Genomic DNA, 71,272 nt, shown 5'->3' with positions numbered 1-71,272 from the left:
TGTTCTCCTTACCCCTCAATTTGGCTCTCTCAACTATTTTCCTTTTAGCTCCCAGAACCGTGTTCCACGTGCCTTCATTGATATTATTTAACTTTGCGCCAAAATCATGGGTATTATTTTTAGATCCTGCGACCTTCTCGTTCTTATCCTTGCGTATCCCAACTAGCTGATATATCCTCTTCTCCTCCTCCTTGGTATTAGCCCGAGATTGAAGCTTCTGAATCTTTCCACTCCCAACGCCTTTTTGATCCGCATCTTTATTTCCATTCCTCAATCCCTTCAAATCCGCCCCATGCTTCTCTCCATCAGATCCCTTTATTTTTGTACGATTTGAAGGCCTACGGAAATCTCGGCGAATCAACATTTGGGGACCCAAATGAGCATCCGCTGCCACCATCGGTGGTTGCACTGTCGTGGTTCGCGATTGGTTATCACTAGTCTTTTCTGTCTCCGATGTCTTCTCTTTCTCCCCTGTATCCGCCATAGCCCCTGTAGTTGCAACGTTCACATTTTGGGGGCATGCATGCATTTCATGCCCGTACTTTCCGCAATTAAAACAAACTTGATGTAACCCTTCATAAACAAGCTGCCAATCCTCACCAAAAGCCGTGAACGCAGTGAGCAAAGGTTGTTGTAGATCTATTTCTACACATATGCGAGCAAATTCTCCTTTGTCATATATCGAGGTTGAACGGTCCACTTTGATGGTCTTGCCAATCATGTCGCCTATAATCCCCAATGACTCAACATTATAAAATTCCATTGGTAAGTCTGGGATCCAGACCCAAGCAGCTATCTTGCGTTGTGTGTCCACCTTCCGCGGATTAAAATTTGGCCTCCATCTCTGAACTAACAGGTAATGATCATCAATCATCCACGGACCTTCTTGAAAGGCATAGTCTCGGTCCTCCCTACTGGTGAAAGAAACAATATAATAATCATTACTAAGCGGGGTCACTTTCATAGGATCCTTTGGCTTCCACATCCTTCTCACCCTGTCAATAAGAACATTCTTTGGCACCTGTGCCCCTAGAAGCTTGATAATCAATGAGTTTATCCACGGTTGGCACCAGGCCGTGTATTGAGATGGAGTAACTTTCAGCACAGGATACCTTGGTTTAATAGTAGTGCCCTCTGTCTCTACCCCATCAACCACATCCGTATCCCCATCAGTAATCTCTGCGCTTTGATTTTTCTTCATAAAGAAGGATTTCCATCCGTTTACTATATCCTCATTCTCATTGTGCTTAACCAGAAAACCTCCACACCCTAAATAGAGAAGTTTCTCTTTATATGATAAAGGCAAAACTCTCCGATTAGCAGCAGGTTGCGGGGTTTTCATTCTCCCCTTCGACTCCCTTTCCCTAGCACTACCTGTCCCGAACACAAAGTCCATAGGTGAACTACCATGCTCCGCTTCTTTGTCGCGTTCCCTCCCTCCTCCCCTATCAACCTCTCCAGCACCTCCTCCCCCATCGCTACCTCTCGTACCTCTCGCTCTCCCTTCACTCATGCTGTTTTTTTTTGTGATTCTCCATTCTTGTTTACTACCTCCAATTTTTAATGTAAGAGTTAGATAACTAATTTGTGAATATTAAAAAAATAGTTAAATAATTATTTGTAATAAATATATATTTCCTATTTTAAACTACTTTGATTGATCATGTATATTGGAACTACTATCTGATGAAAACTTCTTAAATGTGCCGTCATCATCGGAATTAGTATTATTTAAAAGCAAAATGGATAAATATAAAAGACAAGGTGAATTGATATTTTATATTTAGGACAAAATTGAATGAATTGTTCACTAGCTCTTAAATTAATCAAAGAATGTATTATGGCCCTTTTGAAACGATTTATAAATAATTTTTAAATTATAAATTATAAAATATAAGATAAATATGTCAGAAAAATTTTGCCTCAGCTACTTGCATATGACAAATTTATAAGTACTTATCAATCAATTATGATCCTAACTCTAAAACGAAGCGTCCTGGTTATGCGTCTAGTCCATCTGAAGGGTTATCGTCAGTCATTGACAATTTGACATTGTTTCATATAAAATCATACTTGGGCTCGCTTAGCATGCTTTTCCATTGTGTGCCTACTGCCTGCCTCCTGGTGCTTTCAGTTTGCTTTTACTGAGTGCTCACTCTTCAATGTGCCCCATGTGTGTTTGCTATTTTTCATGTGTCCTGTTTGCATCACGGAGACATGGACCAGTCTTTTACTGCCATTTTTTTTCGCCAAGAGTCTTTTACTGCCGTTTGAATTTCCTTAATAATATTAATTTTAGATCCCACCATTTCCTCCTCTTATATCCAAAATGGTCAAACATTAGGCCTCAAACCTAATTTTGTCTTTGCATCAAAGCCATATTTTCTAACCTAGAAACATCTCAACGACAAACCCAATCAGCCCGGACAATGAGGACATTTGTGCAAATTTACATTGTGAACATGATATAATAATATATAATTGTAAAAAAAAATCTTGTTTAATTAAACCTTAATAAGTCAATGGCATGTATTTATACACGTTAAAACATTAAATAAAGGAGAAATCTCCCTATTCTAGGCCTTTGAGATCGCTGCCTTACCAATAAACAAATAAAAAAACGAGAGATAATAAAGCCTGTCTCTCTGACAATTCACACCTCAATTATTGAGTACAGAAAGCATAACTTGACATTTTCTTTCAATACATATGCAACCATGGAGATCCAGATCCCATATTCCATCATCTTCTTCACCTTCTTATGCTTCTTTTTGATTAACAAGCTATCTTCTTCTTCCAAGAAACCCACCAAAAACCAACCTCCAGGGCCATGGAAATTACCTCTCATCGGAAACCTCCATCAACTTGCTGGCTCACTGCCTCATCGTTCTCTCACAAATCTCGCAAACAGGTATGGGCCCTTCATGCACCTTCAACTTGGGCAGGTTTCTCATATCATAGTGTCTTCACCAGAATATGCCAAAGAAATAATGAAGACCCATGATCAGATCTTTGCAAATAGGCCCAAAAATCTTGCCACTGATATCTTGACCTATAATAGCACAGACATCATCTTTTCCCCATATGGAAACTATTGGAGGCAACTTCGAAAGATTTGTACTTTAGAGCTTTTCTCAGCAAAAAGGGTTCAATCGTTTAGAAGGATTAGGGAAGAGGAGGTATCAGCACTGGTAAGAAACATCTCTGAACATGAAGGTTCTGTCTTCAACCTCAGCCAAAAGATCTCAGAACTCACGAATTCTATTGTTGCAAGAGTGGTCTTTGGAAAGAAGACAGAGAATGTAGAACAAATCCTACAAATTATAGAACAAGGACAAAAGGAAAGCTCTGGGTTGTCCATTTCTGATTTCTATCCTTCGCTGAAATTTCTTAGTACCATCACTGGGATGAGAGCTCGAGTTATAAAGCTGCAGGATGGTGGAGATAAAGTGTTTGATGAAATCATCAAAGACCACAAAGAAAAGAAAAGAAATAATGTTGGAGAGGCAGAGGAGGATCTAGTTGATATTCTTCTCAGAATTCAAATGGATGGTGACTTGGAGATCCCCTTATCTCTTGACAACATTAAAGCTGTTCTTAAAGTTAGTCTTTTATCATATTAAATGTTGCCCTTTTTTTTTTTGCGAGCAATATTAAATGTTACATAGTTTGTGATTTGATACACAAAGTATAATGCACAAATGCACACATACGTTCCTCAAAATCAATTTTGTGAATTCCTTCCTTTTCAGGATGTTTTCTTTGCTGGAACTGAAACAGCGGCAACTACAACAGATTGGGCGATGTCAGAATTGCTCAAAAACCCAAAGGCTATGAAAGAGGCACAAGAAGAGGTATAACTACAACTACAATTTTGAATGTTTTGTATAATAATTTTGTGGGTTGTGTTATTTATTTATATTAATTTATAAACATTATTGAGTTGACTTAAACGTGAGAGTTATTATTGGCTTTATAATAGGTAAGAAGAGTCTATGGAGACAAAAAATATGTAGATGAATCAGAACTTCACCAATTAAAATATGTAAGTGCTGTCATCAAAGAAACCTTAAGGCTCCATTTACCAGTGGCACTGTTGGTTCCAAGAGAGAATAGTGAGAGTTGTGAAATCAATGGATATGTGATACCTCCTAAGACAAAAATTATCATTAATGCTTGGGCCATTGCAAGAGATCCCAAGAATTGGAATGATCCAGAGATGTTTGAACCAAGGAGATTTCTCGATACAATGGTTGATTACAACTTCAAAGGTTCACACTTTGAGTATATCCCGTTTGGTGCGGGAAGAAGAATCTGTCCGGGGCCCACATTTGCTACGCCTGTTTTAGAGTTATTACTTTCCAGTTTACTTTACCATTTTGATTGGAAGCCACCAAAGGGGATGACGCTTGAGGAATTGGACATGGATGAGTCATTTGGTGCTGTGATAAGAAGGAAAAGTAATCTGAAGTTAGTTCCTATTCGCTATTCCCCTTGAGTTTATGTGTCTGTTACTTGAATGATATTTGGATCAGTTTCAGATATCCTCGATCTATGTTGCGGAAGCGAGGAATGAATAAAAAATCGTTTTGATTTGAATATTTATTTTGTGAAAAAGTATAAATTAGGTGCTTTGTTCACCATTTATTCATAAAAGAGAGAAGTACAATAAATCTTAAAAGACTCTCATTTATTTCTCATAAAAATCTCTCTTTCTGGGAGAGTATAATAGTGGCTTGTCAATTTTGTATTTTCGCATCGAACTTAACTAATAATTTCTAAGACAAGAATTTCCACTACAAACCAATATTAGTTAGACTATATGTTCTTTATCCTAAAAAGAATAAATAGGACTGGAAGGATATATATCTAGCATCATGGTGACTTGACTTTTTTCAATTGAATCAATCGACTCTCTTTTATGGATGACTCGTTCTGATCCTTAATTTTGTGTATATTTTAATTGGATGACACTCTCGACTATTACTAATTTCATTATTAAACAGACAAATCGTTTGAGGAATTAATTAAGAATGGTAAAATGAAACGGGCGCCACATGCTTGTGGGATTAAGGTGTCTGAAACTAGCTTCCGTGCTTAATATAATGATTAGATGAATAATTTGAACATATTAAACAATTAGTTAAATTGATTATTTGTAATAAATATATTTTGACTTCTCTAACTTATTATCTTTGATCATATACATTGGGACTATCCCTTGGATGTGGCATTTTACATTCAAGAAGGATATTTTGAAAAAAAATATAAATTTGATAGATAAAGTGAATTGAAGTATTAATTAGATTTACGACTAAATTTAATATTCACCTAGCTCTTATATCAAGAATTAGAAGTAATGTTTTAATCAATGAATTTGTCTGAAATATTTTAGTTATAAAGGTATTTTCTTCTATAACATCTTGTGAGCAATACTAGTTATCCAAAACTATATATTAATTCATTGGAGTACTATATTGTTTTTCAAATGTTAGAATCGTCTCAATGTTAATCTTTGACTAATAGATATTGATGTTCATTGTTTACGTTTAATTGATTTTGTATTAAAAAGTTTATTTTATCCCTAAAGTATTTAAATCAAAAATTGGTATTGTTTTTACCGAAACTTATCCCTGAAGTATTTATATCAATAATCAGTAATTAATCCCATGACTAAGCTAGTTAAGATAGACACATGTATAGCCCGTAGCAACGACATCAATATAATTCATGGCTAGCGTGAGTTAGCAAATCTTTTTCTTTTTCTTACGGACGAATCATTTCTTGACAAACCCAATGAAATTCTTTTTTTTTTTAATTTTTTAATTAAAACATGTGCCTCATGTGCTAACGTTGAGTATTAGAGCGGCAAGCTGACGGATCTCCTTGTGACCGATGAGTTCCTAATTAATAAGTCAAGATAAATATGTATATACACATGTAACTTGCAACAATGATGTTGCTAATTGATCCTTCATCTAGATCAATAGAACTTTTTATTATTAATGAATGCCTGATTGGCAAAACACGTGGCACCTTAAACACTAAGCCACACACGTTTTGTTTTTTCAAAAAATGCAGATACCATCTATATTATTAAACTTTTGTATGTGAGTTACTCTTTCATGAATATTTTTATTTTCTATGCATAGGTGTTCTCTTGTTGAAGATAAATCATATTTGAGATATTATCATCTATTAAGGGCATGTTTGGGTAATTGCCCAAACCATAATTTGGGGGCCCAAATTATGGTTTGGGAGAAAAAATTGCCAAATAAGGAGGAAGAAGCACAAACCACGGTTTTGGGTTCAAAACCATCGTTTCAAAAGAAGTAAATCCATTTTGCTTCTAACTCAAATTGGAGAGTATAATGGTGCCTATCAGAATAGATCTCAATGATAATATGACTTTAATACCTGTCAATTATTTTTTTTATAAACATATTTAATCTTATATTTTATAAATATATATACACATATTAATTATTTATCAATTATGTTATCTTATATATTATTAATTATGTTGGTAAAAAATATATTATTAACAATTTTATTCCTTCAAATTAAGATATATTATAAAATCTATCTTTTATGTAATTATCGTATTAACTTATGCATTTTTAAGTGATTTGCACATATAAAAATTGCTTCCGATAACAACTATCTAAATATTCTCACTTTATCAGAATCACTTTTTCACAAAATCTATTCTTTCTCAAGAATCTATTCTCCAGAAGTTATTTTCCAAATCATGATTTGGTTTCATTCAAACACTCAGTAAATATAAGAAGATAACTATATTTAAGATATTATCGGATATTAAATATGGGCACCTCAATTTGAACATACTCTTTTATGAATATTTTAAAAGCAAATTACAATGGTCTTTAGCTCAAAGTCAATTCGGAGTTAATGATCAACGTCAATATTCATTAGTCAAAGAATACAATTGCAACGATTTTGATATTTAAGAGGTGATCATGTTATAATAAATAGTCTAAAATAACTAGTTCTTCTCATAATATATAGAGTATTTTTTTTTGATACATGACAAAGCTAAAATACACGAACATGAGTTGTAACTGAGGCTACAGACTCTCTACTGAGAAGCTGGAGCCCTACGGGTCCATTCAGTGCCTTCTTAGCCAGTGCATCGGCCGGCGAGTTATGGTCCCTACTGATAGTATGGAAGACGGTTTTCCAGTTCTGATTCTACATTTCTTTTATCTCGTGGATGATGGCCTAGTCGACATGCATAGCGTTATCGTTGCCTCGAATAAGGTTGGCAGCATCTAGGGAGTCACAGTGCATGATCACATTTCGTCCACCGAGGTCCCAAGCACGTTTCAAACCCAAAAGGTAGCCCAACAATTCAGTCGTGAGGTGATCTCCCTCGTTCATGGCAAACATGAAGCCCTTAAGAACCTCGTCATCGTGCTGCATGATAACACTCCCACACCCTACCAATCCGTTGAAGGAAGAGAAAGCTCCATCCACCTCGACCACCAGCGTGTTGGCCGTGGCTTTTGAATCTGGTGTCGTTACTCGACTCATACCCGTATTCATCTTCGTGCCTTGTAACTTCTGCATCGAGGTTCACAAACACAAACTAATTGCTAAAGCTTTTCCTATTACCTTCTCATAGTCCGTGGCCGAGTTTGAGTGTGTGTAGTTGTTCCTCGCTCGCCAAAGCAACCAGCATATTATAACGAATAGGTTCTTCCAATCTGAGTCAAATGACCCCACTTGTGTCCTCATGTTTAAGTGCAACCAATCACAGAAGTCACAGGAGAAAAAGGCATGGTGTAAGCTCGCCTTGATGATCCGTACCCAGAACTTTCGTGTTTCAGGACAGTCCCTGAACACATGAACCTCATCGTCATGATTCTGTTTACATCGGTCACATAAGCCATTGGGATGTATGCCGCGGTTGAGCTTCCTTTGGTTAGTTAAGACGCGTTCATGGTGCATAAGCTAAGCGAACGATTTACACCTTTGGGGGGCTTTAAGCTTCCAAACTTTGCTCCAGTTGTTCATAGATGCTTCCGTTGGTATACTGAGAGCTTTGTATGCTGAGCTGGTGGTGAAATTCCCACTTTTATCCCACTTCCAGCGTCCTACCTTGTTTCCCTACTAGTCCGTGGTCTGGTGGATTTCTTCTTTCATGTGGTGCCAATTGTTCTTGATTCCTTGCCATGTGTTTGAACCTGGCTTTTTAACGTTGATGTGGGGCATAAGATCAGTGCCATAGCCGTATTTGTGCTGAATGACTTTAACCCAAAGAGAGTCTCTCATGGTGACAAGGCCTCATCCTAGTTTCATCATAAAATGCTCGGTTTTGTTGCTTGACGTGTCTCATTCCTAGGCCTCCAACTTGTTTTTCTGTGCAGGCTTTGTCCTACAAAATGAGATGCCTCCTCCTTCTTTCATCTAAGGAACCCCATATAAAGTCACGTGCTTTCTTCTCAATAATCTTGCATGTGCTGTCCGCGAGGTAATAGGTTTGCATAACATGATTAGGCATGGCGCTAATAACAGCTTTTGCAAGGGTGCTTCTTCCCGCGAAAGAGAGGCTATCGATCTTCCAATTGCTCAACCTGCTCTTGATTTTGTCAATGACATACTGAAGGTCTCATGAGTAACTCTTTTGTGGTGGAACGGGATGCCTAGATATTTGCCCAGGTCAGCTATTTGGGCAAACCCCAACTCCTTACTTAGTTGGGAAGCTCTGGTATGATTAACATTTTGAGAGAAGAAAATCTTAGTCTTTTGGTGATTAACCTTCTAGCACGAGCCCTTACAGAATTGATTCAGGCATTCTCTAATGACCTCCACTTGTTCCAAGCTAGCCTTTGTAAAAATCAATAAATCATCAGTAAAAAAAACGAATGAGATATCAGAAGGCCTTTCTTACCAAGTTTGATGGGTTTCCACCATCTTGCGTTCATCTCATGTTGAATGATATGAGTGAGTTTCTCCATGCAGATAACAAAGATGTAAAGGGAGAGGGGGTCTCCCTGCCGAAGTCCTCTAGTGGGATTGAAACTGGTGGCTTTATCCCCCTCCCATAGTATTTGCATGGACGATGTGGATATGCATGCTTAAATAGTTTGTGTGAGTGTGTCAGGGAGCCCAATCTCATCCAAGTAGCCCATGATGAATCTCAATTGAATCCTGTCATAAGCTTTTTCCAGGTTAATTTTAATTGCCATGTAGCTTTTTTTCCCTGTAATATTCTTCATCAAGTGGATGACTTCTTGTGCAACAATTATATTGTTAGCACTTGTGCGTCTAGGGACAAAGCTGCATTGGTTTGGTGAGATTAACTTTGGGAGGTAGGTCTTCAACCTGTTCACCACAACTTTAGAAATAGTCTTGTAGATCACATTCCCGAGACTAATAGGTCTGAAATCCCTAATTCGGATGGTCTACTTTGGGGATTAGCACAATAAAAGTATGATTGATGGATTTAATGATGGAAGGATCAATAAAAGCACTTTTAACCATTTAAACCACCGAAGTATTTGTAATCTCCCATTGGCTTTTATAAAAGAGAGCATTTAAATCATCAGGTCCTAGAGCTTTTAGAGCTCCCATACTAAAGAGAACATGTTTAATTTCTTCCATGTTCACCTCTCTTTTTAAAGCGTCAATCTCAAAATTCTCAATGCGAGGGTAGGAGACGTTATACTTACCTAGAGAACACTCACAGTCATCGTCTTGGAATAAATTAATAAAGCTAGTTGCAATGCCTTTTATGCACTCAATATCATCCGTCCACTCACCATTGTCTTTTTTAATTACCTCAATGGGATTTCTTTTTCTTCGACCATTTACTCTAGCATGGAAATATCTGGAGTTTCTGTCCCCAAGAGTATGCCAATCACAATGAGCTTTTTATGCCCAAAGAAAATCCTCCTCTATGATTACTTCCCCCAACTCCTGCCATAGCTGTCTTTGTAATTGTTCGAGTGATGAGGAGGGACTTATAATTATGGAGATATACCCTCTAATCGACCCATTAGATGATTTTTGCAACAACCCAGGTGCCCAAACATAGATTTGCTCCAGCTAACCAGTGCCTCAATAAAGCAGTTAATGTTTGCATCCCAGCAAGCGGTATTATTCCATGCCTCTTTTACCAATCTGCTAAAATCATCATGCAACACCCAAGGTGCGTTAAAGCAAAAAATATGACTTAACTTAGAGGGGAAAACATACCAGGTCTCTGTTGGAGAAGGAGCGGCCTGTGATCTGATTTGAACCTAGGAAGGCTTTTAACAACAGCATCAATATACACCTCTTTAGCTTTGTTGTTGAAAAGAACTCTATCTATTCTGCTCTCATAACCATTCCTTTTCCAAGTAAAGAAAGGTCCTGAACAACCCATATCAGCAAGCTCCATGTCATTGTACCAGTGGCAAAATTTGCGCTCCACCGATATTGTATGAGTGGCATTAGATTTGTGTTTGTGTGACATGAGGATTGCATTAAAATTACCACCAATGAACTAAGGCCAATCATTTCCCGGATTTAAGAGTTGGAGCCGTGCCTAAAGGTCCCGTCTAACTAAAGCATTAAGGTAAGCATATACTGCAGTGATGAAAATTTTCTCCCCGTTCCTTTCAACCATCGTGTGGATGAATTGATTGTTAGACTCCAGGATAGAGATATTAAAGCTATCATTGGTCCATAATAACCAGATGCCCCCTCGAAAACCCGTAGCTTCCACAACTTCGACATTTTGGAAGCCTAGTTTCTTACTGCTGCCTCGAGCTCTCTTGCTACTAGCCTTTGTTTCAAAAAGAGCACAAAAGTCAACCTTATATCTTTTTTTTTTTAATTTCTTGAATATATCCAAGAAAAGCCTTGGACCCCTTTCTCCTACAATTCCAAAATATGTAATTCATGGAGCACTTGATGGAGGGACATTCGTGCTTAGATTTTAGGTGATTTTCCCCAATCATAATTTCTTGCGTCGAGTCACAATTTTAGGGACGCTCAGGTGGTGCCGTAGTCATTTCTATGTCATGATACTTGCCACTAGCGCTTGGCATCGTAGGATTAGGATCATCATCCATGTTGTCACTATTGTGGGCTTTTGTAATTTCGAACTAATTCTGGAGCCCAATCGAAGGAGTCTGAGTTGTGTTTGTGCATGTGTGGGCCTACTTTCATTTAGATTTGATAATGTTGTAAAAGGATTATGAGCTTTCTAGAAGCTGGACGTTGTAACCATGGGTTCCTGTAGACGTGGGCTTCTTGTTGTTACCTTTTGGAGGGATATTCTCCTTGGCTTTTGTGGATGGTTGTTTTTTTAACAAGCTAGCTTGGTCCACCAGGACCCGCCTCTTCTTAATATGAGAGTCTTTTTGATTCACATGTGGTTGACCGGTAGCAAAACTTGTGCTCTTGCTATTTTCTTGCTTATTTAACGTCTCTACACTAATAGCGCCATAAAACTTACGATTCTGATCTGCTTGCGTTCTGGAAGGTTAATTGTTAGCGTGTTGAGAAATCCCAATCCCAGATTTAGCGTTGTTACCTAGTTTCCTCCCTTTGTACCATTGCACTAAATTCCAGATGCCGAGCTTCTCTGTCGACGGCGGCTCACCATTGCCGAAGCTCTCTCCGACCTTTGGCTCCTCACATGGATGTTTGGTTGCACCACTTTTAGATGCAGTGTGGATCTTTTCCTGCAAATGCCCTCTGGCTCTTTGGGATCTCATTCAAATCCGTGTTCACCTTTTTTGTTGTCTGCCCGGATCAAATTGGAGTTTGAACAACCTTCCCAGAGTTTGCTCCTAAGTCTAGTCTAGACATGCGTCTCGATGATAGCCATATTTCCCACAGTGAAAGCATATCAAGTGAAGGCCTTCATATTCTAGGATCTGTTTGTTGCTAAGTATGTTAATTGAAGCTTTTAATCTCTTTTGGAGGTCAAGCTCGACGCAGATACAAGCAAACCTTCCTCTCTCGCTTGTGTATGTGATCATGTCTACCTTGAGAGTTCTCCGGATGAGTTTTCCTATGCACTGTAAGCTTTTAATATTAAAGAACTCCAGAGGTAGGCGGGGAAGTCTCACCCACACTGGTGCCTTCTTTGGAGCTCGGCCTTCCAAGGGTCAAAGTTTGGTCTCCACTTTTGCATGATCAAGTGTCTATCCGCAATCATCCAGGGGTCATCTTGATAGATGGAATGCATATCATCTTCATCTTCGAAGGAGACTACAAAGTAGCCATTGTCCAGATCACGTATGGTAAAGCCATGCTCTATTTTCCATAGGCGCTCAAGATTAGTTTCATAGACCATAGTGGAAAGGCTTTCCCCATGAGCTTTACAATAAGAGAGTTTTTCCACGGTGCACACCACCTCTCATATTCCTCCTTCGTGACCCTGAGGCCACGTTTGGTACGCAACACTGGAGGCGCGGGACAGGGGTTGGGATAGGGAATCAGTCAAATAAGCATATTTGGTAGGTGGTATTAAAGAAGCCCAAGGATTGCACATTACCACATAGGTGGGATTGGGCAAACCCACCTCCCCCTTGGTATTGCATTTTAAGACCTGGGATTGAAAATTTTGAAGACAAAAATATCCCCACTTATAATAAAATTTGGACAAGTTTAACCTTCTTACATTTGCCCTAATTTATTCTTCTCTTCTATCATTCTGAAATATTTCGTCGACCTCTATAGCCATCTTCACACATGCTCTCGACTATTGCTCGTGCCGTCGCCCTCGGAGTTGCTCCCGATCACTCTCTTTGTCCAATCCTTTTCAACGACTGGTAAGATAAACTCTATCCCTATTTAAAACCATTTGATAAAGCCATTGTTGTTGGTCAAAGAATTATATATGATTAAGAGAAGATGATGAAGAATATGATTACATATATGTTATTTCTGTAAAATCTTAAGATGGTCTAGCTGATTGATTTCATCTCCAAGTCGTTCTGTTCTACTAGGTATTTATTGATAAATCTAATATTGCAACCTGATACAAACTCATCGCTAACGTTCTATTCATATTTCTTCTTATTGTGATATTTTGATTGTTGCAATTTAATTAACCATCAGAAGGCTTTATAATTTTGATTGTTAAGCCCAGTGAGATCCACCTTGAATACATAGATACGACTTGAGAAGGCTTCATATTCAAATTGTTCCTAATTGTTGAGTATGACCGCAATTGTCATTGCCCCCTTTTTCCTGTGTTCACGGCGTCAAACCAGAAATGTGTGACAGTAAATTTTTTGTTATGGTAATCTTATGTTAGAATCTCTCTCTAAACATGCTTATTTCCCATCCGAGTCTTAGATTCTTCCATTATGGGATGTCATATAATTGCATCGAAAATGAGTGCTGTGAGTTATGAGTATGATCTTCTTATTATGCCTATGGTTTCATTTATAAATAATACAGTCTTTATAGCCTTTTGGTTTTGAAGCCAATTGCATTTGAAATTTGGAGGCTTGAAGGAAGAGTATGTAATCTGCCACAATTTTTCAGAATTTCCCCTGACAAAGCATACAGAGCTCTAGTTTTAAATTTATCTCTATGCTTTTTTTTTTGATGTATTAAGCATTGATTTGTTTCTCTATATAGGTGAAATAAAATTCTTTTCTTTGTACAGTGGCTTGTCATGAAAAACAGATTTTCTGTGAAGGTTACGAAGTGCTGTGTGTCTCTTTTATCAAAGCAAATATTTACTGGATCCTTGAAGCTTTAACTCTTTACACTGCATTATACATCTATTGGGACATGCGAGTGCTCTCCTACAAAGTTCTTTACCTTGTATTGTTGAATGGTCTCTTACAAGTGTCTTTTTTTAAAAAAAATTTGGATGTTCTTTGTCCAAAAAGAAAAATATAGTTGAATGAGGCTAAACTCAGTCAATGATTATAATTTATACATGTTAAACAAAATTTTTATGACTCTACATAATTGGTTATACAGTTATGGCACTATCAAAAGAAAAGAGAGAATTATTACGTTTGTTGCTTTTGTGGGTGAGCATGGCTAAGGCAATGGAGGGTTTTTTTTTTATGTGCGTGCATGACTGTCATATCAAGAAGGCGAAGAATTAGACACATACCTTACAAAATGGACTTTATTGCTAAGAGATCTTATCTAAAGGGATTGGTGTGTAGTAGTGACGTAGCATGTTACAACCTACTTAGAATGAATAGGACAACATTTGATAAGTTATGTTTATTACTAAGGGATGTGGTGGTTTGAAGCCTAGTAAGAATATGCTTGTAGATGAGCAAGTTGCAATATTTTTACACATATTAGCACATCATGTGAAGAATAGAGTAATACAGTACAATTTTGGTAGATCTGGAGAAACTATTAGTAGGTATTTTAACTTGGTACTCAATGGTATGATGAGACTTGGAGATATGTTATGGAAGAAACCAAAACCTGTGCTGGAAGATTCAAATGATGATAAGTGGAAGTGGTTCAAGGTTAATATACATGTTATATCCTCGTTATTAATTTTTAGGGATATGTGTAAAGTGTGTAATATTTATTTTCTTTGTTTCAGCATTGTTTAGGTGCATTGGATGGAACTCACATTAAGTTGAGAGTTCCTTATATTGACAAAGCTAGATACCGAAATAGGAAAGGGGAGATTACAACAAATGTGTTAGGTGTTTGCTCACAAGACAGGTATTTCATATATGTTCTGCCTGGGTGGGAAGGATCTGTAGCAGATGGATGTGTTCTTCGTGACGCCATTAGTAGGAGGAATGGCTTAAGAGTTCCACAAGGTCATTATTACTTAGTTGATGCTGGGTACACCAATTGTGAAGGATTTCTTGCACCATACAGAGGACAAAGATATCATTTAAATGAATGGAGAGATGGATGACATCCTAGAAATGCACGAGAGTACTTTAACATGAGACACTCTTCTGCAAGAAATGTAATTGAGAGGTGTTTTGGAGTTTTGAAGTTAAGATGGGCTATTCTAAGAAGCCCATCATTTTATCCCATTAGAACATACAACCGAGTAATAATTGCTTGCTGCTTATTGCACAACTTAATTCGATAAGAAGGTATAGATCCTCTAGAAGATGACGTTGAAGAAATGGAAGTTCATGTGGGCGGGGTGGAGAACCCTCCAATTCTAAACATAGATGCATATGATGAATGGGCTGCCTTTAGGGACAATCTTGCCAATGAAATGTTCAACACTTTTACTGCTAATAGAACAGCTGCATGAAAGAATTACTTAATTTGGAAGTTGTTGTTTTTTTTTGGTTTGTGACTCTTTTCCATGTGTAATGTTGTAACTTTATCTATGGCATGTGTGCTATTGTAACTTTATCTATGCTTTTTGTACTATTGTAACTTTATCTATGCCTTTTGTACTATTGTAACTTTATTTATGCTGTGATTTAGTTTATGACTCTTTGCCATGTGTACTATTGCTACTTTATGGTATGAAGGTTCTTGGTTGCATTAATTTTATGTGAGGTTCTAACGTATTTTAAATGTTATAGTTGATTAAACATGTCAGACAAATCAGGAAAGTCAGATAAGCATGTGTGGACACCTGAGGAGGATGAGCTACTAATCCAGTGCATGATGATACTACATGATAAGGGTGAACTTGTTTCTGAAAATGTTCTTAGGCCTCGTGTCTTGAACCAATTACAGGACATGCTTCATGGTCTTATACCTGGATGTAGTTTAAAGGCCCATCCTCACATCCAATCTAGGATTAAGAAGCTTAAAACTAACTATGGTGTTGTTTCTGACCTTCTGAAATTATCTGGTTTTGGTTGGGATAGCGAGAAGAAATGTATGACAGCTCCAAAGGCAGTATGGGATGAGCTTATCAAGGTAAATCTAATTATTTATCATGTATAGATATCTGGTTTTGATTAGCTGTAAAAAAATGGTTGGAAAATTTACTTATCTAGTTTTGCATTGTCATTTTTATGTCTATTATATTTGATTTTATGGAAATAGGTGAACAAGGATGCTGCTAGGTTTAGGAATAAGTCCTTCCCTCATTATGAAGAGCTTCATGATATCTATGGGAAGGACAGGGCAACTGGGAAGGATGCTCAAGCTTGTGAAGATGTAATTGAAGAGATAGATGATCAGAATGGTGTAGACAATTCAACATTTGAGACTAATCTTGAGGCTGACATAGATATCTCTCATGGAAATATTCCACCACCAAATAACAGTCCACTAGAAACTGAAACTAATAACTCTCCATCTGAGGCAAGTTCTGGGTTGAAAAAACGCAAGCGCAAAAGCATTGATCGTGACGATGTGCTTATCCTTGGAATGGAGAAATTTGCTAATTCAATTGAAGGTTTTAAGGAAGCAAGTGAGCGATTAGGAATGCATATTGACAGGGTTGATCGTGAGAAGTGCCTGGATGGGATGAAGGAGTCGCTCTATGGTGAACTTTTGAAGGTTGAAGGACTTTCTCATCAAGAGCGTCTTTCGGCCTATGTTAAGATGATTTCTGATGAGAGCATACTAATTGGATTCTATGCCATGCCTCAAGATGCAAAAGCAGATTTGGTCTGCCAAATAAATGCATAGGCTATGATGGATCTTTTTTTTTTTTGGGATATTTCTTATTTTGATGGATCTAGCTGACATGGACATTCCTTCTTTAACAGATATTTTGTTTCAGACCTTCCTCATTTTGATGGATCTTTTGTTTAAGATATTCGATGGTTTGATAGATATTTTGTTTTAGATCCTGCTTGTTTTGGTGAATATTTTATGTTAGATATTACATTGTTTGATGTGTACTTTGTCTAATATATTCTTTATTTTGATGGGTATTTTGTTTTACATATTTTGTCTAAAAAAACCCACTTTTGCTAATGTTTAATTTTTATGAGCCGTTGATTAGCAATTCTTTATTGTCATTTTTAAAAAAACCCACAATTCTTTATCTTTATTGGTTGATGGAAGAAATTATGGTTCGATTGTTCTCTTTAACTCGATTCATGTGCGTCACGAGAATAAGGATGAGGCAAAGTGAAATACGATGGCTTTTGGAAGTTATTAATGATTTTTTAACTATTCAATTTAATTACTATTGATTTTTTTATTACTTTTTTATATATAAATTTGTTAGAATATGATGGAAAACCATTTCTGATTTTTAAAATATTTAATTTATTATTTTTTGTTATAACTAGAGGCAAAATTTAATGCATTTATTTTTTGGGGAAAAAAAGTTTCCTTTTTATCCAAAAAAGAATGCACAAGGTTGGAGTCTCAAGTCCTAAAATAACGCAAGGGGTATTCTGGTCTTTTAATCTTATATATTTTATTATACAGTAAAATGGATGTGTTTATTCCTTCCTAATATTACCTCGAATCAAACATAAAATAAAAGCCTCATTCCCAATCCCAATCCCAATACCATTCCCATTCCATCAAAAGCCAATCCCACCTACCAAACGAGGCCTGAGGGTTTGGCACTCCTCATATTCGTCCTCCTCCTGGTTTCGATCTGATTCGTCACAGAAGTAAGCCTTCAAGCTATTGAGATAGTCGTTCCAAGCATCGTCCAAAACCCTACTCCCCCTCTTGTCCCCAAAGCACGCCCTGTGGTTTGCTCCAAGTAGTTTGTCCTTAAACGATTCCGGTTTTTCGTTACCCTGCATTTCCTCAGACACCTCCAATGACTCTCTGTTGATTCTTTTGAAGTTTTTGGACCGGCGTTTTGCCGGATCTCCATCGTCTTGGTTACTGTCGGTGGTTTTAGAGAGAGAATTCGCGTTTAGGGCTGGTAAAATGGGCCAACTCGCGGGTTGCGGGTTGGCCCGTGGCAGGTTGTGGGTTGTCCGGTGCGGGCTCAAAAGGCCCGTTTTCTAGCAGGTTGGCATTTTGCCAACCCTAACCCGCCAAGGTGGGTTGGCGAGCCAACCCACCAACCCGCCAAAATTTTTTTTTTATTTTTTTTGTTTTTTTTAAATTTTCTTATTTTTTTAAATGTTAGCAATTATATATAATACAAAATAAAAATACTAAAAATGATATAAAATATTAGAAACATCCAAATAAAAATTACAACACAATAAAATACAAATAGTATATGATTGTCCAATTTTCCAACATGATAATACACAAGTTCACATATTTTTTTTTCAATGAAACCAATGAGCAATATTGAATAACTTTATTTATCTAATTATTTCTAATGACAATAAAGTTTGAAGTAAAAATTTGCTTTACTTTTGCCTTTGTTATCTTTTTTTTTTTTTTAAAAAAAGGTGGGTTAACCCGCGGGTTGGCCTGGGTTAGGGTTATGGCGGTGCGGGTTATATTTTTTAAGGTAGTGGCGGGTTGGCTTTTGGCCAACCCTAACCCGCCATTTTTGGTGGGTTGGCGGGTTGGACCCACGGGTCTAACCCATATTACCGGCTCTATTCGCGTTCACCATAGTACCTGCCATAATATATAGAGTATAGTTCAAGGACAAAAACCTTTAACTTGAATTTTTATTTCAAAGGGGCCCACGTATTTACCAATATCGACAGTTTCTTTGAACTTGTGGTTAAGATAATTTAAAATTATCAACAAACTTTATTTAAACTGCAGCAGGTCAATGGCGTGAAATTTGCGTCAAAACAAAAATAAAGGAAAGAATCATAAAGTCGAACTTTATTTTACGTGCAAATTACAATGCACACCAACAGTAAAAGGATATAAAGATATTTGTGAAATTTTACATTGTAAAAATGATACTACCTTCGGTTTTAATTATAAAACCTTATTTGTAGTTTACAAATAAAATCTTATAATTAAGACTAGAGAGGCGGAGATAGTATAATATAAACTTATAGGTAAACCTTGCTGATAGAGCAATTTATCAGTAACATGAGATATACGTTTAAAAAAAAAAAGAATAAATCATAAAGTCTTACTATCTTCCATATATAAAATTTAATTGACTAATTTGGAAAAATTAATTAAGTTAAAAAAAATTACTTAATTATATTATATGTTACATGATCTCTTTAATATACTTATATGCATAATTATATTATATATAAATTTATAAAATGAGCAAATTAGTTTAAAAAATCATAAATATTAACTGTCTTAATCTCTCTAAATTAATAAATTGGATCTTGTTTTATGGATTAGACGTAGTATAAATTATGATAATCTGTCTCCGCCCGAAAGGACAGGAAAAAAATGTTTTGTTATATAAAGCATTATTTCACAGCGCAAAACTTAACAGTCAGCTTTAATTAACAATTCTTTCAATATGGAGATACAGATCCCATATTCCATCATGTTCACCTTCTTTTGCTTCTTCTTTCGGATCTGCAAGCTATCTTCTTCTTCTTCTTCCAAGAAACCCACCAAAACCCTACCTCCGGGGCCATGGAAATTACCTCTCATTGGAAACCTCTACCAACTTGCTGGCTCACTACCTCATCGTTCTCTCACAAGTCTAGCAAACAAGTACGGGCCCTTCATGCATCTTCAACTTGGACAGGTTTCTCATATCATAGTGTCTTCACCTGAATACGCCAAAGAAATAATGATGACCCATGATCAGATCTTTGCTAACAGGCCCAAAAATCTTGCCACTGATATATTTTCTTACAATAGCACAGATATTGCAGTTTCCCCATATGGAAACTACTGGAGGCAACTTCGAAAGATTTGTGTTTTGGAACTTTTCTCATCAAAGAGGGTTCAAGCTTTTAGAAGAATAAGGGAAGAAGAGGCATCGACGCAGGTAAGGAACATCTCTGAACATGAAGGTTCTGTCATGAACCTCAGTAAAAAGATATTGGAACTCACCAATTCTATAGTGGCAAGAGTGGCCTTTGGCAAAAAGACAAAGAATGTAGAACATGTCCTGCAAAATTTGGGGCAGATGACAAAGTTAAGCTCTGCATTATCAATTTTCGATTTCTATCCTTGGCTGAAATTTATCAGTGTCATCACTGGGGCGAGAGCTCGAATGATGAAGTTGCACAAAGATGGAGATAAAGTGTTCGATGGCATCATCGGAGACCACGAAGAAAAGGAGAAAAATAATGTTGGGGAAGCAGAGCTGGATCTAGTTGATGTTCTTCTGAGGATTCAAAAGGATAATGACTTTGAGATACCATTATCTCTTGAAAACCTTAAAGCAGTTCTTAAGGTTAGTTTGCGTGCACTTTACCCATAAATGTTACCATGTTTTTAATATAAGAGCTAGTTGACTAATTTAAATAGATTAAAAAATTAGTTGAATTAGTTATTTATAATAAATATGTGTTGTCTTTCCTAAAATACTCTTGCTAATCATGTGTCATTTGATGAAATATTTAACATTTACAACTAGTATGAGGACTGGTTTGAAAAAAAATGTATAAATATGAGAGATAAAGTGGATTAAGGTCTTATATTTATAATCAAATTGAAAGTCAAACCAGCTCTTATATTAAGGACCAGAGGTAGTATATACTACCTCCGGTCTTTATACTACATCCGGTCTTTAATATAAAAACTAATTGACTAATTTGATTAGATTAAGAAAGTTTGTTACATTAACTATTTGTAATAAATAAATGTTATCTTTCCTAAAATAATTTTGCTAATCAAGTATATTGGCTAGAACTACCATTATTACAATGATTACCTTAAAAAAAAGAAGATAAATATGAGAGGCAAAATAGATGAGGGTCTTATACTTAGAACCAAAATAAAAGTTAAACGAGCTTTTATATTAGAAACCAAATTTGTAATACACAAAACACATGCACATACATGCATATCTCTCTAATCAGTTGTTTGAATTCCTTCTTTAGGATGTTTTTTTTCGCTGGAACTGAAACAACAGCAACTACAATAAACTGGACAATGTCGGAATTGCTCGGAAACCCAGAGGCTATGAAAGAGGCATGCACAAGCGGAGGTATAGGCACAACAAGAACTTTGAAAGTGCTGCATCACAATTTTGTAAGTTGCGTATGTGTGTGTATAAATAGGGCTTGATGGCTGTTATTATACCTCATCATTTAGGGCTGTTCTTTTTAGATTTTTTTTTTTAAAAATCATTGACATTTTTGGCGGGGAACGGTATTTGGAAATTTGATTTTTTTAATTTTAAAATTAATCAGAATTTAAAACAATAAATCATCATGCATGATTATAACCAAACGTTCAATAATGTCAATTTTTCAACAAAATCTCAAGATAGATTGAAAATAAATTTTTTAAATCCAGTTATTTATTTTATTGATATTGATTATAAATTTGAATTTACTGAGTTGACTTGCATCTAGTAATTGTTAGAGCCTTTACATCTTAGGTAAGAAGAGTCTATGGAAGCAAAGAATACGTGGATGAATCAGAACTTCACCAATTAAAATATTTAAGTGCTGTCATCAAAGAAACTCTCAGGCTACATCCACCAGTAGTATTGATTCCAAGAGAGAACAGTGAAAGTTGCGAAATTAATAGATATGTGATATCTCCTAAAACAAAGATTATCATTAATAGCTGGCTATTGGAAGAGATCCCAAAATTTGGAACGAGCCAGAGAGATTTGAACCAAAGACGTTTTTTCAAACAATGGATAAATACGACTTCAAAAGTTCAAACTTTGAGTACATTCCATTTGGTGGGGGAAGAAGAATATGCCCGGGAATTACATTTGCTACATCCATTTTGGCATTGTTACTTTCTAATTTGCTTTACCACTTTGATTGGAAACTTCCAAAGGAGATGAAAGCTGAGGGATTGGACATGGATGAGCCATTTGGTGCTATGGTAGCAAGGAAAAAGGATTTAATTTTTATCCTTAGTATATAGGTTATATATATATATATATATATCTGTGTGTGTGTGTGTGTTTAATTATTATCCGAATGAATGGTTTTTCAGTACTTTTAGATGTCCTTGAATCTATGCTGTGGACGCTAGAAACTAAATGAATGATAAAATGATATCATTTTGAATTGAACATTTATTGGTCAAAAGTTACAATTAATGTGACCTGCAATCATATACATTAAAAAATAGACAAAGGAGAAGAGATACAAAGCCAGTAGAGTACTTGTTTTTATTATTAGACGGTCCCCACGTCCTTCCAATACTACTTTTCATTAAATTGATTAAACAAAAAGAATAATTAGAACTTAAAAAAACAGTCTCTCAAAACCCCAACTCTGATGTTATAAGAAGCTATCAGTCTCTTCATGAGTTAAATAATTTGTCGCGAGAAGCAAAATTCGTGTTTTAGAATAATACAAAGTACACAAGCAACATTTGCAAAGAAAGTACTCAAATTTTATAGATCCAAACACCAAAAATAATAATGTATATAAGGAGTCTTTATATTAAGAAAGCCATAAAAAGAACTTAATCAGAAGAATCCGATTCATGAGGAATGACTTATTTTGTTTTTTTGAGGAAATTAATGTGGTAGGATGATTAAAGAACACAATTATGATCGACTTAACTATGTTTCTCCATTCTCTAACCTCTGTTTTTTATTTTCATGGATTGAATCATCTTCTTGGTTTATTTTCCCCTTGGAACACGACAGACTCATCATATAGGATAGAAAAAGCCTACCATCATAACTTAACTAGTACAAAACCATTTTTTGTTGTTGGTTTTTTTCCAAGTACAAGTATTATCTTAGTGAAAATAATGTCATGTACTAAATACAGATATTTCGCTTAACAAAAATTTAAATTTTAGTTAGTTATATTTGTGAAAGGCTAGTCCTTTTCCTTATATTCAAATACCGATCAGGTTGTCTTTTTTCTTTTTTTCCCGTGTTCATCAGTATGTTCCAATTTGTCCTTGGCATATTCTATGTGAGTCGGGTTCTGTGCATCATTGCTCGAATGTGTCTGGTCTTCTAGTCTAATTTGAATTTCTTTACGTAGTCATTTTATCTTTTAATAATGTTACTTTTTATATTAAAAGAATTTTTTTTAAAAAAAATTCCATTGATGCTAATAATGCGGACTTTTCTTTTGCTTGGTCACATGAAAATGGCATCTCTGGGTTCCACAATTTCCCCTTTTTTATATTGGAAACAGCAGGCTGGTTTTGGGACTTGGGAGTTGGGAGTGCATTATTGCATACTCCTCAATATGTGACCCATTCAGATTAATCTTGAATCATCAAGATTTATACTAGTTTGTTTGGATTAATGGTTGTTAGGTGAATTTTATTTCAACAGACTTTTTAATAAATTGAAGTTAAGATAAAACTAAATTAGTATAATGGATAATTGTTTATAAAAAAAAGTTTGTTTTATATAAAATAAACTTGTTTAGATGAAGTACTAAAGTATCATTTTCAAAAGATTTAAATCTAAATAAAATTTAAAATGTCAATTCCGCTTTAAAGTGGCTTTCGGACCAAAACTCACTTAGTTCTATTATTATTACAAACCGATTTCTTCACCCTTGTTTTGGTCTGGTCCCGTACATTTGCAGTTTAGGCCTTCCAAACTTTATCCCAAATATGCTACAACTTCTGATATTTAATACAAGATTTTGTTTTATTTTTATTTTAAAAATAAGATATTAATTACTTTATTTTTCATATTATCTATTTTTGTTTTAAGATAACCTTTATAATAAAGGTAGTTCTTGCCAAAACATTTTATTAGCAATGATATTTTAGAATAGACAACACATATTTATTATAAATAACTAACTTAACGTATTTTCTTAATTTACTAAAATTAGTTAACTAACTCTAATTTTAGGACCAAAGGTACTATTAATTTAAATATCTTTATATAATATATATTTATTTTAATAGATATATAATTTAAAATAAGGAATTTTATGATTATCACTTCTAAGAAATAAATTCATTATTAAAAATTACATATTAAATAATTTTAATCTGAACCATCAATTATATTTTGGACGACAATGAAACAACTTTCATCACAACAGTAACCCAATTGAGGTGTTTTGGACATCTCAAAATCATTTTAAAAAATATTTTTGCATAAATTGAAATAAATTTCTTTTACATATGTATATCTTGTATGTTATAAAATTATTTTTAAAATTATAATTTAGTTTTTAACCAACCTCTTTAATGAGAATCGACTGGCCTTGAGGAATGTAATTAATTAATGTAATTTCGTCTTTGTATCAAAGCTATCATTTCTAACACTTGAATTTCAACTACAACCCTAGTCACAGCAGACAGTGATGTGGACATTTGTGGAATTTTGCATTGTGAATATGACATAACATATATAAATATATAAAAAAAATCTTTTTTTAATAGTTAAACTCGGAAAGTGAATGTAATAAAATTAAAACAAAAATAAAGAAATCACGCACCAATTATTGAGTACAGCAGGCATGACTTGACTTGACAACACAAAAGCCTGCGCCTAGCTCTAGGGAGTTTGGTATAATTAATTAAAAAGTATTTTTAAAAATATTTTTAAGTTGATAAAACTCTTTCTATATATTTTGTATGTCCTAATTATCATTTGATTTCTATATAAAAATATCTAATTATCATTCCTTCAGCTTTTCAATACATACGCAAGTATGGAAATGCGTATCTCATACACCTGCTTCTTCTTTCTGATCTGCAGCCTATCTTCTTCCAAGAAACCCCCAGGACTCTACCTCCAGGTCCAGGGCCATGGAAATTAGTCAAATTACTTCTCATCGGAAACCTACACCAACTTGATGGCTCGCCACCTCATGAAGTCTGTCTTTATTTTACACGCCAACAATAAAAGGATATATAACGACATTTGTGGAATTTTACACCTCGCCGACAACGTAACATACACGGCAAGTTGTCAGCGGCGTGAGATATACGTTAAAACAAAAATAAATAACTAAATAAAGGATAAATCATACTTAACATACAAGATATAGTTGATTAATTTTTCAAAAAAAGTAAAGAAGTTTAAAAATTACTTAATTATATCATAAACTACATGATCTTTCTAAAATATCTATGTGTATGATTGGATTATATAACAATATAAACTGAGCAAATTAATTTGAAAAAACACAATAAATATAACACTTTCAAGTAAATTAGTTTTAAAAAATGATAAATAAAATATTTTAAAATAATTTATTTAACTTCTGTAATTTTTAAAATCTAACAAGCTGGGTTTTATATTAAGAAAAGATAATAACTATTTTTGAAGCCAAGTAAAGTGGTTTGGAGAAAAATGATAAATATAGTATTACCTCCGGTCCTTAACATAAGAACTAGTTTGACTTTTAATTTGGTACTAAATATAAGACCTCAATCCACTTTTGTCTATCATATTTATCTTTTTTTTTAAGATTATCTTTATAGTAGTTGCACATGTTAAATATTTAATTAAATGACATTTGATTAGTAAGGATATTTTAAGTAAGACAACACCTATTTTTATAAATAACTAACATAACTAATTTTGTTAATCTACTCAAATTACTTAACTAGCTTGTATATTAACGACCGAAAGTAATCTTTTAAAATAATTTATTTTGCTTTCTTGATCTTGTTAAAAGTTAGTCCACTGGATTTTATATTAACAATTGGAGGTAGAGTAAATTGTGATAATCTGCATCAGCCCGAAAAGACGGGAAAGAGTGTTATGTCATATAAAAGGTATAATTTCACAATATCAAACCTCACACTTAGCTTTAATTAAAATTCTTTCAATATGGAGATACAGATTCTATATTCCATTATCTTCACTTTCTCCTGCTTCTTCTTTCTAATCTGGAAGCTATCTTCTTCCAAGAAACAAACCAAAACCCTACCTCCAGGTCCATGGAAATTACCTTTCATCGGAAATCTCCACCAACTTGCTGGCTCGCCACCTCATCGTTCTCTCACAAATCTTGCAAACAAGTACGGGCCCTTCATGCATCTTCAACTTGGACAGGTTTCTCATATCATAGTGTCTTCACCTGAATATGCCAAAGAAATATTGAAGACACATGATCGGGTCTTTGCAAATAGGCCAAAAAGTCTTGCCACTGACGTCTTTTCTTACAATAGTACAGATATTGTCTTCTCCCCATATGGAAATTATTGGAGGCAACTTCGAAAGATTTGTCTATTAGAGCTTTTCTCACCGAAGAGCGTTCAAACTTTTAGAAGAATAAGGGAAGAGGAGGTGTCGGCACTTTTGAGGAACATCTCTGAGCATGAAAGTTTTGCCATAAACCTTAGCAAAAATATCTTCGCACTCACAAATTCTATAGTAGCAAGAGCAGCCTTAGGCAAAAAGACAGATAATGTAGAATATATCCTGCATAATCTGCAACATGTGACAGAGCTAAGTTCTGGCTTATCAATTTCCGAATTTTATCCTTCACTGAAATTTATTAGTGTTGTCACTGGGATGAGAGCTAGAATTATGAAAGCGCAGAAAGATGGTGATAGAGTGTTTGATGATATCATCAGGGAACACAGAGAAAAGAAAAGGAACAATGATGGAGAGTATGAGGAGGATCTGGTTGATGTTCTTCTCAGGATTCAAAAGGATAATGACTTTGAGATCCCATTATCTTTCGTAAACATTAAAGCAGTTCTTAAAGTTAGTTCGTGTGCACTTTACTCCTATAAACGTTATAAATTTGTAATTTCGTACATAAACACATGCGCATACACATCTCTCTAAGCAATTGTTTGAATTCCTTTTTCAGGATGTTTTATTTGCTGGAACTGAAACAACAGCAACGACAACAAACTGGGCAATGTCAGAATTGCTCAAAAACCCAGAGGCTATGAAAGAGGCACAGGTAGAGGTATAGGCACAACAAAAACTTTGAAAATACTCTCTTACAATTTCGTGAGTTGTGTTTGTGTGTGTATCAAATATGACTCTTACCAAACCCCAAGTCATTTAAGGCCGCTCGTTTTAGATTTTTTTTAAAAAAATCATTGACCACACGTTTAAGGGTTAAAAACACTTTTATTTGATTATTTTTATTTGAATTTTGAAAATAATCAGAATAAAAAACAATAAGTCATATAATGACCAAACAAAAAGCAACGTCAATTTTTCATAAAATCTAAAATAGATTGAAAATCAATCACTTATTTTAATCTCCAACAAAAAGGCCATTATTTATTTGTTGAAATTAATTATAAAATTGAAATTATTGATTTGACTTATATATGATAATTATTATTGGCTTTATATTAGGTAAGAAGAGTTTATGGAGGCAAAGGATACGTAGATGAATCAGAACTTCACCAATTAAAATATTTAGCTGCTGTTATAAAAGAAACTCTAAGGTTGCATCCACCAGGGGTATTGTTGGTTCCAAGAGAGAACTATGAGAGTTGTGAAATTAATGGATATGTGATACCACCCAAGACAAAGATTATCATTAATGCTTGGGCCATTGCAAGAGATCCCAAGAATTGGAATGATCCAGAGATGTTTGAACCAAGGAGGTTTCTTGATACAATGGTTGATTACAACTTCAAAGGTTCAAATTTTGAGTATATCCCGTTTGGGGCTGGAAGAAGAATATGTCCTGGAATTACATTTGCTATACCTGTTTTAGAGTTGTTGCTTTCCAATTTGCTTTACCATTTTAATTGGAAACTTCCAAACGGGATGAAGCCTGAGGAGTTAGATATGGATGAGTCATTTGGGGCCTCAGTAGGAAGGAAAAGGGATTTAATTGTAATTCCTATTGGCTGTTCTCCTTAGTACTATATGTCCTTGTCACACGGCGTTAAAACTCAATTAAGTCGGTAAGTCAAACTATTAAATGAATAAACTACTCTTTTGGACTTTTGGTTTTCTGATCATGAGCGTTGGGTACAAGTTTATTGGGTTGGACTTTATATTTGTTTTTCTCCTTACGCTGCTTAGTTTGAAATGATACCATGCTGAGTTAACAAATAATAGCTCATTAGATTCATATTTTAGTAATTCTATTTGATTAGATTTTCTTGTGATCTATACATAAATCTTTCATTTACTCGTGGATTATGTTTTTCTTTAAATATTACTTTTTTTAGAATTATATATGTATAATTCTATAAGATTTAATTAAATTATATCATTTTAATGATAGTTGGGTTTACCCTGGTTCAATTATACCTTTGGACCGCTTAGCCTTAAATTATTGTTTTGACCAATTTAATTACCTGTCCGGTTTTAGTAGCTTAATTGATTACTAGCAAAGTGGCGTTTGGGCTGAATCATATAGTTATTTTCCTTTCCCTTATTTGCAGATATACAAAAACAATACTAAAAACTTATCATCAGATAGAAGAGAAAAGGCCTATAAATTTCTAACTGTTATAACTATGCTTAATATTGTCATTTCACTTCTACAAAATATGTTATTTTTGTCTGCTCTTAAGGCTTCTTTTTTTTTTTTTTGTCTGTTTTAGAGGAGAAGTTGATAGAGGAGACATAGATTGTAATTATATATTTGTCTGTTTTAAAACAGATGAATATTGGCATTCATACATTCGTCTATTATGAAACAAACGAATATGTTTTTTTTTTAAAAAAAAAGGTAAAAATTTCCATGTTGCTAGTTTTTATTTAACTTGCAATTATAAAAGCACACATAAAGCAAAACTAAAACAGATTATAGCAAATAATAATAGTAATTTGGCACAACCAAATGACATGTTTTCTATAAAAATAGAATCCAGTCAATCCATAATTTTAAGGGTCAAAACATTTCAAACAAATAACATCCTAATTAATTAACTTAGTTAAGCAAAAACAACTAAATAGCATAAGTTAGTCATATAACAGAAGAAAGCTTTAAAACCAAAAAATCTAATGACATCCTACCCTAGTTAAGCAATAAGAATAAGCATCCTAACAAAAAGATCAATTTCAAGCTTGCTTGCAATATTAATTAGGATGATTGTAATATTCAACTCAAGCTTTCCAATAAAAGTTGAAGCACACTTCTCCCAACACTGTCTACCTACAATGCAATAAAAATAAAGTTACACACACACACACACACACATATGTTTTCTAAAATTCTATGTAAAGATTAAACATTGAAAATACTTAATTAACCATTACATTCCAATCAAATTGCTCTCTTAGATATTTTCACAAACACCTTATGTGCATTAAGGTTTAAACAAATTTAGCAAGGTTTTTAATCATCAAAATGTTACCCAATCAATGTTGAATAATTCATAAGTGCAATTATTACCAACAACCAATTTAAATAGAAAACATATACACCTTGATATCAAAAAAAAAGAAGAAAACATATACACCTACAAACAGTCACATTAATTCCTTTCAACATCTAAAAACTCATACAATATAAAAGACACACACCCATGCTACTTACCTTGTGTTGTGAACAGGCTTAAGGTGGACGATATTGAATGACGACTTCTGTGGAAGAAAATGTTGCTCCTAGTCATGGGATGACATGGATGAAGAATGGGGAAGAGAGGGAGAAAAAGAATGGGGAAGAGAGAGAGAGAGATAGAAGAAGACAATGAGCTACTAGCTAGGGAGGGAGAAGACAAACTTAATCGTCACCATCGGCACTAAAAAGGAGAAGTAGAAATCTAAAGAAGGGAGAGAAAGAGCTTGCCACACACAAAGAAGAAAGAAGAAGGCATACTTCTAGAGTATGTTCAAATATGTGCAAGACAAAGATGAAATTTAAATAAAAAAGATGCTTTTCATCTGTTTTTAAGAGAAATAGATGAGTATAGGGAGCTCATATTGGTCTGTTCATCATAACAAATGAGTATGGGAGCCCATACTCGTCTATTAGAACATAACAAGCGAGTATAGTCTCCCATACACATTTGTTATGAGGAACAGACGAATATACTCGTTTGAAGGCCCATATTTTTTTGTTTTTCAAAACAGACAAAAATGAGTGACCAAAATGACCCTATTTGCAGTAGTGTTTTTTTAATACTTTTTTCTATTAAAAGAATTCATAAATAACACATAACTGAATTTCGCAATACAGAGTACACTAAATTGGTTTTAGAAATCAGAATAGAGTTGACTCCGCCATAGCTTGCTGCACAATATATCTCTACCAAGGAAATAGAGGCCAGAGATGTAAATTATGGTGATGATTGAATTCCCATATATATTAAAAATCCATTACTCACAAGAAAAACCAAACTCATTAGCCCACCAAAAAAATTTTCAGAAGAGGAGAACAGAATGTTTTGTGTAGATCAGAATCTTTCAGGGATGTGTGAAAGATAGGAGGAAAATTGTTAGATTCCAACCATATGTGTCTCCAACTAGTCATTGTCATCCTCACGAAATCCTCCTTTCCTTTTAGATCTATTCACTAGCCCAATACTAGGACATTCCATTGTAAGAGAAGAGAGTAATAATACTCAATTCCCCACTATGACGCCTGACAGTATCTCGAGAGATTAATCTCTTACAGTTCGGGTGGGAAGATACTCTCGGCAACCAAAAAAAAAAATTTAGTTGTTTAACAAGTCAAGTGAAGTGAGGTTATTTTGTAAGAGAAGAGAGTAATAATATTTATATACTCAAATTAGTTGAATAATTCTTATATTAAAGATTAGAGGGTATAAAAAAATTCATTAGGTGTACTTGCTTGCGGGGACGAATAGTTTGATATTTTAATGAAAATGACCGAAATTTTTTATTTCAAACTAGACCACTACATTTGGTCCAAAAACACTGGACCACTATGTCACCAAAAACAAAAAAATGGACCACCATATTAGCCACCGTCGATAATCGCCTTTCACTAGGGATTTATAATTGGCGTTTATGATTTAAAAGCCATACAAAGCGTACGACAGATAAATTAATTAATTTTAATATAACTTTTATTTTTTTATAATTGTGATCTGAAATCATTGTCATTAAATAATATAATCATTTTCATATGAAGCACTTGGCAGCTTTTTATCCCCCTGACTATGAAGGAGACATTCTGGAATTATTAATATAAATTTCATATCAATAAGTACTTTATTTCAACTGTAGCAAGTCAATGGCATGAAATTTACGTCAAAAAAGAGAGGGTTGCTTGCAAAATAAATTACAGTTCATGCCTATAAAAGGCGTGGCTTGAAAACATAAAACCTCGAACTTAACTTCAAGTAAGCCATCATTCTTTCAATATACGAACGATCACGATCATATGGAGGTACAGATCAAATATTCTATCATCTTCTTCAGTTTCTTCTGCTCTTTCTTTGTCATCCACAAGCTATCTTCTTCCACAAAACCGATAAAAACCTTACCTCCATGGCCACGGAAATTACCTCTTATAGGAAATCTTCACTAACTCATTGGCTCACTACCTCATCGTACTCTTACATATCTAGCAAACAAGTATGGACCCTTCATGCATCTTCAACTTGGACAGGTTTCTCATATCATAGTGTCTTCACCTGAATATCCCAAAGACATAATGAAGACCCATGGTCAGATCTTCGCAAACAGACCCAGAACTCTTGCCTCTGATATCTTTGCCCACAACAGCACAGACATCTTGTTTTCCCCATGTGGAAACTATTGGAGGCAACTTCGAAAGATTGGCACTTTAGAGATTTTTTCAGCAAAGAGGGTTCAATCATTCAGAAGGATTAGGGAAGAGGAGGTATCAGAACTTGTGAGGAACATCGCTGAACATGAAGGCTCTTTCATAAACCTCAGTAGAAAAATATTCACTATCACGAATTCGATAGTCGCTAGAACGGCCTTTGGGAAAAAGACAAGGAATGTAGAACACATCTTGGAAAATATGGAGAAATCAATAAAAATGAGTTCTGGGTTATCTATTTGTGATTTATATCCATCGCTGAAATTTATCAGTGTCATCACTGGCACGAGAGCTCGCATGATGAAGTTGCAAAAAGGAGACAAGGTTTCTTCTCAGAATTCAAAAGAACAATGACTTTGACATCCCCTTATCTCTTGACAACATTAAAGCTGTTCCGAAAGTTAGTTTTCATAGGCACTAATTATCATATATTAATAAATGTTAGATGATTTGTAATTTTATACACAAAATGCAGAAGTGCACACACTCATCAATTCCTCTTATCAATTGTGTGAATTCCTTTTTCAGGACGTCATGTTTGGTGGAACTGACTCAACGGCATCTACAGCAGATTGGGCGGTGTCAGAATTGCCCAAAAACCCAAAGGCTATGAAAGAGGCACAAGAAAAGGTATAGATACAATTAGAATTTTGAATATTGTATCATAATTATTTTTTTTACATTAATTTATAAATTTGAAATTACTGAGTTGACTTGCGCACGAGTAATTTTTTTGGCTCTATATTAGGTAAGAAGAATTTATGGAGGCAAAGGATATGTAGACGAATCAGAACTTCACCAACTAAAATATTTAAGTGCTGTCATTAAGGAAACCCTAAGGTTATGTTCACCTGGGCCATTGTTAGGTCCAAGAGAAAATTATGAGAGTTGCGAAAGTAATGGATTTATGATACCTCCTAAGACAAAGATTATCATTAATGCTTGGACCATTGGAAGAGATTCCAAGAATTGGACTGACCCAGAGAAGTTTGAACCAAAGAGGATTCTTGATACAATGGTTGAATACGACTTCAAAGTTTCAAACTTTGACTCTATTCCATTTGGTGCTGGAAGAAGAATATGTCGTGGATCAACATTTGCGACATCTATTTTAGAGTTGTTACTTTCCAATTTACATGGCCATTTTAACTGGAAACTACCAAACGGCATGAAATTTAAGGAATTGGACATGGAGCAGCCATTTGGTGCCGCAGTAAGAAGACAAAATGATCTGATTTTAGTTCCTATTGGCTATTCCCCTTGAGTTTATGTGTTTAGTACCTGAATACTGTTTTAATTAGCTGGTTTTAGATATCTTTAAATGCGTGTTGTTGAAGCCCGAAATAAATTAAAAAGATCGTTTTGTATTGAATTTTTTTTTGGGTGGAGAATTATAAATTAGATGCTTTTTCATTTCAGAAAAGAGAGCAGCAAACTAAACCTTAAAATTGCGTAAACGATTTGTTTGTTTCTTATTATTAGTTCTCTCCGAGTCTCTGTGATATTACCTTACATTAAATTAATAAAATAAAGGTTTAAAATTTTGTAGCTATTTTTTGACTCAATAATACATTCAAACTTTTGTAACTATTTCTACTCCATAACATTACGCAATATTTAAAATGTGATTCAACAAGATTGATTGTAATATAATTCAAAGGTAACCCACGTCTTTCGTTCGTATAGAAAAGTCTAACTATATTTCTTTTGATTCAAATATCACAATATGTACATGTGTGTTATATAATCTAAAAACAAATTCAACAAGATGCCATGGGTGTTGATTAAGCAATGAGACCCACAAATTAAAGATTGATTAACTTAATCTACAGATAATTAATTATAATATAATTTATTTATTTTAATATTTTGATTTGAAATCAGACACTATACTATTGGCCTTTGATTTTAAATCAAGGGTCAGTGATTTAAATCGACCAGGGTTATGGTACCCACCCACATTGCCGATGTACTGTTATTCAAAGGTATGCATGTTGGGATTGGTGGGGGAAAAATGTCAAAGTTGATAACTAAAGATTTTAAATCAATTAATGACAACAAATATTTATGCATTTTCACTTAAATTTTAGTTACCGTTGAATCGACGTTGTGGAAGCCAGAAATGAATAAAAATGGTTTTGCTTTGAATTTTTTTGGTGTAAAATGATAAATTGGCTGCTTTTTTAATTCTTTTTTTTTTTTTGTAAAATGCTTTTCTTACTAATTTATTCATAAAAGAGAGCAGCGCAATAAATCTCAAAAGACTCTCATTTATTTCTTACAAAAAGTCTCTCCTTCAGGGGGGGGGAGAGGGAGAGAGAGAGTCCATATATAGTGGCTTGTTAGTTGGCCAAAAAAAAAAAAAGTATAGTGGCTTATTGTTAATTTTGCATTTTTGTATCAAATTAAAGTTGTGATTTCTAAGAAAGGAATTTCCGCTACAAACCAATATTAATTAGAGTGTATATTCTTTGTCCCATCAATAATAAATACGACTCTGGAGGAGTACATAAAATTTATTATCAAGAAAATTACATATTAAAAAATTTTAAATTTAAATTTCATCAAAACAGTAAAAACTTGACTAATGAGGATCATTTACTTCTGGAGGGGCGGCTTCTTTCCATCTCCCTTCGGCAGCCCCTTCCCTGCATGGACCTTAATTTGTGGGAATCTTTCTTCGTTAACTAACAAGTAACAACATTATAATATAAAACTTCAAATAAACCTTGTTTGAAACGGTAGCGAAGTCAAGTGGCATAAAATATACGTCAAACGAAAAGTAAAGGGGAAAAAATTCAGGAAGTCTATGATTTAGAAATTTTAAATTACAGTTCTTGCCTCTAAAAAGGATTAGTTAGGAATTTTAAATTACAATTCTTGCCTATAAAAGGCGGGCTTAACAGCTCAAAATCTCACACTACCATTCTTTCAATATGGAGATGCAGATCCCATATTCCATCATCTTCTTCACTTTCTTCTGCTTTTTCTTTGTCATCCACAAGCTATCTTCTTCCGCAAAATCCATCAAAACCCTACCTCCAGGGCCATGGAAATTACCTCTCATAGGAAATATGCACCAGCTCATTGGGTCACTACCTCATCGTTCTCTCGCAAATCTTGCAAACAAGTATGGTCCATTCATGCACCTTAAACTTGGACAAATTTCTCATATCATAGTGTCTTCACCTGAATATGCCAAAGAAATAATGAAGACCCATGATCAGATATTTGCAAACAGACCCAGAATTCTCGCCTCTGATATCTTTGCCTACAATAGCACAGACATCATCTTTTCCCCATATGGAAACTATTGGAGGCAACTTCGAAAGATCTGTACTTCAGAGATGTTCTCGGCAAAGAGGGTTCAATCATTCAGAAGGATTAGGGAAGAGGAGATATCAGCACTTGTAAGCAATATTGCTGAACATGAAGGCTCGTTCATAAACCTTAGTAGAAATATCTCCACGCTCACGAATTCCATAGTTGCGAGAACGGTCTTTGGGACAAAGACAAAGAACGTAGAACAGATGTTGGAAATTATGGAGCAAACGATAAAGTTAAGCTCTGGGTTATCAATTTCTGATTTGTATCCGTCGCTGAAATTTATCAGTGTGATCACTGGGGCGAGAGCTCGAATCATGAAGTTGCACAGAGAGGGAGATAAGGTGTTTGATGACATCATCAGAGACCACAGAGAAAAGAAAAGAAACAATGTTGGAGAGGCAGAGGAGGATCTTGTTGATGTTCTTCTCACGATTCAAAAGGATAATGACTTTGACACCCCCTTATCTCTTGACAATGTTAAAGCTGTTCTTAAAGTTAGTCTTCGTATGCGCTTATCATATTCTTTTTTGGCCTGATGCACTTTTTCATATTGAAAGTTACATAATTTGTAATTTATTTTAATACTCAAAATGCACACGCACACATTCCTCTAATCAATTGTATGAATTCCATTTTCAGGATATTTTCTTTGCTGGAACTCAAACAACAGCAACTACAACAGAATGGGCGATGTCAGAATTACTCAGAAACCCAAAGGTTATGAAAGAGGCACGAGAAGAGGTATAGATAAAATTAGCTAGAATTTTGAATGTTGTGATATCATAATTTGTGGGTTGTGTGTCTCTATAAATACAGTGTATATTAATCTTATAGTATCTATATATATATATGATATTTTATTTCATTCATTTATTCATATTGATTTATAAATTTGAAATTATCGAGTTGACTTATACTTGAAAATTATTATTGATTCTACAATAGGTAAGAAGAGTCTATGGAAGCAAAGGATATGTAGATGAATCAAATCTTCACCAACTGAAATATTTAAATGCGGTCATCAAAGAAACTCTAAGGCTACGTTCACCATTAGCATTGTTGGTTCCAAGAGAAAATAGTGAGAGTTGTGAAATTAATGGATATGTGATACCTCCTAGGACAAAGATTATCATTAATGCTTGGGCCATCGGAAGAGATCCCAAGAATTGGAATGATCCAGAGACGTTTGAACCAAAGAGGTTTCTCAATACGATGGTTGACTACAACTTCAAAGGTTCGAACTTTGAGTATATCCCATTTGGCGCCGGAAGAAGAACATGTCCCGGATCCACATTTGCAATGCCTATTTTAGAATTGTTACTTTCCAATTTACTTTATCGTTTTGATTGGAAACTACCGAAGGGGATGAGGCCTGAGGAATTGGACATGGATGAGTCGTTTGGTGGCTTCGTAAGGAAGAAAAATAATCTCATTTTAGCTCCTATCGGCTATTCCTCTTGAGTTTATAGTGCACATGTTTATTCCGCGAATAATGATGTCTCGTCCTATTTTAGATCCCATTTACTAATTAAATTTTTAATGAGGGATTTATCTCTAATTTTCTCTTAATTATATACGGGAGAACTTTGCATTCTCGTTTTGGTCTGTTTCCATCTTGTTAAGTTTAAATTATCAATATTTAGTTAGAATTCCGTAGTAGGAAACACGCTCTGTGACTTTCCCGAAAGATAAAGAGAAACTCCTGAAAGGGACTAACAAGAAGATCAAATCACAGTCCGAGGAGCTTTGTCATTCTAAACACGTAGGGGAAGATAAGGAGAAGCTTCTTTTCATAGATCGTATCATTTATATTAAAAAAAAAAAAATTAAAGCGTGGAATTTATATATTGATTATGCTAGTTAAGAGTAGTGATTGAGGGAGTTGCTGAGTGTGGCTTTAGTTTGAAATTTCAGCCATATTTTAATCACTGTCAGACGCCTTTTTCATTGACTCAAAAAGGATAAGATTGGTGGCCGCTTGTCCAATTCTCACCACACGACAATCTCTTAAAAGCCAAATAAATTCATGTGGGCCACGTTATAAAATGGCTTTACTCTAGTTTATAGAAATCAACGGAAAATTTGAACCTTTTTTTTCTTGATATTTTCAAATAACCCTTTTGCATTTCCAAATATCGCTTGTTTCTATAATGTGTGTATATATAAATTATATATGTATGCGTATGCGTATAAATATATACAGGGACCGAGAGAAAAATGGAAGAATAACTGACTTGTATTGTTGATGAGTAAGACACTCTGTTTTCTTAAATTTTAGAAGATTGTATTGTTCTCCACTGTTTGGTGAGTATTCGCGGCAAACTCCAGCTTAGGTATTAATAGCAAAGAATGCCTTGTACGTTTTCAAAAGTAACTTGGCCTTGTAGCTAAATATAAGTGGATTTGAGTCAAATGTAGGGAGTATTTCAGTGAAGTTACCATAAGGGCTTATTTAGATTAACATTGATAAAATTAATTTTTATCCCAATTGACTTTTGCGAATTGAAGATGAGGTAAAAGTCAATTGATGCCTGCGATTTATATTTAAATAAGCTTTTGTTTTTAAAAAAAAAAAGTCGGCCTGACATAAAGTTTTATAGATAATAAGTTGAAAACTTTATTTTCAAAGCTTTAAATTTGAAGAAAATACAAAAGCCAGAAATTAAAAAAGAGTTATTTTAACTTTAAAGGGGCATTCGACAAAAAAATGAGTTTTTTTTTTTTTTTTTTTGCGCCAATGGCAAAAAAAGAAAAACCGATTACTCTAAAAGCATGTCAACTTTTTGTTTGTTATCGTCCCAAGGCTTATCCTACTGAAGTAAATTGTCCTTAATTTCTCGCTTTGGGGTTATTTCAAAAATTAACTGAATTAATGCAATATAATACACAATCCGTGTCGTATTTATTTTGAGGAGCCAAAAATAAAATTAAATCCTAATAAATAAATACAAGTAACTTAAACTATAAAAATGATTTTTGATTTGATAATTTCTAATTAAACACCATGAATTAAACTGAAATTAAAATACTTTTTTTTGTTTTTATATAAAATGATCAAAATGAATGAAGATTAAGAAATGAAAATGAAACACACAAATAACAATGATAATAATCAATCCTCCAATTTAACAACCCAGGTAATCTTCACTCCAAAAGATACGGGAGTTAAAACAATAAATTTAGAATTATAATTAAGCTTTTAATCCAACAACCGAGCCACCTCGAATTGCCACAAAATATTTTTATAAAATCCCAACTTACTAACTGCAACCAGAATAGTAAAATGGAATTAAGGATGCTAAAAACCAATGCTTAATTAGAACTCTCAAATCCAAAACAACAAAAAGCTAGCAAGAGACAATATGATCCAAGATTCCAAGCCACTTCAGAAAATCACAATATATTAACTCCAAAATCAATACAAATGTCATAACCACAATATTATAATTGAAATTAAAGCTATAAACAGCCCAATGTCAAATGCTAAACAATAATCTAGTCACAATAATCTTCAAATATAATCATATTAAACAATAGAAATTTTCTAATAATCAGAATAACTATCCTAAAACCTAGGAATTGTTAAACAATTATTAGATAGGAAATTAAAGTAACTAAACTCCCTTTTGATTATCCGAGCTCCTGCCATTGTTGCTGAATTAGAGGATTATTAAGCTCTAGCCATACGGTTTGCCATAAAAAATGCCACAATCAATACTCTATTGCAAGCTTCCATGGAAGAACAGCGGCGTGAAGAATTCAGCGTGAATCCTTTCCTCCGTCGTCAAGCTCGTGCTGTCCAGCTGCTCTGTTCTGTTCACTGATCTGGTCCGCGTCTCCCTGTTCACGCCCCACTCTGTTCACTGTCTCTCATCCAGCGCCGTCAAGATGAAGAAGATGATGATTCGAATAGTGCCTCCACCGTTTTCTTCACTGCTGCGTCGTCTCCTCACTCTATTTTTTTCTTCTGCCGCCGTCCAGCTCCCCGTGTGTGTGTCCAAGATGAAGAAGATGATTATTAGATATTAGGTTGAGGGGGCAAAACGTTGCGTTTTGCTCCCCTTTTATTATTATATTTTTTTAATTAATTTTTTTCTTTTTTTTGCTTTTTTTAATTTTAATTTTAATTTTTAAATCTTCCAAAAACTTGCAAACAAAATTTAAGAATAAGGTTGCATTAATTGTCTTTAAAAATCAATTAATCATAATTAAATCAAAATATGACAATTTTGCCCCTATAAAATAATAATTCAGAATAAAACATATTAAATCAATTAACAATCAAGGTCAAAAGGGACTAATTAAGTTGACAAAACCATATAAAAGATATCAAAACATATAAAAATAATTGAGTTTGTCACCTACATAAGCATATAATAAGGTTAAAGAACTCGTAAATGTTAAAGATTTTGAATTAAGCTGTGGCATCTTGCAACTACTCATTGTTGGTTTCGGCTCTCCTTTCCTCATAAAGATTAGAACCTGATTTCAGCCTTGGTTCGTCAGTCCCTTAGGAACTCTCATACTTCACAGTGATGGAGTTCATCTTTTTTTGGCAGGTGAAAAAAGAAAATTTTATAATTTTAGTTTGTGATTTTGATTTGTGTTGCTGCAAGCCCAGCTTGCATAAATAATTGAGTTGGAACTTGGAAGGTAATGTTCTGTGACTTTCCTAGAAGTTGCGCCCCTAGTAGAAAACTTAAAAGGCATTCGTAGCCAAGTAACCCCTGAAAGAGATTGAAACAACGTCAAAAAATCAAATCACACTCCAAGGAGTGTCGTCTACCTGGAGGAACGTAGGAGGTTGCTTCTTTTCATTCATTTCATCATTTTCTTTTCTTCTTATGTTTTATTTATGTCTACCCCAAAACCTTATTTAAATTTTCTTACTTAGTTATTCATTCCCACGTTAAAGTGAAAGCATAATATCAACAAATTGTTAGTTGAGGTGGTAAGCGATAACTGCCTAATCCTTATAAGGAGGAGAAAACAAATTCTAATCCTGAAAAGTATATTTGTTGGGAGGTTAATTTCTGAACTATTCCAGTCCTAGTTTTAAGTCCAAAGTGATTTGGCGTCCCCTTACGTCACCTACCATCATTCGCAAACAATATTAAGGCCCAAAAAAAAAAACATTAGCATCAATAATTAATGAAGAGGAAGGAAATGAATAAAAAAAAATGAAGAGGAAGGAAAATTCATTACCTGAGAAATCTCGGCATAAATCTGCCTGGACGCCAGTCTAGCAACCTGCAAAAACAATCCAGCAAGCAAAGCAAACTTGTAAATATGGACCAAGAGAAGAAAAAAATGAAGAATAATTTACTTGTATTGTTGGTGAGTTAGATGCTCTGCTTTACACCCTATATACAGAGTAAGTGCGATAAATGAATATCGTTGCCACGCTTTTAAGTCATTTACAAATATTAATTAATTTGACTTTCCACTTTTTGCCCCGAAGAACAAGTTTTCAAACAATCCTTTACTTTGTTTGACATAAATAAAATTAAAATTATTTAAGAATCATTAAATGAACATAATGAATGAATCAATATATGTATGATTCTATTCTTTTGAAAATGCGAGAGACTCTGATTTTTTTTTTTTTTGACCAGCAGAGGGACTCTGATCTAAGAAATCAGTCAATTTATATATCAATAAACACATGAAAAATTAATTGATTGTACTAAAGCTAAAGAATACTTTTAAGTCCCGATTGATACAAAACATTAAAAATAATGGGTAAGGATTCAAATTGGGATTGAAAAGTTCATCTTTTCATTTGGTGTGAATTAACAATGACTCATAAGTTATTTGCCTTTGCATTTTTCTCAATAAAAGAAAGTATGCATCGTCCGAATGCAACTTTATTCAACAAGCATTCAGACCAAGATGACATTTCAAAGTCCCCAAATAGTTACTTAAATAAGAAAAATTCAAATTTAGGTATAAGTGACTAAATTGGAATTTGTAAATTTACTGAAATAACCATATTGCCCTTTATTTTTTTAAAGAAAAATATACCAAGCACCCTCATCGGCGATCATCCGTAGAAGTTCAAGTGAGCTGTCATCACTAGAGCTCTGGCAGCATTTCAACCACTAGTTGTCAAAACTCCAGCAACCAGCAACTATTTTTTTCAGATCTTTACAACTCAGTAAGGCAATTAATAAGTTCTTTAATACTATTAACAACTTCGTTATATTAGTTAATAATAAGTTTTTTAGAAAATTAAAAAGTGGCATTTTTAGAACTTCAATATCGCGGTTAACAAGTTTTATAACGTTATTAATAAGTTCGCTAGAGTAGTTAACAACAAGTTTTCTGAAAAATTCAAAAAATGACATTTTTTTTTAACTTTAGTAACTTAGTTAACAAGTTATACAATGATACTAACAATTCTTATAATACCATTAACAATTTTAATAGCAAGTCATGTAATGATATTAACAACTCTCATAACCATAGTGATTGCCTAATAAATTAAAAAATTTTGATGTACAACTTTGATAGGGAGCTAATATTAAAAACATTAATCTTTATAGGAAAATTTTGTTAATAGTATTATAAGATTTGTTAATATTATTATATGACTTGTTAATCGTGTTATTGTTAAATTTTTTAGAAAAACTATTGTTAACTGCCCTATCAAACTTATTACTAGGGTTACATAAATTATTTTCTAATAAACTTGTTAATTGCTATACAAGACTTGTTAATAGCGTTAAAAAACTTATTAACAGTATTATTGAAGTTGTAAAAATATACTTAAAAAAATAGTTGCCGGCCCCCAGAGCTTTAACAACGGGTCGTAGGCCTGCCAAAGCTTTGGTGATGGCAACCCACCTAAACTCTAATGGTCACTACTGGCACCAAAACTCCAACGGCAGGCCGCCAATAAGGGTGGTTCGTTTTTTTTTTAAAAAAAAAAAAAGACAAGAATATAGTCATTTAAGTAAATTTGCAAATTTCAATTTAGTCACTTATACCTAAACTAAAATTTTGCTTATTTAAGTGACCATTTAAGGATTTTGAAATTTAGGAATAATTTTTATATCATTTTTCCTATATATTACTAGAAGACATGTATGGTGAACCAGATTGCAACAAGAATAACAAGAAAATCAGGGGGAAAAAAAAGGCACTGCAGATTATATAAAATATATAATGGTGTTGACCTAATTTGATAATACTACCTTTGGTCTTTCATATAAGAGCTAGTTGATTTGAAGAGATTAAAAAAATTAGTTAAATTAGACATTTGTGATAAATACGAAGTATATTTCAAATTTTTTAAGGAAAAAGTTTTCACATTTTTTGACGTAATTAAACCTAATTAAGAAATCATTAAACTTTTTTTATGGACATTTTACAGTTAACTCAAGAACTCATTCATATGATTGCATGTGACAAGCATTCATGCAGGAAATGTCAGCTCATCATTGATTGTACATTTGACCCTTTTCTTTCACACCGGCTGTACATTTGACGAGTGAATATTACTCAAGGAACTATAAAAGAGAGGGATTAACTTTTGAAACAGACTCTGCACAACAATATCAAATCACATGTGTCCACAACAAAGGCAATGAAACAAAGCATACAATACAAAAGAGGGACTAGTTAGAGGCATGCTACTCCTTGCACAATTTTTTTTTTTTCAAATTAAAAGGGCAGGCACTAAGAGCCTAAACCCGTGACCCTTGACTTATAGGAGAGCATCAATGTCATAGGCTACAAGGCTTTCGGCTCTTTATACAAATATTCAATCAAATGGAACTCGGTGGATTACATTTGTTAGGCTTGGCGTGCAGTGCAATCACTCCAAGCACTATATTGTTAGTCCACTATATTATGAGCAATTTTGGGTCCCTTATCAACAAGCAAATTTGGGGATCCCTCTATGGTCAATGTTCGTAATGATATGGGATTACGAAGGCCTTCAGGAAATGAGTTCAAATACTTGCAATCAAAGAGCACCAGATGTTGCAATTCCAAGAGACTTCCAATTTAGTCTGGCAGCTTTTCTCCACAAAATCTTATAATGACTAGAACTTTGATTATTATTGAGGAAATATCAGTACAGTTAACTTGAAAAAAAATTGATATTCCTCAATTAGGTTCTATATTAAATACCAGAAGAGAACTATTTGAACTTTTTCTTTTTCTATATTTTAAATAATCCTCTTGCATTGCCAACAATCACTTGTCTCTATATACACAAATTATATGTGTCTATGTATGCATATGTGCATCAATATATGTACGGACCGAGAGAAAAGTGAAGAATAATTGACTTTGTGTCTTGTAATGTTGATGGGAAGATACTCTGTTTCTAAACCTTATATAAGAGTTTTCACTTATCACTTTACTTTGTTTGACATAATTAAACTTATTATTTTAAAAAATAATAATTCTTTTATCAACATCTTTCCGTTGACTGAGCTAGCGAGTCCGCGAGTCCTAAGTCGTCCGCTTCTAAATTTTTCTTTATAACATAAAGAACAGAAACCTCAGAATCTGTTAGGGTCAAAAAACAAAAAAACTTCGAATGTGATTGTAATTGACAAATATTCAAACGGAAATGTTATAGCATCAATGGTAGTATTTATTGAATATCTGGAAATGAAAAAAAGAAATAGAAAATCAATATTGCAGAAATACATGAGAGGCATGGCAATGGTGTTGCCAATTTATTGACAAACTTTCATTGCTCCCTAAGATCTATGCAATAAGAAACATAAGTATGTAAAACATCAATTCCAGTCGAGAAGTCTGCACTTTGCTGCCAAGAAGCAAGTGAGCAGTGAATATTAAATAACAAACCCTCCAAATACCAATATTGTTCTATCGACATGCAGGAGTCGTCAGTATTCTAATGTTTCTAGCACATAAAATGGATGCTTTATGAGCAATTTCTTGCCACTCCTCACCACTTTTATGTCGGCATCTTCCATCCAACAATGGGGTTCCGTTTACCTTAAATGTTTGTAATGATCTGAGATTACGAAGTCCTTCAAGAAGTGATATCAAATTCGTACAATTCCAGAGTCGAAGATGTTGCAGTTTCAAGAGAGTCCTAATCCAGTTTGGTAGCGTTTCTCCAGAAAATCCATCAATGAGTAGAAATTTGATGGCATGATGAGGACGAAGCCTTTCCAAAATGAATTCATCAGAATTATCTTTAGATAACTCACAATCAGAGGAGAATGTGTCCCAAGACAAAAATAACTCTTGAAGATGTTGCTTCTCTATTAACCTTGCAAACTTTGCCTCTGTAGGGTTTGACCTCACGTGTTTTAGCCCTCTTATTTTTAAAGTCCCTCTCAAGTTGTTAAGCTCACCCAATTCACTTATTCTTGCACTTGCTCTTCTCCCGTGCATATCGTAGTCATCTACTACAAAATCTGTCAAGGTTTGGAGAGAAGTCAATTGCCCCAAACCACTTGGCATCCACTCACAATTGCAAGGATAAAGATGCCTCAAGCTCAACAATTTATTGATGTCGCTTGGCAATTCCTGAAAACCAGCATTAGAACTGAGGTTTAAGGTTTGCAAGTTGTGGAGTCTATTAATAGTCGTTGGGACCTGCTTGAAATGATTGGCTGAAAGATCAAGAAATCTTAGATGCTTCAATTTTCTAATACTTTTGGGAATTTCGGTAATGTTCGACCTGCGTAAGCCCAGAACACTTATGAATTTCAATTTTGATGCAACCAACTAAAAAATAGAGCGACCCATTTGACACGAAAAAATATGGGCTAGCAAAAGCATTGTCCTTAATTTTTCAAATTTGAGTGAGGAAGTTGGAACTCTCCAAACTCTTCTTGGCATATCATATGACAAATGACGTGTTGTGTCTTTAGAACTCTCCTTTTTTTTCTTCTTCAATTAAAAGATACTCATCCTTTGCTACAAAATGTGCTAAATCATGAATGAGGTCATGCATTTTGCATGTATTTATGTCACCGTAATAATCTCTTATGGCATCTTGGAAGAAGGACCTTCAAAGTAGATTCATAAAATATTCATTCCCAACATCTTCCTCACACCTCATCGGATTAGTTAATTGAATGAATCCTTCAGCCACCCACATTTGAACTAGTCTTTGGTTCTTGAATTCAAAATCTTTTGGGAACAATGAACAAAAAGCAGCATAATTTTTCACGGGTGAAGGAAGATGATCATAAGAGAGTTTGAGCACAGCAAAGATTCTTTCCTCCAATTAGTCTATGCTCCAAAGCTCACAATTCCTCAAGTACGATAGATCTATTCCTTCTAAAGTTTTATCATACACAAGACTTCCAACAACTCTAATAGCAAGAGGAACTCCTGTACATTTCTTTACAACCTCCATACCCATTTCTACCAACTCCTGATCATTTGACTCTCTACCCCTTCAAAAGCCACTCTGCAAAACAACTCCTACGATCTTTCACCATCTAAACCTTTAAGGATAATCGGAGGATAGGTGCCCATCATCTTTCCCACCTTCTCGCTATGTGTGGTAACAATCATCATGCTCCCTTTTGCTCCCATGGTCAATAAACATTTCAACTTATGCCAAACCTCAACATCTTCATTCCAAACATCATCTAACAAGATCAAAAACTTCTTTCCCTCTATCAATTGTCTAAAGTCTTGCTGCACTTACTACATCTCTTTTGGACTTTCTTGTCCTAAAATCTTTAGAGCTATTTGTCTAACATCAAATTCATCAGACACACATACCCAAGTTTTTATCCCGAAATACTTTTGAACATCCACATGATTGTACACAATTTGAGCAAGTGTGGTCTTGTCTAACCCTCCAAATCCAATAATGGGAATAACTGAAACACCAGATTCCACATTACTGTCTAACAAATAACGTAAAATCATATCTTTTTCCTCCTCTCTCCCAATGACTTCATCTTCTTGCACAAACGAGTATGTTCGCTTTCATTGCTCAAGTACAGGTAGAGGCTTAAGAGGGTGATCAATCAAATGAAATTGTTTCTTGTCATTATCAATTTCATCTAGCCTTCCCCTGACTTCCCTCAATTTATGAGCCATCTTAAGATTATAAACAACTTGGTTTGATGTCGAGAAGACGATCCGTACCTTCTTTGCCACCCAGTTTGGAATCATGATTCCTCTCCTCAAAGCGTCAGTGGACAAATCATTGAGCAGGTCCTCTGCATCATAGAGGACATCTTTCAGTCTGGAAAGCCATAAGCTGACTTGATTGTTATTGTTGGCCTTTGCCTCTGCATCTGACAGTGTAGCTCTTATTGCAAGGATCGTGTTTTTCATTCTTTCTGCATCGTGTCTAGCATTCCACAGCAATTTGAACTCTTCAAGGGCCGAAGAGGTCAGACCATGAAAAACATCCCCAGCGATGGCGTCCATCTTTTTGTTGTGTTTGAAAGAAATTCCCACAATGCTTAGTTTGTGAGTTTGGTGGGTATCGCTGCAACCTGCGGCTTGCATATGAGGCCTTTTACTTGTTCAAAAGCAATTTGCAACTTGCAACTTGCAACTTGCCGTTTTAATTATATACTTCTTCTGGTTCACCTTGTTTGACTTTTATTTTGGTCCTAAATATAAGACCACAATCCACTTTGTCTCTCATATTTATATTTTTTTAAAAGTAGTCCTTATAATAATAGTAGTTATAGCCAATACACTTGATTAGCAAGGATATTTTAGAAAAAAACAATACATATTTATTACAAATAACTAGCTTAACTTCTTTCTTAATCTCCTCAAATTAGTCAATTAGCTCTTATAATTAGGACCAGAGCTAGTATAATGAACAACAATGACCACATATAGAAACCTACAAAACTAGACACTGTTTGAGAAGCAGTACTCCGCGGAAAAATTTAATTAAATATAATCAGATGATGAAGAAAGCAATTGGCTATCAATTTGGAAATAGCCGTGAATACTAATCGTTAGAAAGTGATTTTCATGACTCTCTCTGGAAGTTATGCACAAGTACAAAATTATTTGATATATAAAATATATATATATAATTTAGCCACTGTTGACAAGATTAGAATCTTTTCGTTGACTGAGTTAGCAAGGACCAAGTCATTCGCTTCTACCCTTCTACATTTTTCTCAAGAACATAAAAATGCACCCATAGAATGCGTTCAGTAAAAAAGGTTAAAAAAAAAACTGAATGTGATTGTAATTGATATGTATTCAGATGAAAATGTTATAGCATCAATGGCTGTATTATTTGATTAGAAAGCATTGAGCTAAAAAAAAAAAAAATTCGGTGTTGCAGAAATCTAAAAATCTACAAAACTAAACACTGCTCTGTTCCATGGCTTTTCAATGTATTAGAACATCCCCAGTTCGGGATGCAGTGCTCCGAGGAAAAATTTAACTAGGCAAAAAAGAGAATTTCAATAGATCCTCTTAGTAGCCAATTAATATCAGTTAACCCTTGAAACATTCTAAAATTTCACTGCACCCCATTAACCAAAATTTTTTGTGTGAGAAAACAAAAATACCCTAATATTATTTGAATTGTAAATCATTGAATTTGTGTTATAAATCGCTGAATTCTTATTGTAAATACCCAAATTTGAATTGTAAATTTTTTTAAATTTTATAGCTGAATGAACAACTCAAATTTGGCAATTTACAATAAGAATTCGGTGGTTTGCAACATGGCGATTTGCAACTCAAATAAAATAAGCGTTTTTTTTTTCTTCTCACAAAATTTTGGTCAAGAAATGCAATGAAATTTTAAAATTTTTTTAGAGTTGACTGATATTAATTAGCTACCAAGGAGTCAGGAGATATATTACAAATTTTCCCCAAAAAAAAAACAAAGAAAGAAAGAAAGCCATCGGCTACCAATTTGCAAATAACCCACGAATACTTATTGTTACTATCTTTGACGAGTTAGAAAATGATTCTCTTTGACTTTCGCGGAAGTTAGTACACAGAGGAGAAGCTTGCTTCCTGGTTTTTTCCTATTTCCGTCTTGTCAAATTGAAATAATCAATATTTAGTCAAAATTCTGTACCAGGGAACACGCTCTGTGACTTTTCCGGAAGGTGCCCATATTGCACTTATAAAGCCCAAAGTAGGAACCCCTGAAAGAGATTGACAAGAACACCAAATTACACTCCAAACAGTTTTGTCATTCGAGGAAGATAGGGAGAAGCTTCTTTTCATTTGATAGTATTGTTTGCAAGGAGTTTATAATAAATGAACAAAATGCAAGAATCAATACATGAATGATATATTCAAGTGGTCCTAATCAAAGAGGGAAAGAAAACTGCGGAATGTAGAATTTCATACAAGTATTTATTGTAGAAATTAACGTGAGGGAGAAGGATTCAAGGGCTGTATAATGGAGAACACAGTGATGAAACTGAGGCACGCCATTCTGTAAGCTCTCTTTCTTTGTTTTCATGGATTGAATATGATCTTCCCGTTGCCTTTTTGCCTTGGGAACATTGTCATCTCAGTTCTAGTAACAGAGAAAACTTGCAGATAAGAACAACACGAAACAATGTTTTCATTAAGCCATAAATGCATCAGACAGGAGACAGTCAAGAAGAAAGGTTGCTGAACATGTTCGACAAAGACATTCTTTTTACAATTTTGAAGGGCGCAGAAAACCAGTGATCGGACAAAACAGTGACACAATTTTTTTCTCAAGTATATTATAAATTTCTAATTGACCCTGTCATGGCTTGCAGCAAAGTGTAGCTATCCCAAGTTGGTATTCTATATAATTAATAAAACTCTTAACAAATTCCTTTGTTCGTACAGTCCAATCTAGTTGGTATTAGCAATTCATTGCTCACAATAAAAGTCAATCTCAAGAGGCCCACCAAACATGACTGGGCAAAGAATCGGAGTGTTAAAAAAAATCAAAAATTGGAGAACATGGTGAACGAAGAAGAAGGAGAAGGAGAAGGAGAAGGAGAAAGATCCCTCAGAAAGCCAAGGATCTACAATGTGGGAGGCATGAAGAAGGATTTGGTCAGTTCCTCAACATCTGCAACCAAATTTGCTCAACAGGGAGCACCACCATTTTCACAATGCTTCGCATGCGCCCTTCTTCTGATTACTAAACTTTTCCTCGCTGGGGTTCCATTAGAGACCACTCAAAAGACACTCTGGGACATAAAAGCATTGCTCCGGCGAATATGATGAACCCGATTCCGACGACTATCTTCATCTATCTCTGCGATTAATCTCAATTTTCGGTTTTAGGGTTTTTGGTTTTTTGTTTTGGCTAGAGGCACTGTTAAGCACTAAATATAGACACCTCTTCCAGTGGAAGATTCAAGTCTTGGTTCGCCACGTTGTGAGGGACTAGTCCTTTCTGCCAGACCCAATCTCTGTTGGTAGGGTTTTGGGTTTATGCATGTTATGTTATTAATTTTGTGCTGGGATGGGCTTGACCTTTCACTCCTTTAGCCCAAACCTATGTGATAGGCTAATAGCCGAGAATGAACTCAACGAAGTAATGAACAGACCGAGCCTAGAGTTTTCCAAAAAAGTAATGAGCTGCCAGACAAAATATTTAAGGACAATACTTATGTCAAATTTCTTATATTTATTATTTCAAGTTGCCTCATCACATATAGCTATTTAATACTACCTCCGGTCCTAAACATAAGAGCTAATTGACTAATTTGAGTAGATTAAAGAAATAAGTTAAGTTAGTTATTTGTTATAAATAGGTATTGTATTTCTTAAAATATCCTTACTAATCAACTGTATTGGTTAAAACTATTATTATTAGAAGGACTATCTTAAAAAAAAAGAATAAGTATGATAGACAAAGTAGATTGGAGCCTTATATTAAGGACCAAGATAAAAGTCAAATGAGGTCTTATATTAAGGACCGAAGGTAATAACATTTAATTATAAACACACATGAAAAAATTTAAAACACAAGGTCATATACAATTGAAAAACTTGATATATTGGATATAAGTAACTTCACCAATATGCAAGGACCCAAATTTCTTTGATTTTTACAGCGTAACCTAACCTGCCCATCACTTTCCGATTTTAAAGTTCAGGTTTTTCAGGTATATCATAGCAAATTTTCCAGTGAACCAAACGAAAATTAACAGCAGTAAGATTCAATCCGCTAATGAATGAATGAATAACATACTCCAATTCCGGGAAAGTTTTTTTAGGCATAAATCAAATCCATTTGATGATTCCATTGTGAAGAAAAAAAATTGAAGAGGCAGCGGATCGAGTTGAATTATATATGCTTAGAAAGTGAAATATTCTTAAATCACTCTAACTTAACTCATCCCAATTTTTTAATATCCTCCTAAGCATAAGTTAATTAACATTTATGTTTAAACAATTACATGTGTATTAGATTTACAATGAAAACATATATCGTTTATTTTTCTTTCTCGGCATATAATTCATTTATAACAAAAGTTTAATTGCCATTATCTATGTTGGAGATATTAAGTTTTATTTTAGTGCTAATAGTTAAATTATTACTCCATAAAATCCAAAATATAAGAGTTAGTTATGAGTGTTTGTTTTGGCTTAAAATATAAGATTTGAACCCCTTTTGTTTTTTAAGTTTATAAGCTTTCCTAAACTATACATATTGATTGCATATATATGAACGGGGATTTTTATCAATGTAGTAATGAACAAAGGGAGTATTTCAAATAAACTAATACACATTTATTACAAATAACTAACTTAATTAATGTTATTAATATCAATAAATTAGTTATCTATATTTTATATATACAAACAAAGGAGTATATAATTGGTCATTTGGTATTAATCAGTTGGTTATGGCTCCTAGCTAGTCCATATAACGGGGTTTTTAGTCATTATACCACTGGCCTATGATTATGAAGGTTGACCTCACCTCATGGATCACTCCTTGAATGGTTTCTTATTCATTCTTCTTAGTATTGTGTATCGCCTTTTAAGGAATGATGGATATTTGTTTTTGTAATAAGCTTTAATTAGCATCATCTTTAATATGTCTCATTATATTCTAATCCATTATTCAACAATACAACTATCAAGTTTTCTGAGGTAATACCATTTAATCACATATGATTGGATCATGGGATTTTATATATTATTGTAGTATTAGAAAAACAGATAGAATGTAGTGAAGTCTATATGCCATATGGGGCATGTGCCAAACAGATTGAATTCTTCTAGTTTGCTTCGTGCTGTTTTTCTTAATGTATTTATTTATTTATACTCTCCCTAATCCTATTTATAAACTTTAAATTTTTAGAGTATGGTTTATTTTATAAGTTTTAATTTGTGTTTATCTAAACGTTTAATTTGTCTTTTTCAATTTTGCTTTTAGTTATTTATTTTGTCATACTCTTTTTTGTTTATTATTTATTATTTTTCACTTATCTTCTTTATAAATAAGAACATATTTTTTTTAAAAATATTACTTATCTGTTTCTTATTTTTAACAATTTTAATTGCTCTTTTATTATATACAGATTGATTATTTAAAGTTTATAATAAAAAATGAAAAAGTACCAACGAGAGTTTCGTCTAGTGAAAGAAGTTATTCTTTTATAACATGGCCAATCAAAGTTCGAATTTCTATTAGGAGAGTTGCCCGCTTTTAATACCCCATAGTGTCTTGAACAAAATTGCTTTTAATCCAATGATACCTATGCTTAGGGGGAAAAAGCCATAAAATCTTTTGTTAAATAAGAAACCAGAAAGTATTGTTAAATGTATATAAAATCATGAAAAATGATTAAAAAAAACCTGTTAAATTTCAAAATGATAAATAAGTAATTTTGATAGATTTTGACATGTAAAAATAATATTATTTTTTCATTAATTTAATTTGTAATTTGTAATTGTAGGATAACATGCATGAGCTCCTTTAGCAGCAATCCTTAGAGAGTGATGCTCGAATGACCTCTGATGAGATATTGACAGCTGTTCTTGGTGAGAGGTTAGGATATGTTAGAGGAAAAGGTTATGGAGCAGAGCCTTGAAGGAAGAGACTTCACACTCAATCTAGTGATTCACTTGAGAATGTGTGCACCCAATTGTATGAAGAGTTTGAAAGAAGATTTTAGGAGGAGCGGGAAAAGATGGAAGCAAATCTTGCTGCAGAGCGAGAGAAGATGGAAGCAGAACATGCAACAGAGTGAGAGATGATGGAAGCAGAACGTGCAGCAGAACGAGCAAAGATGGAAGCAGAGCATACACAACTTGAACAAAGGATGTAGCAATTGATGGAACAGAGAATACAAGCTCAGTTCACTGCTTTCATGCAAAAGATGCAATTAAATACTCCTGCAGATACTCCTACTTCTAGCATCCCTAGTATTGGTTCCTCTACGTAATTTTCCTTTTGCATTATATAATGTACCCTTTAATTGACCAATTTTTTTTTTGGTTAAAGACATAAAAACACTTTGATGGCTATAAATCTTATTATTTATTATATTATTTTGTTAGTTAATTATTTTATTTTTATTAAACCTTATGATAATATTTATCAAGAATATAAATAAAAATTTTTGTATAATTAATATATTATAAAAATAATTACACCTTCAGATGTCGTCGCAAAAAGAGGTAATCAGTGGCGACATCATTGTCGCCACTGAAAATACAATCAGCAGTGACACATTTGTTGCCGCTGATTACCATTTTCAGCAGGGACACTTTTATTGCCACTGATTGAGGTTTCAGCAGTGACAAATGTGTCGCCGCTGATTACCATTTTTCAGTGGCAACACTTTTGTTGCCGCTGATTGCTCTTTTTAGCAGTGACATTTTTGTCGCCCCTAAAGCAAGCTTTAGCGGTGACATTAGTCACCGTCGATTCTTATGTTTTAGTGGCGACATTTCCTGGCAACAAACTCATCACCTTTCAGCGGCAACTTTTTTATGTTGTCGCTGATAAGTTTCAACTACGGCCGCTACGGCAACAACCTGGTGGCGACAAAATGTTGCCACTAAAACTTTTCAGCGGTGACTTTTGGACTTTCAGCAGCAACATTTCTCCCCACTGAAAGTCAAATTTTTTGTAGTGAATTACAAGAGTAGTTAAAACTATTATAAGAGTATCAGCACTAATTTATTTTATCTTATTTTTTGTTATTTTCTCAAAATCATATTTGGGCTCGTTCGATGTGCTCTTTCTTTTTGTGCCTAGTGCCTGCCTACTCGTGCTTGGAGTTTGCTTTCTCTGAGATCCCATTTGATAGAAAGCATTAAAAATTAAGAATAAAGATTGAGATTAGAATTGAGAAAATCTATTAAAAGAGTGTTTAGCATAATGGATTGCTTGTTATATAAGATTAGCCAAACTCATATATATAGGATTAGAGAATACCGTGGGGGAAGTGGTATTTCCCAATCTCACTTCTATGGGTTTGCCTAATCCCATATAACAAGTAATTACTCAAACTAAATATTATTTTAATGATTTTTTCCAATTACAATATCAGTCCATACCCCTCATTTTCAATATTTCATACCAAATGAGACCTGAGTTTTCACTGTTCATTGGGTCCTGTGTGTGTTTGGTGTTTTCTATATGTACTGTGTACTGTGTAATGTGTGCATTATGGCCCAATTTGGTCTAGTCTTTTAGTGCAACCTAAATTTCCTTATGTAATCTTTTTATCTTTTACTTTTAATAATATTAATTGTAGATTCCACCTTTTTCCCCTTTTATATCCAAAGCAGAGCACTAGGCCTAAAACCTAATTTTGTCTTTGCATGGAAGCTATAATTTCAAACATCGAAATATCTCAACGACAAGGGAACTATTTAGAATCACATTTATATCTACTTATAAGTATGTTTTATGTAAGTCGAAATAAAATTTCTCTCGTATGCTTAACTTATATTTCATAAATTATGATTAAAAATCTATTTATAAACCATTCCAAACTGACCCAAACCCAATCACACCACACGATGAGGACATTATATTTGTGCAAATTTACATTGTGAAATGATATAATAATATATAATTATAAAAAAAATCTTGTTTAATTAAACCTTGATAGGTCAATGGCATCTATAAATATACGCTAAAACATTAAATAAAGGAGAAATCTCTGTCATTCTAGACCTTTGAGATCGCTGCCTTACCAATAGCTAAATAAAAAACGAGAGATCATAAAGCCTATCTCTCTGAGAATTCACACCTCAATTACTGAGTACAAAAAAGCATAACCTGACATTAACATTCTTTCAATACATATGCAACCATGGAGATACAGATCCCATATTCCATCATCTTCTTCACCTTCTTCTGCTTCTTCTTTGTAATTAACGAGCTATCTTCTTCCAAGAAACCCACCAAAAACCTACCTCCAGGGCCATGGAAATTTCCTCTCATCGGAAACCTCCATCAACTTGCTGGCTCACTACCTCATCGTTCTCTCACAAATCTTGCAAACAGGTATGGGCCCTTCATGCACCTTCAACTTGGACAGGTTTCTCATATCATAGTGTCTTCACCAGAATATGCCAAAGAAATAATGAAGACCCATGATCAGATCTTTCAAATAGGCCCAAAAATCTTGCTACTGATATCTTGACCTATAATAGCACGGACATCATCTTTTCCCCATATGGAAACTATTGGAGGCAACTTCGAAAGATTTGTAACTTAGAGCTTTTCTCAGCAAAAAAGGTTCAATCGTTTAGAAGGATTAGGGAAGAGGAGGTATCAGCACTGGTAAGAAACATCTCTGACCATGAAGGCTCTGTCATCAACCTCAGCCAAAAAATCTTAGAACTCACGAATTCCATAGTTGCTAGAATGGTCTTTGGAAAGAAGACAAAGAATGTAGAACAAATCCTACAAATTACAGAACAAGGACAAAAGGCAAGCTCTGGGTTATCCATTTCTGATTTCTATCCTTCGCTGAAATTTCTTAGTATCATCACTGGGATGAGAGCTCGAATTATAAAGCTGCACGATGGTGGAGATAAAGTGTTTAATGAAATCATCAAAGACCACAAAGAAAAGAAAATAAATAATGTTGGAGAGGCAGAGGAGGATCTAGTTGATGTTCTTCTCAGAATTCAAATGGATGATGACTTGGAGATCCCCTTATCTATCTCTAGACAACATTAAAGCTATTCTTAAAGTTAGTCTTTTATTATATTAAATGTTGCTCTTCTTTTTTTGGGTGAGCAATATTAAATGCTACATAGTTTGTAATTTGATACACAAAATATAACGCACATATGCACACATACGTTCCTCAAATCAATTGTGTGAATTCCTTCCTTTTCAGGATGTTTTCTTTGCTGGAACTGAAACAGAGGCAACTACAACAGATTGGGCAATGTCAGAATTGCTCAAAAAGCCAAAGGCTATGAAAGAGGCACAAGAAGAGGTATAACTAAAACTAGAGTTTTGAATGTTTTGTATAATAATTTTGTGGGTTGTGTTATTTATTTATATTAATTTATAAATATTATTGAGCTGACTTAAACATGAGAGTTATTATTAGCTTTGTAATAGGTAAGAAGAGTCTATGGAGACAGAGAATATGTAGATGAATCAGAACTACACCAATTAAAATATGTGAGTGCTGTCGTCAAAGAAACCTTAAGGCTCCATTTACCGGTGGCATTGTTGGTTCCAAGAGAGAATAGTGAGAGTTGTGAAATCAATGGATATGTGATACCTCCTAAGACAAAAATTATCATTAACGGTTGGGCCGTTGCAAGAGATCCCAAGAATTGGAATGATCCAGAGATGTTTGAACCAATGAGCTTTCTTGATACAATGGTTGATTACAACTTCAAAGGTTCACATTTTGAGTATATTCCATTTGGTGCTGAGAGAAGAATCTGTCCAGCGCCCACATTTGTTACGCCTGTTTTAGAGTTATTACTTTCCAATTTACTTTATCATTTTGATTGGAAGCTACCAAAGGGGATGAGGCTTGAGGAATTGGACATGGATGTCATTTGGTGCTGTGATAAGAAGGAAAAGTAATCTGAATTAGTTCCTATTCGCTATTACCCTTGAGTTTACGTGTTTGTTACTTGAATGATAGTTGGAAGTTTCAGATATCATTGATCTATGTTGTGGGAGCGAGGAATGAATAAAAAATCGTTTTGATTTGAACATTTATTTTGTGAAAAAGTATCAATTAAGTGCTTTTTTTCATCATTTATTCGTAAAAGAGAGAAGTACAATAAATCTTAAAAGACTCTCATTTATTTCTCATAAAAATCTCTCCTTCTGAGAGAGTATAATAGTGGCTTGTCAATTTTGTATTTTCGCATCGAATTTAACTCATAATTTCTAAGACAAGAATTTCCACTACAAACCAATATGAGTTAGACTATATGTTCTTTATCCCCAAAAGAATAAATAGGACTGGAAGGATATATATCTAGCATCATGATGACTTGACTTTTTTTAATTGAATCAATCGACTCTCTTTTATGGATGACAAATTCTGATCCTTATTCGTGTCTATTTTAATTGGATGACGCACTCGACTATTAATAATTTCATTATTAAACAGACAAATCGTTTGAGGAATTAATTAAGAATGGTAAAATGAAACAGGTGCCACATGCTTGCGGGGCTAAAGTGTCTGAAAGTAGCTTCCGTGCTTAATATAATAATTAGATAACTAATTTGAGCATATTAAAAAATTAGTTAAATTGATTATTTGTAATAAATGTATTTTGACTTCTCTAACTTATTATCTTTAATCATGTGTATTGGGACTACTCCTTGGTTGAAGCTTTTTACATTCAATAAGGATATGTTGAAAAAAATATAAATTTAAAAGATAAAATGGATTGAATCTTATATTTACGATCAAATTTAATCCCCACCTAGCTTTTATATTAAGGATTGGAGATAATATTTTAATTAATGAATCTGTCTGAAATATTTAGTTATAAACCTATTTTCTTCTATAACATCTTGTGAGTAATACTAGTTATCCAAAACTGTATATTAATTCATTGGAGTAATATATTGTTTTTCAAATGTTAGAATCGTCTCAATGTTAGTCTTTGACTAATAGATATTGATGTTCGTTGCTTACGTATTATTGATTTTGTATGAAAAAGTTTATCTTATCCCTAAAGTATTTAAATCAATAATTGGTATTTTTTTTTTACCGAAACTTATCCCTAAAGTATTTATATGAATAATTAATACTATAACTAAACTAGTTAAGATAGACACATGTATAGCACGTAACAACGACATTAATATAATTCATGGTTAGCGTGAGTTAGCAATTCTTTTTCTTTTTCTTACGACGAAGCATTTGTTGACAAACCAAATGAAATTCATTTTTTATATTTTTTAACTAAAACATGTGCATCACGTGCTAACGTTGGGTATTAGTGAAAGCTGACAGATCTCCTTATGACAAATGAGTTCCTAATTAATAAGTCAAGATATAAATATATATATATATATATGAATATGTGTGTGTGTGTGTGTGTGTATAACTTGTGACAATATTTCTAATTGATCGTTCATCTAGATTAATAGATTTTTTTATTATTAATGAATGCCTGATTGGCAAAACATGTGGCAGCTTAAATACGAAGCCACACATGTTTTGATTTTAAAAAATAGAGATACCATCTACATTATTAAACTTTTGTATGTGAGTTACTCTTTTATGATGTTATTTTCTACCTATAACTATCCTTCTATTAGTATAATCATATTAAAGGTATTGCACTAAATGTAAGCACCTTTTCAAGAATTCGAACATACTCTTTCATGAATATTTTAAGAGCAAATTAAAATGGTCTTTAACTCAAAGTTAATTCAGAGTTAATGATCGACGTCAATATTTTTGACCAAAAAAAAATGATCGACGTCAATATTCGTTGGTCAAAAAACACAATCCGAACGATTTTGATATTCGAGAGGTGATATTGCTATAATAAATACTTTAAAATAACCAGTGCTTCTCATAATACATTCTATAGTTCAAGGACAAAAACCTTTAACTTGAATTTTTATTTATATTTGGCTAAAGGATACATTTGTTCCTATAATTTTGTACAAGGTTTCAGTTTGGTCCCTTAACTTTAAAAAGTATACTTTTAGTTCTTTGACTTCAAATTTTTTTTTAAAAAAATGATGAAATATATATGAAATGTTGATAAAATATTCTCAAATGTTAACATATTAAGTTTAATTTTCAAAATATTCATGATTATTACAAAAAAATATCATTGAAGCCTAATGATTTTAGAGTTAAAAGACCAAATATAAGCTTTTAATTTTAAAGTTAAAGGACCAAATTGAAACCTTGTATAAAGTTAAAAGACTAAATATATACTTTAGTCTTTATATTTAAAAGGGACCTGCGTAATCACCAATGTCTACAATTACTTTGAACTTGTGGTTTATAATTTAGAAGCCACATAAAACGACAGATCAATTAATTTAAGCATTTTGATATAATTTTTTCACAGCCCGTGACAGCTTTTGATTACACTTACTATGGCAGCCACATTATTGACTAAGTGAGTGTTCAGTTTGGACAAAAAGCATTTAAAAAAAAAGCTTTTATAAAAGTCGAGATAAAATTTTTTTTACATATTTATACTACAAAAATCTGGACTTTCAGGAACCACTTTCAATGGTGACAAAGGAAGTCACCGCTGAAAATATGACTTTCAGCAGCGACAATTCTTGTTGCCGCTGAAAGTCGGGCCTTTCTACCGCGACAAGTGTGTCACCGCCAAAAGTGATAGTTATGGCGGCGACTTATTATTGTCGCTGCTGTAACTGCAACTTTCAGCCATAGCCGCTACGGCAACGACTTGGTGGCGACAAAATGTCGTCGTTGAAGCTTTTCAGTGGCGACATTTGTCACCGCTGAAAGTCGAAATTTTTGTAGTGAATTAATTATTTCTTATGCCATAAAATTATTTTTAAAACTGTGGTTTGATTTTCATCTAACACCCCATAAGTAATGAATAAGATAATTTAAAATTATCAACAAACTTTGTTTAAACTGCAGCTAGTCAATGGCGTGAAATTTGCGTCAAAACAAACATAAAGGAAAGAATCATAAAGCTGATCTTTATTTTACTTACAAATCACAATGCACGCTAACCGTAAAAGGATATAAAGACATTTGTGGAATTTCACATCGAAAAAATGGTATAATATAAAGTTATAGGTAAACCTTGCTGTAAAGCAAGCTATCAGTAACGTGAGATGTACGTTAAAACGAAAAAAAAAAAGGATAAATCATAAAATCTTACTATCTTCTTCAATCCTTAATATAAAATTTATTTGACTAATTTGAAAAAAATAAAAAATTTAAAAAAAATTACTTAATTGCTACCATATGTTAATATTTATAAGCTTAGCAAGTTAGTTTGAAAAAAATAAATATAATATTTTAAAGTAATTTATTTGATTTTTTTAATTTTTTAAAATTAATAAACTGGGTTTTATTTAAGATTGAAAGTAGTATAAATTATGACGAAGGAGGGGGGGAAAGGTGTTTTGTTATATAAAAGGCATTATTTCACAATGCAAAACCTAACACTTAGCTTTAATTAACAATTCTTTCAATATGGAGATACAGATCCCATATTCCATCATCTTCACCTTCTTTTGCTTCTTCTTTCTGATCTGCAAGCTGTCTTCTTCTTCCAAGAAACCGACCAAAACCCTACTTCCAGGGCCATGGAAATTACCTCTCATCGGAAACCTCCACCAACTTGCTAGCTCACTACCTCATCGTTCTCTCACAAATCTTGCAAACAAGTACGGGCCCTTCATGCATCTTCAACTTGGACAGGTTTCTCATATCATAGTGTCTTCACCAGAATATGCCAAAGAAATAATGAAGACACATGATCAGATCTTTGCAAATAGGCCCAAAAATCTTGCCAGTGATATCTTTTCTTACAATAGCACAGATATTGCCGTTTCCCCCTATGGAAACTACTGGAGGCAACTTCGAAAGATTTGTGTTTTGGAACTTTTCTCATCAAAGAGGGTTCAAGCTTTTAGAAGAATAAGGGAAGAAGAGGCATCGACGCTGGTGAGGAACATCTCTGAACATGAAGGTTCTGTCATGAACCTCAGTAAAAAAATGTTGGAACTCACGAATTATATAGTGGCAAGAGTGGCCCTTGGCAAAAAGACAAAGAATGTAGAACATGTCTTGCAAAATTTAGAGCAGGTGACAAAGTTAAGCTCTGCATTATCAATTTTCGATTTCTATCCTTCGCTGAAATTTATCAGTGTCATCACTGGGACGAGAGCTCGAATGATGAAGTTGCACAAAGATGGAGATAAAGTGTTCGATGACATCATCGGAGACCACGAAGAAAAGGAAAAAAATAATGTTGGAGAAGCAGAGCAGGATCTAGTTGATGTTCTCCTGAGGATTCAAAAGGATAATGACTTTGAGATACCGTTATCTCTTGAAAACATTAAAGCAGTTCTTAAGGTTAGTTTGTGAGCACTTTACCCATAAATGTTACTATTTCTAAAATAAAAACTAGTTAACTAATTTGAGTACATCAGAAAAACTAGTTGAGTTAATTATTTATAATAAATGTATGTTGTTTTTCCTAAATACCTTTACTAATCATGTGTCATTTGATGAAACATATAGTATTTGTAACTATTACAAGGATTAACTTGAGAAAAATATATAAACATGAGAGATAAAGTAAATTGTGATCTTATTTAGGACCAAATTAAAAGTCAAACCAACTTTTATATTAAAGACCGGAGGAAGTATACAATTTGTAATCTGATACCCAAAACTCTAATCAATTGTTTGAATTCCCTCTTTAGGATGTTTTTTTCGCTGGAACCGAAACAACAGCAACTACAATAAACTGGACCATGTCCGAATTGCTCAGAGACCCAGAGGCTATGAAAGAGGCACAAACGGAGGTATAGGCACAACAAGAACTTTGAAAGTGTATCACAATTTTGCAAGTTGCGTATGTGCGTGTATGAATAGGGCTTGATGACTTTTATTATAACTCATCATTTAGGGCTGTTCTTCTTAGATTTTTTTTTTCCAAAAAAATCATTGATATTTTCTGCGGGGAACGGTATTGGGAAATTTGATTTTTTTTTAATTTTAAAATTAGCTAGAATTAAAAAAAATAAATCATTATACATGATTATAGCCAAACCTTAAATAATGTCAATTTTTCAACAAAATCTCAAAATAGATTGAAAATAAATTTTTTAAATCCAAAAAATGGACTATTTTTTTTTTTTTACTGATATTGATTATAAATTTGAATTTACTGAGTCGAGTTGCATCTAGTAATTATTAGTGCCTTTGCATGTTAGGTAAGAATAGTCTATGGAAGCAAAGGATACGTGGATGAATCAGAACTTCACCAATTAAAATATTTAAGTGCTGTCATCAAAGAAACTCTAAGGCTACATCCACCAGTAGTATTGATTCCAAGAGAGAACAGTGAAAGTTGTGAAATTAATGGATACGTGATATCTCCGAAAACAAAGATTATCATTAATAGTTGGGCTATTGGAAGAGATCCCAAGATTTGGAACGAACCAGAGAGATTTGAACCAAAGAGGTTTTTCCAAACAATGGATGATTACAACTTCAAAAGTTCAAACTTTGAGTACATTCCATTTGGTGGTGGAAGAAGAATATGCCCAGGAATTACATTTGCTACATCCATTTTGGAATTGTTACTTTCTAATTTGCTATACCACTTTGATTGGAAACTTCCAAAGGAGATGAAAGCTGAGGGATTGGATATGGATGAGTCATTTGGTGCTGTGGTAGCAAGGAAAAAGGATTTAAGTGTAATTCCTTTTCGATATTCTCCTTAATATGTATAGGTTATATATATGTGTTTAATTATTATCTGAATGAATGGTGTTTTCAATACTTTTAAATGTCCTTGAATCTATGCTGTGGATGCTAGAAATGAATAATAAAATAATATCATTTTGAATTGAACATTTATTAGTCAAAGGTTACAATTCATGTGATCTGCAATCATATACATTAAAAACTGCAGGACGAGAGATAAAAAGCCGGTAGAGTACTTGTTTTTATTATTAAACGGTCTCCACGTCCTTCCAATACTACTTTTCATTAAATTGATTGAACAAAAAAAATAATTAGAACTTAAACAAACAGTTTCTCAAAACCCCAACTCTGATGTTATAAAAGTTATCAGTCTCTTCATGAGTTAAATAATTTGTCGCGAGAAGCAAATTAGTGTTTTAGAATAATACAAAGTACACAAGCAACGTTTGCAAAGAAAGTACTCAAATTTTATAGATAGAAACATCAAAAATAATAATGTATATAGGGAGTCTTCATATTAAGAAAGCCAAAACAAGAACTTAATTAGAAGAATCCGATTCATGAGGAATGACTTGTTTTTGTTTTTTGAGGAAATTAATGTGGTAGGATGATTAAAGAACACAATTATGATCGACTTAACTATGGTTCTCCATTCTCTAACCTCTGTTTTTTATTTTCATGGATTGAATCATCTTCTTGGTTTATTTTCCCTTAGGAACACGACATACTCATCATATAGGATAGAAAAAGCCCACCATCATAACTTAACTAGTACAAAACCATTTTTTTGTTGTTTTTTTTTTCCAAGTACAAGTATTATCTTATTGAAAATGATGTCATGTACTAAATACAGATATTTCTCTTAACAGAAATTTAAATTTTAGTTAGTTATATTTGTGAAAAGCTAGTCCTTTCCGTTATATTCAACTACTGATCAGTTTGCCCTTTTTTGTTTTTTTTTCCCGTGTCCATCAGTATGTTCCAATTTGTCTTTGGTATATTCTATGTGTGGCGGGTTCTGTGCATCATTGCTCGAATGTGTCTGGTCTTTTAGTCTAATTTGAATTTCTTTACGTAGTCATTTTATCTTTTAATAATGTTAATTTTTATATTAAAAGAATATTTTTTTTAAAAATTCCATTGATGCTAATAATGCGGACTTTTCTTTTGCTTGGTCACATGAAAATGGCATCTCTGGGTTCCACAATTTTCCCCTTTTTATATTCGAAACAGCAGGCTGGTTTTGGGACTTGGGAGTGCATTATTGCATACTCCTCAATATGTGACCCATTCAGATTAATCTTGAATCATCAAGATTTATACTAGTTTGCTTGGATTAATGGTTGTTAGGTGAATTTTATTTCAACAGACTTTTTAATAAATTGAGTTAAGATAAAACTAAATTAGCATAATGGATAATTGTTTATAAAAAAAGTTTGTTTTTAATAGATAAATAATTTTAAATAAGGAATTTTATAATTATCACTTTTAAGAAATAAATTTATTATTAACAATTTACATATTAAAAATATTTAATCTGGACCATCAATCATATTTTGGACAACAATGATAAAACTTCCATCACCCCGCTTAGAGGGTGTTTAAGATACCTAAAATCACTTAAAAATAGTATTTTTATGTAAGTTGAGACAAAACTCAATCCTCTTACATATGTATTTCGTATGTTATAGAATTATTTTTAAAATTATGGTTTGGTTTCTACTAAAATACTTTCTTAATGAGAATTGGACACGTCTACACAAATGCAATTAATTAATGGAATTTTGTCTTTGCATCAAAGCTATAGTTTCTAACACATGAATTTCAACCACAAACCTAATCACAGCACACAATGATGTGGACATTTGTGGAATTGTACATTGTGAATATGACATAACATATATAAATATAAAAAAAAATCTTTTTCTTTAGTAGCTAGCCTCAGAAAGTCAATGGCAATAAATATGCAATAAAATTAAAACAAAAATAAAGAAATCACGCCTCAATTATTGAATACAGAAGGCATGACTTGACAACCCAAAACCTGGCTCTTATTGGCTTTATCATTCCTTCAGCTTTAATACATATGCAACCATGGAAATATATACATATCTCATATTCCATCATCTTGCCCTTCTTCTGCTTCTTCTTTCCGCTCTGCAACCTATCTTCTCCCAAGAAACCCACCAAAACTCTACCTATAGGGCCATGGAAGTTACTTCTTATCGGAAACCTACACCATCTTGCTGGCTTACCACCTCATAAAGTTGTTCTATATCTTAATTACAAATTACATTTCGCACCAATAATAAAAGGATATAACGACATTTGTGGAATTTTACATTGTAAAAATAATATAAAATTATAGGTAAACCTTGCCGAAAAGCAACTTATTAACGGCGTGAGATTTACGTTAAAAAAAAAAGGGGATAAATCATAAAGTCTATCTTCTTTATGTAAATACTGCCTGCTGTCCTTAATAGATAAAATATAGTTGACTAATTTAAAAAAATTAAAACAGTTCAAAAATTATTTAATTATATCATATGTTATATGGTCTGTCTAAAATAGTTATATGTATGATTAGATTATATAGCAATTTATAAATTAAACAAATTAGTTTGAAGAAAAACAACAAACATAATACTTTAGAGTTTTTATAAGCCGAGTAAATTAGTTTGAAAAAAATAATAAATATAGTATTTTAAAGTAATTTATTTAACTTTATTAATCTTTTCAAATTAGTAAACTGTACCTTATATTAAGAAAGCATAATACTTTAAATTTGTTATAAGTTGAGTAAATTAGTTTGGAGAAAAACAAAAAAATATAATATTTTAAAGTAATTTATTTAACCTTTTTAATCTCTTGAAATTAGTAAATTAGACCTTATATGAAGAATGAGAGCTAGTATAAATTATGATGATCTGCATCAGCCCAAAAGGAGGGGGGAAGTATTTTCTCATATAAAAGGCATTATTTCACGAAACAAAACTCAGCTCACACTTATCTTCAATTAAAATTCTTTCAATATGGAGATAAAGATCCTATATTCCATCATCTTCACCTTCTCCTGCTTCTTCTTTCTAATCTGGAAGCTATCTTCTTCCAAGAAACCCACCAAAACCCTACCTCCAGGGCCATGGAAATTACCTCTCATCGGAAACCTACACCAACTTACTGGCTCCCTACCTCATCGTTCTCTCACAAATCTTGCAAACAAGTACGGGCCCTTCATGCATCTTCAACTTGGACAGGTTTCTCATATCATAGTGTCTGCACCTGAATATGCCAAAGAAATATTGAAGACACATGATCGGGTCTTTGCAAATAGGCCAAAAAGTCTTGCCACTGACGTCTTTTCTTACAATAGAACAGATATTGTCTTCTCCCCATATGGAAATTATTGGAGGCAGCTTCGAAAGATTTGTCTGCTAGAGCTTTTCTCACCGAAGAGGGTTCAGATTTTTAGAAGAATAAGAGAAGAGGAGGTATAGACACTTTTGAGGAACATCTCTGAACATGAAGGTTCTGCCATAAACCTTAGTAGAAATATCTTCGCACTCACAAATTCTATAGTGGCGAGAGCAGCCTTTGGCAAAAAAACAGATAATGTAGAACATATCCTACATATATAATCTGGAGCATGTGACAGAGCTATGTTCTGGCTTGTCAATTTCCGATTTTTATCCTTCGCTGAAATTTATTAGTGTTGTCACTGGGATGAGAGCTCGAATTATGAAAGTGCAGAAAGACGGTGATAGAGTGTTTGATGATGTCATCAGAGACCACATAGAAAAGAACAGGAACAATGATGGAGAGAACGAGGAGGATCTCGTTGATGTTCTTCTCAGGATTCAAAAGGACAATGACTTTGAGACCCCATTATCTTTCGAAAACGTTAAAGCAGTTCTTAAAGTTAGTTCGTGTGCACTTTTACCCCCATAGATATTATAAATTTTTAATCTGATGCACAAAACACACGCACGCACACATCTCTCTAATCAATTGTTTGATTTCCTTTTTCAGGATGTTTTATTTGCTGGAACTGAAACAACAGCAACTACAACAAACTGGGCAATGTCAGAATTGCTCAAAAACCCAGAAGCTATGAAGGAGGCACAAATGGAGGTATATAGGCACAACAAAAACTTTGAAATAACTGTATTACAATTTAGTAAGTGTTGTTTGTTTGTGTATTAAATATGACTCTTACTATACCCCAGGTCATTTAAGGGTGCTCGTTTTAGATTATTTTTTTTTTTGAAGGGGAATTACAATTAAGTCTAAAAAAATTACTAAAAAGTTTGAATAATAGCCTAAGTAGCTTATAACAACAAGTTCTAAACTTCAAAGTAGAAAATGATAATTTCTGAGACTTGTTTTGTAATTTTTTTTTCTTAAAACCTTATTGTAATTCTCCCATTTTTTAAAAAAATCATTGACTATGTGTGTATTAAATATGACTCTTACTACACCCCAAGTCATTTAGGGCTGCTTGTTTTAGATTTTTTGAAAAAAAATCACTGACCAAACATTTAAGGGTTAAAAACACTTTTATTTGATTTGAATTTTGAAAATGAATCAGAATAAAAAAACAGTAAGTCATATAATGACCAAACAAAAAGTGACGTCAATTTTTCATAAAATCTAAAATAGGTTGAAAATCAATTATTTATTTTTAATCTCCAACAAAAAGGCCATTATTTGTTCGTTGAAATTGATTATAAAATTGAAATTATTGATTTGACTTATGTATGATAATTATTATTGGCTTTATATTAGGTAAGAAGAGTTTATGGAAGCAAAGGATATGTAGATGAATCAGAACTTCACCAATTAAAATATTTAGCTGCTGTCATCAAAGAAACTCTGAGGTTACATCCACCAGGAGTATTGTTGGTTCCAAGAGAGAACTATGAGAGTTGTGAAATTAATGGATATGTGATACCACCCAAGACAAAGATTATCGTTAATGCTTGGGCCATTGCAAGAGATCCCAAGAATTGGAATGATCCAGAGATGTTTGAACCAAGGAGGTTTCTTGATACAATGGTTGATTACAACTTCAAAGGTTCAAATTTTGAGTATATCCCGTTTGGTGCTGGAAGAAGAATATGTCCTGGAATTACATTTGCTATACCTGTTTTAGAGTGTTGCTTTCCAATTTGCTTTACCATTTTAATTGGAAACTTCCAAACGGGATGAAGCCTGAGGAGTTAGACATGGATGAGTTATTTGGGGCCTCAGTAGGAAGGAAAAAGGATTTAATTGTAATTCCCATCGGCTATTCTCCTTAGTACTATATGTCCTTGTCACATGGTGTTAAAACTCAATTAAGTCGGTAGGGCACACCATTAAATGAATAAACTACTCTTTTGGACTTTTGGTTCTCTGATCATGAGCATTGGGTACAAGTTTATTGTGTTGGACTTTATTCTTTTTCCCCCCCCCCCTTACGTTGCTTAGTTTGAAATGATACCATGTTGAGTTAAAAAATAATAGCTCGTTAGATTTATATTTTAGTAATTCTATTTTATTAGATTTTTTTGTGATTTATACATAAATATTTCATTTATTTGTGGATTATGTTTTTCTTTAAATATTACTTTTTTAGAATTATATCTGTATAATTCTATAAGATTTAATTAAATTATATTATTTTAATGATAATTGGGTTTACCCTTGTTCAACAATGCGTTTGGACCGCTTACCCTTAAATTATGAGAGAAATTCTTGCATGCACTGGAAGTACCATGTAATTTGTGATCTGTCCAATTAAATGAAACCAACTCAGATAGATGCAGTCTTACCTGGCATTACTAGTGAGAGCAACAAAAGATTGTGGGTCCCACAAAAAAATTAATAATTAACAATTTCTCTCTCTTCCTCCCATTTTCACTTCCGACATTGCCCTTCTTTCTTTTCAGTCAAGCCGCCGAAAACTGTCCCAAAAAAACCTTCATCCATTAACCCCATTAGCTGTAGGTCAATCCATGCTCCAAACTCATGGAGTCTGTCTCTCCATTTTTCTAGAGAAACATCATCAAAAGTGAACTATAGACCTATAGTAGGTTTGTAGTCTATCCTTCTTGGCACAGACGTATGAGGGACAGATGGTTCTTCATCAATAGGATCTTCAACTGTAGGATCTGGTGGGACCATTGCTACCTTAGAGATATCAGCATGATATGTCTCAGAATTAGAGTTAGAACTGTATTCAATAGAGGAATCAGACTCAGCTTCAGAGGCTTCATCTATTGATGACTGGTTCTTATTCAAGGATTGGAAAGTAGCTATGGTTTTGTTTGGATCAGCAACTTCTTTTCCTTTTTCTCTATCTATAAGAGAAGTTTGTTTTGGTGGAGATGATGGTGGAGTTCTTATTACAACTCCTTGAGAGGGTGGTGTTGGTTCAATAGGTTTAGTGTACGAGGATGATGGGTAGAAAAGTCTTTCAGATGAGGAGAAGTGAGGTGGTCGTACTGGAGGTCTAGGAGTAGGATTTGGTTGGACAGGTGAAAGAGTTGGTTGTCGAGATTTTCTCAACTATCTTAAAATAGGATAAGACATTTTGAAAACCTTACTGTAATCAGATTCTCTGGGGTAAGAAGGGGGTGATGTTGGATATGTAGGAGGTTGGAAACTAGAGGGGTAAGACGGATAAGGGTCATAGATGGTTTGTGAATGATCTTTAGCGATGTCTGACTCGATCCTTTGCAAATCCTTTCGGATTTGTGATAGTTCTTGTTCTTTCCTGGTAAATTCTGGTCCAATATATCCTTTTTCAATAAATCGCTTCAGATATGCATCCAATTGGTAAGCCTGAGAAGATAGAGTCATATAGAGCTGTTTGACTTGATCAGAGACTTGGTCAAGCCTGCTTTGTTAGGATTATAGTTTTGATGATAACAAAGTCAGAAAATTTGGGTTAAGTATTTTGATCGATCAACTGATCGATCAATCGTTTATCGCTAAGGTTTCAGATAATTGTTCAAATGTAAATCAGGTTTATAGTAGGTATTTGGATCGAAGAGCTATTCGATAAGTAATTAATCGATAAAGTGATCGATTATCGCTAACGTGAAAATCTCTCAAGAGTATGGTTAATTATCGATCAACTGATCGATAATATCAGATAAACAATCGAGTTACTGATAAGAGAACCAAATCTGAAGTGTATTTATCGATCAAGTGATCGATAAATCAGTCATCAATAACGACTTCGATAAAAGGTAACACAATCTACTTGTTCTGCACATTAATTCTGTTACCAATTTATCGATCATATTCTCGATCATTTGTTTATCGATCACATGTTCGAACATTATGCTCTAACTCTCTGAATGCAGGTAATCAACTTCACTGATGGATCGATAACCTTATTGATCATAAAATTATCGATCACATGATCGATAATCATTGCCTTTATCTACTCTTATTTAGTTTTCCTGCAACCAAATTATCGATAACATTATCGATAAATTTAACTTGTTTGCATAAATAACTTTTCACATAACATGATCGATAAAGAGTCTAAGGATTGCTATATTCGCATTAATTTATGTTGGACTATTTTTCGATCACCTAATCGATCACTGGTTTTTCGATAATATGATCGATCATTCAATTCCCTGAAACTCATATTTTCACAAAACGTGATCGATAATCAGTTTCCTTGTCTTACAGGATTAAATTTCTCTTCTTACTTTATTCGATCATTTGTTCGAATATTCATTAATCGATCAACTGTTCGATCACTTCAGATAGTCTATGTCTTTCATTGAATATATACATACCCATGGTTTATCGATAACATTATTCATCATACATTTATCGATAAATTGTTCGATCATCAATGACTGAAGTTTCATTTCAATAACATTTGAATTATCGATAATCTGTTCGATCAAACAAGTGTTCGATCACTTGTTCGATCATGGAACGAATTCCTCTTTCTATGATAATTCTTAGAGTCAATGATCCAACACTTGATCGATAATATTGGTGAACTAATTCGAAAATTCTTCATTCTGTTTATCGATAACCTGATCTATCATCGAGTGATCGATCATCTTTTCGATCAAACTAAACCAGAATGACTTTTTGTTCTTCTTACTGATAAATGATTTCGTCACAAAATCTTTGAATGATAAATTTGTTTTTTCTTCCTTGTTCAAGATTAAAGTATTCACCGCAAAACTCTCATTTGTTAAAAGCTTAAAATATGCAGATTAATGAAAACGAGTGCAACGGCTCTTCAACGGGATTACGTAGACTGCAACCTACAGTGTCAGAAGCTCAGACGCATTAATGGCGGAGCCGTTGAAACCAGTGAAACACGCAAACGGAGTCACAACGGCTAGAAGCTCTTCCGTCTAACGGCTACTTAATGATATCAACTATAAAAGGCGCGAAGAAGCATTAATGAAGCGATTGAATACTGGAACTACCACCTGCGATTATCTAGTCTAGCATTCAATACTCTGTTTTTCACGTTACTACCGAGCATCAGTGTTTATCATTAAATTCACTCTGTAAGAGAGTCAATTACTACTCTTATTAAAAACTTGAGTGTTACTCAAGAGTGTGGACTCTTGAGAGGGCTTGTATCCTTACGGGAGTAAGGGGGAGTGATTGAGCGATTCAATTACTGTACCGAGGCACCAAGAGCCCTGTCGATCTTGGAAGATAGTGAAATACTCAGAGGTGTTCTGGGGACTGGAAGTAGGTCACGTGGTTTAGACCGAACGAGTATAAATCTTGTGTCTTCTCTCTGCGGTTAAATTTTCTCCTTACTCTGACTCTCTGTTTTTTATTCAATACTGTCACGGTTTAGATTTAAAATTTTTGTAACTCACCCAATTCACCCCCCTCTTGGGTGAGATTGTTTCTAACATGCTTGTCAAAGTATCAATTCTAAGAGTCAGTAGGTCAAGCTTTGAATCAATCTTTGTCAAAGTTCTATTCTGGCCGATTGCATTCTGGGTTTGCCAGTTGAGAACTTCTTCTGCTGCTGAGACTGGTCTAGCTTCACTAGTGGCAGAGATTTCTGTTGGAATAGAGAAAAGTCTTGCTGTAATGTTTGTTTCCCTATTGGTTCTTCTTTTAAGGGGAGGAAAATCCTGCTCATAAGAATCCATCATTGCTATACACGGGACGGATTGTTAGATGACAGGAATCACTGGATCTGGCCTCTGTTTAGGGAGGAGATTTTCATGACCTGTTTCTTTTAGCAAATCATACAGAGATAATCTGCTAGAAGGAATAGTAGGGATAGGAGCCTTCCAACTTCTAGCTTTCTGTTTCGGACTATGATCATCATCATCATAGTGACGATGGTAATGTTTGTGGGAACAAGGAGATGTATTCTTCTCCTTTTTCTTCTTTTTGATGGCATATCTAATGGGGTAAGACCATCCAGCTTCATCTTCATCGTCAGAAGCCTCCCACCAATAAGGTGTATCACATTCATAGTCAGGGTCACATTCTTCTGGTGCATGATCCCAAATAAAGTGGCCATTTATGTGAGACACATAACATGGCTTGGCATTTTGGTCTACCCAAGCAATTAGAGGATCTCGCTTGAACGGAACATAGGCTGGG

General features: G+C 33.8%; 8 protein-coding genes and 1 pseudogene across 9 annotated transcripts; all 9 read left to right on the top strand.

The window, feature by feature from the left end:
- Positions 1 to 2,692: 2,692 nt before the first annotated feature.
- On the top strand, positions 2,693 to 4,599 carry LOC114755147 (cytochrome P450 71D10-like). The gene is made up of 3 exons (XM_028944020.1): positions 2,693 to 3,602; positions 3,753 to 3,854; positions 3,983 to 4,599. Exons 1-3 carry the CDS (start codon positions 2,718 to 2,720, stop codon positions 4,496 to 4,498), a joined length of 1,503 nt encoding a protein of 500 aa, XP_028799853.1. The 5' UTR covers positions 2,693 to 2,717; the 3' UTR covers positions 4,499 to 4,599.
- A 9,791-nt stretch (positions 4,600 to 14,390) lies between these two features.
- On the top strand, positions 14,391 to 15,232 carry LOC114755134 (uncharacterized). Its single transcript, XM_028944009.1, has 3 exons — positions 14,391 to 14,471; positions 14,552 to 14,777; positions 15,066 to 15,232. The coding sequence occupies exons 1-3, from the start codon at positions 14,391 to 14,393 to the stop codon at positions 15,230 to 15,232; spliced, it is 474 nt and encodes a 157-aa protein (XP_028799842.1).
- A 290-nt stretch (positions 15,233 to 15,522) lies between these two features.
- Positions 15,523 to 16,575, top strand: LOC114755133 (uncharacterized protein At2g29880-like). The gene is made up of 2 exons (XM_028944008.1): positions 15,523 to 15,855; positions 15,985 to 16,575. The coding sequence occupies exons 1-2, from the start codon at positions 15,523 to 15,525 to the stop codon at positions 16,573 to 16,575; spliced, it is 924 nt and encodes a 307-aa protein (XP_028799841.1).
- A 2,692-nt stretch (positions 16,576 to 19,267) lies between these two features.
- On the top strand, positions 19,268 to 20,185 carry LOC114755132 (tabersonine 16-hydroxylase 1-like). The gene has a single exon (XM_028944007.1). It carries the CDS (start codon positions 19,268 to 19,270, stop codon positions 20,183 to 20,185), a length of 918 nt encoding a protein of 305 aa, XP_028799840.1.
- A 5,455-nt stretch (positions 20,186 to 25,640) lies between these two features.
- On the top strand, positions 25,641 to 27,953 carry LOC114755101 (cytochrome P450 71D10-like). 2 transcript variants are annotated; one of them, XM_028943977.1, is made up of 3 exons: positions 25,641 to 26,551; positions 26,661 to 26,756; positions 27,164 to 27,953. In XM_028943977.1, exons 1-3 carry the CDS (start codon positions 25,670 to 25,672, stop codon positions 27,677 to 27,679), a joined length of 1,494 nt encoding a protein of 497 aa, XP_028799810.1. In that variant the 5' UTR covers positions 25,641 to 25,669; the 3' UTR covers positions 27,680 to 27,953. The 2 variants fall into 2 exon arrangements, with proteins under 2 accessions (XP_028799810.1, XP_028799809.1); XM_028943976.1 differs by having other exon boundaries at positions 26,661 to 26,762.
- Positions 27,954 to 31,328: 3,375 nt separating this feature from the next.
- LOC114755131 (cytochrome P450 71D10-like) lies at positions 31,329 to 32,790 on the top strand. The gene is made up of 3 exons (XM_028944006.1): positions 31,329 to 31,850; positions 32,055 to 32,156; positions 32,275 to 32,790. The coding sequence occupies exons 1-3, from the start codon at positions 31,329 to 31,331 to the stop codon at positions 32,788 to 32,790; spliced, it is 1,140 nt and encodes a 379-aa protein (XP_028799839.1).
- Positions 32,791 to 34,462: 1,672 nt separating this feature from the next.
- On the top strand, positions 34,463 to 36,353 carry LOC114755130 (cytochrome P450 71D10-like). Its single transcript, XM_028944005.1, has 3 exons — positions 34,463 to 35,347; positions 35,493 to 35,594; positions 35,799 to 36,353. Exons 1-3 carry the CDS (start codon positions 34,463 to 34,465, stop codon positions 36,312 to 36,314), a joined length of 1,503 nt encoding a protein of 500 aa, XP_028799838.1. The 3' UTR covers positions 36,315 to 36,353.
- An 18,851-nt stretch (positions 36,354 to 55,204) lies between these two features.
- Positions 55,205 to 55,833, top strand: LOC114755129 (cytochrome P450 71D10-like). The gene is made up of 2 exons (XM_028944003.1): positions 55,205 to 55,225; positions 55,354 to 55,833. Exons 1-2 carry the CDS (start codon positions 55,205 to 55,207, stop codon positions 55,831 to 55,833), a joined length of 501 nt encoding a protein of 166 aa, XP_028799836.1.
- Positions 55,834 to 59,402: 3,569 nt separating this feature from the next.
- On the top strand, positions 59,403 to 67,014 carry LOC114755100 (cytochrome P450 71D10-like; annotated as a pseudogene).
- The last annotated feature ends 4,258 nt before the right edge of the window (positions 67,015 to 71,272 follow it).

Source organism: Neltuma alba, unplaced genomic scaffold (assembly GCF_004799145.2).
Source record: "Neltuma alba isolate B1F8T4 unplaced genomic scaffold, ASM479914v2 tig00010231_pilon, whole genome shotgun sequence".
Taxonomy (NCBI): Eukaryota; Viridiplantae; Streptophyta; class Magnoliopsida; order Fabales; family Fabaceae; genus Neltuma; species Neltuma alba.
The sequence above is the reverse complement of the archived record's forward strand: the minus strand, read 5'-3'. Positions and strand labels throughout refer to the sequence as shown.

Excerpts from the sequence above, each read along its gene's own strand:
- LOC114755147 (XM_028944020.1), top strand. The coding sequence starts at position 2,718 with ATGGAGATCCAGATCCCATATTCCATCATCTTCTTCACCTTCTTATGC. Across the intron at positions 3,603-3,752 it reads ACATTAAAGCTGTTCTTAAA|GATGTTTTCTTTGCTGGAAC; the intron begins GTTAGTCTTTTA and ends CTTCCTTTTCAG. Across the intron at positions 3,855-3,982 it reads TGAAAGAGGCACAAGAAGAG|GTAAGAAGAGTCTATGGAGA; the intron begins GTATAACTACAA and ends GCTTTATAATAG.
- LOC114755134 (XM_028944009.1), top strand. The coding sequence starts at position 14,391 with ATGAGACTTGGAGATATGTTATGGAAGAAACCAAAACCTGTGCTGGAA. Across the intron at positions 14,472-14,551 it reads ATAAGTGGAAGTGGTTCAAG|CATTGTTTAGGTGCATTGGA; the intron begins GTTAATATACAT and ends TCTTTGTTTCAG. Across the intron at positions 14,778-15,065 it reads TGGCTTAAGAGTTCCACAAG|GTATAGATCCTCTAGAAGAT; the intron begins GTCATTATTACT and ends TTCGATAAGAAG.
- LOC114755133 (XM_028944008.1), top strand. The coding sequence starts at position 15,523 with ATGTCAGACAAATCAGGAAAGTCAGATAAGCATGTGTGGACACCTGAG. Across the intron at positions 15,856-15,984 it reads TATGGGATGAGCTTATCAAG|GTGAACAAGGATGCTGCTAG; the intron begins GTAAATCTAATT and ends TTATGGAAATAG.
- LOC114755132 (XM_028944007.1), top strand. The coding sequence starts at position 19,268 with ATGGAGATACAGATCCCATATTCCATCATGTTCACCTTCTTTTGCTTC.
- LOC114755101 (XM_028943976.1), top strand. The coding sequence starts at position 25,670 with ATGGAGATACAGATTCTATATTCCATTATCTTCACTTTCTCCTGCTTC. Across the intron at positions 26,552-26,660 it reads ACATTAAAGCAGTTCTTAAA|GATGTTTTATTTGCTGGAAC; the intron begins GTTAGTTCGTGT and ends TTCCTTTTTCAG. Across the intron at positions 26,763-27,163 it reads TGAAAGAGGCACAGGTAGAG|GTAAGAAGAGTTTATGGAGG; the intron begins GTATAGGCACAA and ends GCTTTATATTAG.
- LOC114755131 (XM_028944006.1), top strand. The coding sequence starts at position 31,329 with ATGCATCTTCAACTTGGACAGGTTTCTCATATCATAGTGTCTTCACCT. Across the intron at positions 31,851-32,054 it reads AGTTGCAAAAAGGAGACAAG|GACGTCATGTTTGGTGGAAC; the intron begins GTTTCTTCTCAG and ends TTCCTTTTTCAG. Across the intron at positions 32,157-32,274 it reads TGAAAGAGGCACAAGAAAAG|GTAAGAAGAATTTATGGAGG; the intron begins GTATAGATACAA and ends GCTCTATATTAG.
- LOC114755130 (XM_028944005.1), top strand. The coding sequence starts at position 34,463 with ATGGAGATGCAGATCCCATATTCCATCATCTTCTTCACTTTCTTCTGC. Across the intron at positions 35,348-35,492 it reads ATGTTAAAGCTGTTCTTAAA|GATATTTTCTTTGCTGGAAC; the intron begins GTTAGTCTTCGT and ends TTCCATTTTCAG. Across the intron at positions 35,595-35,798 it reads TGAAAGAGGCACGAGAAGAG|GTAAGAAGAGTCTATGGAAG; the intron begins GTATAGATAAAA and ends ATTCTACAATAG.
- LOC114755129 (XM_028944003.1), top strand. The coding sequence starts at position 55,205 with ATGAAAGAGGCACAAGAAGAG. Across the intron at positions 55,226-55,353 it reads TGAAAGAGGCACAAGAAGAG|GTAAGAAGAGTCTATGGAGA; the intron begins GTATAACTAAAA and ends GCTTTGTAATAG.